This window comes from Notolepis coatsorum, assembly GCF_963971535.1.
Source record: "Notolepis coatsorum genome assembly, chromosome: 2".
NCBI lineage: Eukaryota > Metazoa > Chordata > Actinopteri > Aulopiformes > Paralepididae > Notolepis > Notolepis coatsorum.
Genome location: NC_140166.1, coordinates 172,286,197 through 172,358,285, shown reverse-complemented (window position 1 = coordinate 172,358,285; position 72,089 = coordinate 172,286,197). Strand labels below are relative to the sequence as shown.

The window sequence follows — 72,089 nt, the reverse complement described above, 5'->3', positions numbered from 1 at the left end:
ACCCACAACCTTCTAACTGTGAGGCGACAGTGTTACCACTACACCACCGTGCCGCCCTAGATCAATGAACTCAGAAAGGTTATCGTGTATGCAAACAAACTCGCTACTGTCCCCAGGAAACTGCGCCGCAGGCAGCGTGAGTTGTAACAACTTATTGTAAGTGGACGACAGGCATTTAGTAGATTGTTTAAAGTAATAATTGCAACAATCCGACTGCATCAGCCCCCATTACAAGTTCCCCAGTAGGGACAGGTTGAAATGGAAAGGGGGCAGGTTGTGTTTGGTGTTAGAAGAAAGTGGGTGTTAAATTGGTCTGCCAAAGGTGTTTGGCTACTGATCGTAATATTCTGGCAGTTTCTGCTGGCCCTGCCTGCCAACTTGACTTGCTACATGGACAGATGATATCATGTAGAGAGAGAGAGAGAGAGGGGGGTTGAATTGCTGGTGTTCTGTTACTCTGGAAAGGGCAGAGCAAACAGTATGATGTCTATAAACATGGCATATTGACCACAGTGTTAGTATTTCGAGTGAAATCCAACATAAATATTTCATTAATCAAATCAAATTTGAACCCAGAAGGGTTCCAGCAAAAAAAAAAAAAATCCATTGGTTGATCCCTCTTGTCGATTTGACACAAGCTGAAATTACATCAGATGACAGCCCAACCCGACATCATTATCAACATCATGTGTCGTTTGGCCCCTGGGGGCCGATGGCAACACATCTTCTGTAACGGGATGATATGGATTACACTTCCCAAACCATCAGCATTTATTTTCTTCACGCTCGCCCGCATGGAGAGTTGAACACAGTGACGACCGGGCATGCAGCTCCTTGCATGGAGAATAAAAACCCAAATATCCCCCATGATGATTAAGGTCACTCCGCTCCGCGCAAGCCGTCCTCTTAAGCACCACAGAGGAGGGGTAGAGGGTCATGACGACTTGGGAGTCTGGAGACACTCTAGAGTCTAGAGTCCTTAACCTTAAATCTGTTTACGACACCAAGACACTGCGATATTCACTTCTCTGTTTTCTGTGCAGATGATGCAGTCTGGTCCATGTTTGCCTTGCGAGGAGTGACCTGTTGTTGTTGTTGTTGTTGGCTTTCATTAGTGTGTCAATTCGGAAGTTTAATCCGCATCATGTTTTATCCCGGGATCAAGGGATCTGATGGCTCACCATGTCGTTTAGCATCAGTATTCCCAAAGGCTCAATGCCAGGGCCGGTTTATTCCATAAGATGATGGGAACGTTTTGGACTAATTTGGGTTTTTAGCAGGATTGGCTTAATATTATATAGTGCACTCATTCACGGTGGCGTTCCACAGTGGGTCGATTATATACTGAATATGGCAAATTATGATAGAGGTCTACTATCTGATCCTGGCTGGTTATCTCGACTCTTTTGTAAAATAACTGATCAAACGAGTTATCTTTTTCTTCTACCTCTATTCATTATTTTTGCTAAAGTTTCTGATAAATGTGTCCATTACATATTCTCCTGAAAGAACAATGTTTGACCATCAGGGGCCATAATAATTATTCTCATTTTCATACACAGTATGGCTGGTGGAACGTCGAACAGTGTTAACAGTATGAGCTTTGGGGAGTTCTCGTCCTTCCAGGTGAGCACATCTGAACGGACAGCATGTGTATTCTCTCATAATGGGATTTCAACAATAGGCCTTGAGATTTTGCACTGATGAAAACACACACACAGTAGGCTACATTGCTATTATCACATACACAATTTGGATTTGTAGGGAGGATTGTGGAAACATGTATGGTCAAAATGCTCCAGAGACACTAAAAGTATTTATTGATTGATTGGTTGGTTGATTGATTGATTGATTGATTTATAGATAGATAGATTGATTGATTGCATTGCATTCCAAAAAAGAAACAACATAAGTTGATTATGTCATGGCGGCTACGTGGCGTAGTGGGCAAGGCGCTCGCCACGAATGCAGAGACGCTGGGCTTGCCTGTTCGAGCCCAGCGCTCCACATTGCTTTCAGTTTAGCTGGTCGTTCATACTAATACACATTGGCCGTATTAGGGGGTGGGAAACTGATGGGTGGGGATCGGGCGTTGTGGACAGCGACTCCTACAGGTCGGTTGGTGCGCCTGCGCAGTAGAATCAGGAAGTGTCGGGGGCAGCGCGAGCCTCCCACGCGTTACTCCTCGCCACTGAGAGATCGAGCTGCGCAGGTGAAAAGATGCGACTGCTGTTACCTCAAGTACCGGAGGGGACTTGTGCTATGTATGACTTAGTCCACATTGCAGCCGGCTTGTGGGAGGCAAGAAACAGCGTTCGTGACAGGGGAGGGTTGAATTGGATGATACGAAATTGGGATGGGAGAAAATATAGAAATTGGGAGAAAAAGTGGATAAAAAAAAATAAGTTGATTATGTCATAACACAAAAGTTAATGTCAGAAAAGACATGAAATACTTTACTTGTTTTGCGTACTTCTCTCTTTCAGGATTTCACTCCCTAATTTCCTGTCTAATGGGCGGGCAACGCTGCTGTCCTTCCAATTGGTTGTGCCAGGTTGAAGTGACAGCTGGTGTGATGTAACAACACCACTCATAAAGAGCAATATCTCATTCCATGGACTGAGATCAGCTTAGGTAGTTTAATGCTCCAGGACACTGACATGTTTGTCGTATGAAAGCTCTGTTTATAAAACAATGTGTGTCACCGGGGTGTTCCCACAGTCATGGAAAACCTTGAAATGTGAATTTGAAAATGTGTTTTCCAGGCCTGGAAATGCTTTGGAAAATTCTGAAATACCAATAAAAGAAATCTGAAATAAAAAAAAAGTCTGAAATCCTATTCATACATGTGTCATTTATGTAAATGTAAAAATTCTAATTAAAGGCGTTGTGAGGTGAAAATGGGTCAAGAGGCTTTTGGGTAATTTTTACCACGTAAAAACAATAAGGTAAAAAGATAGCTTTCATAACACATTTACAAGGTCATAACAGTTGAAGTAAAGGTTGTTTGTTCATTACACCCGCAGAGATGCAGCCATGGGAATTCGGTATGAAGTTATGGAAGAGCGGTGGGAAATCGGAATTCGGAATTTAATAATGGGAAAATAAGTGTGGGAACCTCGCGTCACTGCCGTGTATGCGAAAGACAATAATGATCTGGCAGATGGCCTGAGGTCCAAGAGAGCTGCCCCGTATTAAAGGCGGTTTGACTTCATGTGACTCGATGGGATTTCAGATTCTTCCTCATTCAAATGTATTATATATAAAGAGGAGAGAGAGAGAGAGAGAGAGAGAGAGAAAAAAACTGGGATTATTTTACAGGCAGTTTAATCTCTTCTCTTTTATTTTTTTTGCTCCCAAAAAAAAGCTGAAGCCTGCCCCGGTGGTTTTAGCATTCGTGGAAAGTGGAACGACCGAACGCTTACAATCAATGAACGCTAGAGTGCAGACGGCCTATCAGCTTAGAGAAGCGGTGATGCCCTGTGGACCGTTCCACTAGCATGAAGCTCATTTGACTTGACTCACTTCAGCTCGCTGCCGTGCTGCTTCTCTAGAAGCAAAAACCCATCCTGTCGAGAGAACAACAGCTAGAGGTTTCTTCAGAGACACTCTGCCGTTTCTGCTGCTGCTGCTGCGACTGCTGCTGCGAGACGACGGAGAGCCCCTTTCTGCATCGGAGACAAGCGGGGTGTCCCTTTTAGATGCCACTCCATCAGGTTTGGGCACTAGTCACTCTCTCTACTTTTTTTGGATCATCTATCAGAGATGCTCTCCGAGCTGTCAGATATAAGCCCGGTTCTCTTGTACTGAGCCCTGGATTGCTGTATCTTCCTCTCTTCAGGCAGATGATTGAACTGTGAGGCCTCTGTGACACCTGACCTCCACCGGCAAGAAGACGTCTGGACCGGAGGCCCCTCTCTTTCTGCCTGCTCTTGGCTGAAACCCTCTGAACTCGAGGTTCTACGCCGCTTCCTAACTGCCTACTACAGATCCCATCATGCCCCACTCCTTCCAGCAGAAAAAAGGTGAGTTCTTGTTCCCGTTCTTGCAGCCAAGAAATGTTGTATGAAATGTCAGCCCACTAGCGGATTTTCAGCTCTGATTAGACAACGTGTATATGCATGATATCCATTATGTGACTGTCAATGACAGGTGGTTAGGAACCGTGGACAACCTCTGTCATCGTTACGTGAGCTTTACGCAGGATACCTTGGTCATACCCTGATTGATAATCATTTCAATGGTTCAAAATAGATACAACGTGAAATTAATTACTTGTTATACCAGGTATGTGTCTGAGAGAGCAAGTGCGTGTGTGTGTGTGTGTGTGTGTGTGTGTGTGTGTGTGTGTGTGTGTGTGTGTGTGTGTGTGTGTGTGTGTGTGTGTGTGTGTGTGTGTGTGTGTGTGTGTGTGTGTGTGTGTGTGTGTGTGTGTGTGTGTGTGTGTGTGTGTGTGTGTGTGTGTGTGAGAGAGAGAGAGAGAGAGAGAGAGAGAGAGAGAGAGAGAGAGAGAGAGAGATAGGGAGGGAGGGAGAGAGGGAGAAAGGGAGAGAGGGAGAGAGTGCACACTTTTTGAAAGCATCCAGATAACACCAAGACAGTTGATAGTCAGTGAAAGATCCAGTCTGTAAAACCATAATGTCCAAAAATTTCAAAGTGCAATCGCTTTCTTGTCAAGAATCAATTTGAGAGGAAAACATTGAGAATAAAAGGATCAAATCTCTGCTTACAAGAGAATAAATCACTGAAACATTTTAAATGACCTTGGGATATCTTCAGACCAACGTTAGTAATATAATGTGACATATAGGCTACTGATACAATCGTGTGTGAGAGATATACCGTACAGTGCTTAGATTAAAGATATTTTGTTGGTGATGTCCAAAAGATCATGTTAAATTATGAATAGGGAACACACTCTGTGTTGATAATACCAATAAATGTAGTGGGTTTCATTATGGAATGTTTTCCCCTGTTGAACATTCTGTTGTGTTGAGTGAGCGGTAATATGTCCCGCATGCACACTACATGGTTCTCAAGAGACTCAATTACTTGACCCGCCTGGTACAGTAATACTGTAAGTATAATCAGATTATTCTGACATGACATGAACCAGCCTCAGGAGATCAAATGTCCTTCAATTCCTTAATCACAGTGAAACTGAACCTACGACCCTGGAAGCATCACGGTAAAGCATTTACCAAATGAGCCACAGAGAGCAGCTTGCGCCCGAAGATGCCCTGATATACAGTACAACGCCACAGTGGAGGAGAGCGTTGGCTCACTCCCTCGTGGGATTCATAAACTGATAACACAATGAATTTTAGAGACACGTTTTTTTTTTTGGAATCACCAAAAGGTCAACCCCTGAATCAAATATTAACAAAAAGGACAGAAAGTCAAAACAAGGCATTTAACAAATTGTTCGCCACAACTCTTGATGAAAGAGTGTGTATACTCATAACTGATAATCTAAATGAAATAAACAAAGAGACAAACAGACAAAAAAAACATAGATCCTCAGACTAATTTAGCATGACAGTGATATTCTTAGCATTGTTTATTGTTTAAACTGTAGCTGCTGTTCTTTATTTACATTTACATTTACATTTAGTCATTTAGCTACGCTTTTATCCAAAGCGGCTTACAAGTTCTGTACGACAAGTCATCAGGAAGGGCACAACTCTATCAGCTGAGTAACAATGTTTATCAAAGTGTTGCGTGCTACAGTGTAGGTTAGTATATTAAGTGCATGACAGTAAGGTTAGTTAGGGTTAGATATTATTATTATTATTATTATTATTATTATTATTATTATTATTATTATTATTATTATTATTATTATTATTATTATTATTATTATTATTATTATTATTATTATATATTTTTTTCATTTCAGATAATGGTTGAAGAAGTGTGTCTTTAAAAGATTCTTTAAAAAAGAAAGATTGGATGGGTTTCGGCTGTCCTAACTTTATGTAATGCAGGATAACAACAGCAGTGGCAGCAATGGACCTCATGTATCAAGATACCTCAAATGTGTACTACTACAGAAAACATTACTAATGAAATAGCTATATGTCTTTAATTTTTTTTGTTTAAGCGCTGGCCCCTTATTTCCGATAAGTAAAATATAGATACATTAGACCAAATGCTGACTAAGGTTTAGTTGGTTTGTTGCTAGCAAACATTATACAACAAACCACTCTCTGTATTGCAGGGCAAAGGGGGGACAAGGGCTCAAGCCGTCTTTATTGGACAGTATACCTGACAGAGGGAGCTTTTAACAGAGTTCAGCATAGAGTGAGTGGTATGACGGCTGGCTGGCTTGCTGTGTATGCTGATGACAGCCCACTCAGAGTGTGTGCGTGCCCTCCCTTGCCATCTGTGCCCGCAAAAGATCTACCCATACACAAAAAGGCATAATCATCATGGTATTTCCCCAAAACGATCATGATATTTTCCATCATTCCTTTGGCCACTCCGATGGTGGTAGTGACCAAAGGATGATGGAAATAATTCCATGATATTACCATGGGTATTAAATTGGATTACACCCATAGTGTTATTTAAGTACAAAAGTGTTAGCGTGGTGGTTACATAGCTTTTAACATGGCAGTGCCATGGGAAATTATTCATGCATTGGTCAGTACCATGGTAAAACTCAAATGACAATGCCATGAGACTTTTCAGAGAGAAAGACAAAAATACGTATTTTTGTCAAGATACATAGATAAAAAATTATAATGATAGAAATTACACCCAACTATCCAAACATCCTGTCTATCTACAACCACCTTGGTATTCTCTCTGGGTAAAAAGAAAGTAAAATGTCTTCACAAATACCAAAACAAATATGGATTTAACATTCAATAATTCTCCTTAGAGTATACAATTAGGTCATGGGCTTATAGTCCAATGTACATCAATTAATAAAAACACAGTCTATCTCGCATACTTCCTCTCTCTCTACCGGACTGCCCGGTAACAAAAACCAATAAAATATCTACCAAAAACATAATAAAAAAAATATAAAAACACAGAAAGGTACATCTTCGTCTAATCCATCACCATTGATTATTTCCAAACATGTATTTTTTTTGGTAGAGCAGTTGATTTCTGGGGCTTGGCGGGATTGCTTTCATCCTATACTGTAGCCAAAAACCATGTTTCCACGTTGGATTTAAACTCCATTTGCTGCTTTGGCTGGGAAGAAACCAAAATAGCCCACATGAAATTATATCTACTAATGGAGACTTGCTCAAATGTTTGATTGGATTGGAATTTCCTCTTTCCACAAATCAAAATATGTTTTAGAGCAAATACCAGATTCTTTCAAGGGAAAGGAAAATATCATCAAGCAGCTTATGGAACTTCCTAATTCAGTATCTTTACGAAGGGTACTGTACTTTCTAACCGCAATCAATCCAAGATCCTTGAATGCAAATGAATAAGTTCACAGTTTATTTTGCTGCCCATACAGTATCTGTTGAGCTCCGCTGAACTCTCCAAATGGACGTTTGGCATTCAGGGACCGGAACTGATCAATACTTTATCCATGATTACATTTACATTTTAGGCCTTTAGTTGACACGCTTATCCAGAGCAATTTACAATAAGCTGAATGAAAGAACATTTGTGCGTCACCATCGTGTACTCTGGTGGACGTAATCTAATAAAGAAAGAAAGAAAGAAAGAAAGAAAGAAAGAAAGAAAGAAAGAAAGAAAGAAAGAAAGAAAGAAAGAAAGAAAGAAAGAAAGAAAGAAAGAAAGAAAGAAAGAAAGAAAGAAAGAAAGAAAGAAAGAAAGAAAGAAAGAAAGAAAGAAAGAAAGAAAGAAATGGGTGGATGCTGCATAGTGCAAGATGGCTTGTCCTCAGTGGTGGAAAGTAACTAAGTATTTTTACGCAAGTACTGCACTTAAGTAAAATGTCAAGGTATACTTGCACTTCACTTGAGTATTTTCATTGTAGGGAACTTTGTACTTTTACCACTACATTTCAAATGAAATATTTTACTTTTTACTCGTACACTTTGATTGTGTACTTTCAAATCTGAAGTCAATTTACAAGAGGACGTAATTAGAGCAGCATAACTGGACCACATACCATTTTAACATAACCTTTTGAAGTCAATGGCTCAAGGTTTGAATGCTCCCAAGCACTGTAGTACACAGACATCATGTAAAATGCATACTTTTACTTTTGATACTTAAGTACATTCAGTAGCAAATACTTCTCTACTTTTATGTAAGTCGAATTTTGAATTGAGGACTTTTACTTTTACCAGAGTACTCGTTTATCTGGGTATTTTTTCTTTTACATAAGTAAAGGAACTGTGGACTTCGTCCTGGAGGGAGACGGGTGTCTTTGTAGCCTTGTCAGCCACCTCCTCCTGGGGTTTAAATTGGATGCAGGCAGCAGCAGGACCCAATGAAGGGCGCAGTGAGGAGTTTTACACAGGAGAATATGGGAAGGTCGAAGACAAGGTGGTCCACAGCAGCCTAATAGGTTGCAGGGGCCATTGAGAGATCACAGGGAGTTCAGCCAGGAGTGAGTAACAGTATTCCAGTCAGGAGATAACCGGCGGGTTGTCACTTGTTTTGTTTGTCTGGTCACAACAAGAGATTGTGGTTCTCCGGAAATAGTTTTGTCAAAATATTTCTATGAGTGTTCAAATTCTAATTTAGAGCCAATTATGTTCAGCGTGATTTCAAACAACAGGTGCAATGGATGATACCGTATGGGCGATATCCCTAAAATTAATATTCAAACTGGTTTGGCAACCTCAGAATCCGGTCAGTGACAGTACAGGACCAAAGCCAAGATCGTGGAAAATTCCACCAGGAGACAAACTGAAATACAAGTTATCACTATTGCCAAAACAACGGCAATGACGCATTCTTCAAATATAAATCATGCTGGATTGTGCGTCACTCCTTGTCCTTTTAATGTCTTTTCAGTTTCATATCACCTCTCTCGGTCCATTTACCCTAACTGTGGTCCCATTTTCATTTTAGACTAAAATATTAGTCTGCAGCATCCACCGTGATTCTGACAAAAATAGGTTAAAAGCAAACTCACATCAACATTTAGAATCATCTCCAGTCCCAGACACGGGTAAAAAGACATCAACAACAATAATATCTCACAATGTATAAGGAACATGGCCAGTAACTGCTCAAATAATCTTGGGTTATGAGAGTTGGTGTGAAAACACATCGCTACAGTAAAGTCAGTGGTATTCACAATAAAATTTTTAAAAATTAAAAGATTTATTGTGACCCTAAAGCCAGCAGTGACTGAGAACTGAGAAGAACTGATTATTGCCTGGATTCCTTCTAATACAATGAATGAAGAACATGCATTTAGTAACCATTATAATTAGAATTTTGATCTTATATGAACCATCTTTGAATTACTTTGAATAACCGTCTTCCTTCTCTTGTACAGGTACGTGTACGCATTTACTTACAACAACTCTTTTGTTACTTTACTAGTTATGGTGCTGAATAAAAAGATTGGGGCTTTGGACAGCATCGTTTTACCACTCTCAATATATTCCCAAATCTGTGCTGATGCAGTAGCCAACCAAATCAATGTTCAGAGAATCTGAATCACACTGTAGGAATATAAAGAGTAAGAGTATAAATGTTCCAATGCATCCTTGGTGTCGAAAGACAATTTTGATAATGATAATATGCCAGCCAATATATGCCAATATGCCAATATATGCCAGCCAAAAGACAGGCCATTTCCAGTGCAATCGGTGAAAGATCTTGACAAGATCTTGTTGTTATGTCAGAAAGGCGGAACTGGGGTTGATAAAAAGACAGGATTTCTATTGGATACCATTAGTGAGGGGAGGTGCACAGAAATAAGATCTACTTGTTTACAATTTGAATCTTTCCTTGCTTAAGCTCCCCCTCCCTGCATCTTTGACCTGATACTGTCCTTGTGTCAAAACATTAAGCCAAGAGTTCACACTGAAATGTATAACGAGGCTTTCCTTGTTTGAAAACCTGTGTCGTGTGAGGACTCACGTTGCCCCAAGTCTATGGTCAAATGGTCTACTCAAACCCCTACCTCTGTAGAATGGTAGATGGTAGCCTACTATTTGTCTGATGTCTTTTTTGTAATGTTATGAGGCAGCAGCTGACCCATCATCCACCAGATGGCATGCTGGCAAGGGAACATTTCTGGTATGCATGGAAAATTCCAGCAAGTTTGACTCTGCAGGCCGCATTCCTATAGCACCTCTAAACTGGCCTTGAGGAAGCCCTGGATACGCTTTGATTTGACCAAATTGGCCTTCTCACCCACTAACATGCCCCTGCTCTGACTGGAACCTTAGCATGTATAGCTAGTAGGGGTAATGGTACACAAAAACCACAGTACGTACTGTACCTCGGTTTTTAAGTCAAGGTTCGGTACGGGTTTTCGGTACAGTGGGCGAAAGTTTGGCTTTCCATGTTCCACTCAGGGGTGATGTAGTGTGCAGTAACTAATTGTACTTGTAGGGCTGTCAACAAATATTCTATATTGAAATTAATAATCTACTTGTAATTTGTTTTTTTTAATAATTATATTAGATTGTGAAAAAAACATCCCCCGGTGGGCGGTCGTTAGTGGTTAACATACCGTTGTATTCGTTCGGTACACTACACAGCCGTTCGGTACGGTACGGTACACACTGAAGCGGTTCGGTTCGGTACGGATACGTGTACCTTTACACCCCAGCTAGTACTGGCACAAGGTGTTGCCAGACAGACACAGTGGGTGAATGTAGTCAGAGGTTTTGCCTTGATGAAATAACAGATACGGCGGGATGAAAGGAGAGTCTGTAATTGAGGTTTCACATGGTATAGAGGCGTATAGAGCCTAATTTCTGGTTACAAACATTTTAACATTACATGAACAATAGTACCTCTAAGTAAGATCCATCGTTGAACAGGAAATAGTCTTTAAAAAAAAGGAAGGTATTTTTTGTTGATCCCTCTCACTTCAGAAAACATTTGCCATCAATTATGTTGAGTTCCTTTACTCCACAAACATACACAAACACCCCCTCCCCCCACCCCCTTATCTCTCTCTTTGTCATGGTTTTTGCTTTATTTTTCCTTTCTGTGAGGGACAGCTATCTATTTCATCTCCTGTGAGGGATAGCTGTCAATCACTGGCCTCTGTGGTTAATTGCCTCATGGGTCGGCAGGTGTGTGGGCTTGATTGCACCTGATTCAGTGCAGCTGTGCCTATGGCAAAGCTGAGTCTATTTAAGTTTGAATCTTGCAGTGTTAACTGCTTTTTTTATTTCCTTGTGTTGGCTATCCTTTTGCTCAGGCTTGTTATATTGAAGTGTAGTGCTGATCTCTGCCCTATTCAGCATTTAGCCTTCTTTGTATATTAGTACACTGCACAGTATTGTATATTGTATGGTAACTACGTCTATTCTGCATCGAACATTGTACATATGTCTAAACTGAACACTGTGACCTCTTTTTTTTTTTACTTCTAATTTTACTATGTTTTTATTTCATACTTATCTTGTCTTGCACAGTCTCTGGAGCGCAACAGTAAGAAGCATTTTGTACAAAAGTATTCTGTACTTCTGTATGACAACTATTAAAGAAACTTGAAACTTGTAGCCATTCTTGTTTTGGGCTACTGGCTTTATTCTACACTTTGTTTTATAGAGGCTGAGCCTTTTATGGTAGTGTTTCTTGTGTTCTTTTGTAACTGTCTTTTGCACATAAACTCCCTTGGTGGAGGTTTATTGTTTTATGTTTTCAATATAAACTCTGTTTTTAGGAGTTGCCTTTGTGGCTTATTTATTTTTCTACAATACCTCTTTATTGAGTGTCATCCTGTTTTTTGGACTTTCTTAAATACTCACTTTGAGGCTTCCACCTGTAAAGGTTGTTTTTTGTTGTTTATTTTTCCCCTTACCTGCGTAAGCAATTTAGTGGTTATTCGTTACACGGATAACTTAAAGAGTCCCTATTATCTGTGCGTGACCCACACACTCACGTAGCCCTTACACTCTTAACATCTCTCATCTTTAAGTCCACATTTAGTGTAATCTTATAAAAATAATATGTATACATTCAATGGTACCTTCAATAAACTAAACATTTTATTAAAATAAAAATTACAATGACATCCTTGCAACACCTGTAATAGCGTGTCTCCGCTCTCCCCCGGGGTCAACTGCTGTACCGTGGGAGAGCGTGGGGGACAAAGCGACCAAATGCCGACCATAGTCCCCCCCCCCCCTAGAAGTTACCCTCAAAAGACCCTGTGCCGGGCTCACTCTTCCTGGGGGCAGGGGTTGACGTTGCGTCAAAGCATAATATTTGTTGACTGAAGAGCAAATTACATGCCCACCTCCCATAGCTACCAGCCACTACCCAGTGGGACTCCCACAGAGAGGGGAGGAGATCCTTCAGCAAAACACACTAGCTTCCTTCGCTGTATTTCATGCCCCTTTCGTGGTAAAAGGAGGTCACCATTTCAGTCAAATAAAAAATCCTCCCATGTTCTAAATCAGTAAAATAATAAATATATATATATATATTATGTATCACATCGTGTGTGATTACACTTGCTCAACTCTTAATTAAACTATTTCTGGGATAGACCGAATTAGGTTGTGTTGCCAAGACATGATTATATTTGCTTTAATATTAAAAGTAAAACACATCACATGAAGGGGTTTCATTAGCTCATAGTGGGAAGTTGTGAACCTGAGATTGTTGTATCACTTTTTATTTTAGTGCCCACTGTACAAGCCAACCTTGTATGTCACAACCTCGTTAGAGGGGTGACAGTAAAGACATCTCTCCACAGACTGGCTGTTGTTAAGTGTAAGTAACATGTTTGCAAACGGACAGTAACTCGAGGCCGAATGTGACTGGACAATCTATTAAAAGACGTCACACCTCAAGTCATCATGATCTTGCAAGATCCTCTCCAAGGGGCATCCGGGTCCCGTTGACCCGCATGTACGACAGACGACACGCATCCAGCTGTAGTGTAAAGCACCCTGTACATTCGTGCTGTGAAGGGTGCTATATAGATAAAGGTCATTCATTCATTCATTCATTCATAACCTTCTGTAGTGTGGTAGTGAAAGGGTTAACCTTCTGTAGTGTGGTAGTGAAAGGGTTAATCATGTTTGCAAATTAATGATCGAGAAAAACTGTATACTGCTGCCTCTGTGAATGAGAATTGCCTCATTCAATCCCAGCGAATGGGGCCAACAAGACGTTTGCATCTGGTGGTGCTGTTTGACACACAGCAACATAACATGAACTTGGACACGACTAGAAACCACATGGTTCTTCTCACCATCTCACTACCAACACACACATATCCGTGCAATAATCATCACGTATACATTCACATTCATGATGTTATATTATATTGGATTCTTTTTTATTATAATATTGATATCTTTTGTGCTTTTTATATCTGTCTACTCTGTGCACTGTTTTATAGTACATACCTGCAGTTTTAATTACTTTTGTCAATGACATGTGTACTGTGAGGAACTATGGGTACCGTGTGAGTGATATGTGTAGCATGGAGGGATGAATATGTAGTGTAGTTGACCTGTTGACCTTGTTTTTAACTGCACTGATCAGAAGTAGCACTCCTAATTGCATTGTATTATGTACAATGACAATAAAGCTTTCTATTCTATTCTATTCTACTCTGGCATTCGACGTGTTAAAAAAAAAAGAAAGTTAACAACATTAGAAGAAGGGTTTCTTTTTAAAGCGAGGAAGTAAAAAAGCCCTCTGTAGCTAACAGCATTATATCTGTGGTATTACAGCTCGGTTGCATCATGCCTGGTCTCTGAACACAACTCCGCACTCACATCTTTGCTGACAATGAACACTGAAGTTGGCAGAAATTTGCTGTGTGAAACGAGACAAAAAAAAGTGTGCGGTTCAGAAAAAAAAAAGTGAGGCAACCTCCGGAGCCTCGGGCTTTTGTCGCTGGGCATTATCTACCCGGTGACCTATCATAGGCACCGAGCGGAAGCGGAGATCCACTTTAGATGTGTTTTACACCATGTTAAAGGTGTGCAAGACTGCTTTTTTTTGTCATGCTCAGTTCTCACTGGCACATGTCAGCGTGTAACACTGTCTCCTAACCCGTGTTTGTTGTGACTGTGTCTCTGAAAACAGCCTCCGCAGGATGATAAGACACTGAGACTTGAAAGTCGCGGCTCCTACAGTTTAATCCCACGGCCTTGAGGAGTGAAACCCAGAAGCAGACAGAGGCTGCAGAATATAATGTGACAATAACCCGCCACTCATTACTCTGAATTGAAAGCAAGGGGGGGGGGGGGGGGTTATTGATCAGCTACCCCTCCAACTCTTCCGCCGTCCTCTGTATAAAAGTGGGTCATTTATTTTTGTTTGAGAATTGGTTGAGTAAAAGTTTGCCAAGGTTTTGCAGTAATTATCTCATCCTTGTATCGCATGGGCACAGCATGGGGGCCCTGGTAAATTACACATCTCTCTCCAAACTCCTGGCTGGTTTATGGGCCGTGCATTATGCATAACTGTGCTGGAGCGCCTTAAACATCCCCCAAGTGGATTGGAATAGAGTTGACGCTGCTCTTTGTTTGCAGCTCAACACAGTCTTTATTTGGCAGTTGCTGAATCGGAGATTGCTGTATAAAAGCCTGGGCCTTAATTATTTGAGACTCCCCCCCCCCCCCCCCCCCCCCCAATTGGTTTGTGAAAACACCTGGAGTGTTTTTAATGGGGACGCCACCGGATCCAGATGGGCGGATGCTTGCCGCACTCCAGAGGGAGATGCGTCTTACATTGGGACACGGAAGCATGTCGTCACACGTGGGGGTCGTGTAAAAAACAAAGTCTACTGTATCCGCTTCCGTTGGATGCCTATAAAAGCATCCGATAGTAACTAATTCATTGTAAACTAAATCTTCTTATTGATGTCCATGCAATAGGAATTGTTCGTTAGAAATAGTTAATTTGGCCAAAAACAAACACGTATTATATCTTTTTCTTCATTCTTCAATCATCATCAAACACACACCTTAACACTCACTTTAGACACTTTAACACTATTTATATGTATCTATTATTAAAAGATTTGCACTACATTCATTCCTCATTTGCATTTGCACCTTGCCTTAAAAGTTTTGTACCTCATTATGTCTGCATTTGTACCTCATTGTCGTTCACTGTACTTAGATTGTACGTAGGTTGTACTTTAGTTTGTATATTGTATTGTATATTGTATATTGTATAGTGTTATTCCTCCTTTACTTTTTTTTTTTACTGATGCACATTCTCAGGGTCTCATACAGAACAAAGCATTTCACTGTGAAGTACATGTATGTTTATGTGACAAATAAAAACAAACTTGAACTTGATTTTGGTACATTTTGAAAATATATTTGAAACAACAATAATATTACTCAATTAATAGTCATAGAATCTATTGACTAATCGATTTGTTGATTTCACTGACAAAACTTGAGACGTGCATATCATTTTCTTTTCAGGAAATAACTCACTCAGCGTGGTAAAAATCACAAGGATGGACTGATATCAGACAGTCTTGGTCGATTACGGCCTAACAGATTAATCGACTACGGGGGGCAGCCCTAATAATATTAGTGGTTGTGAGATGTTAAGTTTAAAAGTATGTAGGTCGATCATTGAGGAAAAGGGAGCAAGGTCCTCACAGCAGGTCAAACCTTTTGTGAATTCACACACACACACACACACACACACACACACACACACACACACACACACACACACACACACACACACACACACACACACACACACACACACACACACACACACACACAGAGTAAAAGTGTAAAAACCAAAGATTTTGCTACTTGTTTTTAGTTTTTGTTCAAATTTGTTGTAGGCTACTTGACGCTGTGCTTACCCCTGAAAGAACCAGAGAATTGCAATCGCCTCGTCTCTCTAAAAATTGCCTACGCTTTATGAGTCTGACACTGAGTAAAGCACAAGTGAAAGATTAACTATCTTTAGAACAACTCTTCCTGTCTTCACTTCTTACCTTCATAACGGCCTTCTAAAGTGGAAAGGAAGTCACTTTTCATGACATTAAACATTCAGACTATTTGCTCAAGCAGTAATATATATGTTATTGTACAGTTGGGAACAAATTTAAATATATATATATTTTTGCAAACTTTCTCATCCTGTAAACTGCATCCTCTCTTATATCGTATCATCACACACACACACACACACACACACACACACACACACACACACACACACACACACACACACACACACACACACACACACACACACACACACACACACACACAGAGTAAAAGTGTAAAAACCAAAGATTTTGCTACTTGTTTTTAGTTTTTGTTCAAATTTGTTGTAGGCTACTTGACGCTGTGCTTACCCCTGAAAGAACCAGAGAATTGCAATCGCCTCGTCTCTCTAAAAATTGCCTACGCTTTATGAGTCTGACACTGAGTAAAGCACAAGTGAAAGATTAACTATCTTTAGAACAACTCTTCCTGTCTTCACTTCATACCTTCATAACAGCCTTCTAAAGTGGAAAGGAAGTCACTTTTCATGACATTAAACATTCAGACTATTTGCTCAAGCAGTAATATATATGTTATTGTACAGTTGGGAACAAATTTAAAACATATATTTTTGCAAACTTTCTCATCCTGTAAACTGCATCCTTTCTTATATCGTATCATCGTATGAAATTTGGAAAATATAAGATCAGAGGTAAAACTGGAACACAATGGCTGTGGCTGTGGAATATTGGCTGTACTTGATGCACTGAAGACAGTGTTTATTTTTGGCTGATAAAGCAACTTTCAGCAACAAAATCTGAACTATATGATGATGAGAGAAACAAGAGGTTTAAACAGCATTTGCTTGTTGTTTGCACCCAATACATCTTTACACAGCTATGCATATTATTAAAATGTTATATTATTATTATTATTATTATTATTATTATTATTATTATTATTATTATTATTATTATTATTATTATTATTATTATTATTATATTATTATATTATATCATATTATATGCTCCACAGCAATTACTGCATGTATAACCAAGAAACAATAAAAAGAGAACCTAGTAAAGGTAAATTGCCGTTTTAGAGAGGGTCGACATGAGTCTGAAAATCAGGGGAAAGTTTTACTTTAGTAAGAGTTGTCTCTCACACCTACTCTTTTAATCAATTTGCTTTTGAGTTTTAAAAACCTCCAATTTGTCACCTCTCCTCCTTCTCAGCACAACAAATGCTCCTCCTGTGTCAAGGGGTCAACTGGATGAGGGAGGAGGGCCAGTCGATGGTTTGGAGCAGCCACCCCAAACACAGTTTCCAAGGTGCGTTAGCAGGAAGGCGATTGGGTTGTTTACTCACACATGAGAAATTCATGAAACTATCATATCAGACACATTCTTTACACACACACACACACACACACACACACACACACACACACACACACACACACACACACACACACACACACACACACACACACACACACACACACACACACACACACACACACATCCTCTAAACAAGCAATGTAAGCTGTGAGGAGGTACAGGCAGTCTGTGAGTGACAGCTCTGCTGTGCACTTTCAAAAGCCAAATGATGCCTGTTCACGCCAAACCTCAATTTCACCTCAGGCAGTGGTGAGACAAAATAAGAACAATACGACCTCTCAATGATTCTTCTCTCTGTTAAATACTTATTCTATTTTAACTTCATGAGACTGAAAAGTTAAAATTTTTTAATTAATAAATAATAATTAATAAAAAAAATACCAGTAGGCTAAGTCAGATAAAGATTCAGTTTTATTCTTTTACAATTCTGTGAGCTGATGCAACACGGAGGACACATGCCTTAACCAAAACAGAGGGGGGGGGGGATCCCTGCAATGCATTCAATACATTTTCCAAGAATTTCACACTTTTACAATAAGTCAGACAAATAATGCTTTCCCCCCCACACACACATATTAACACAGGCTGAACAGACACTTTGTGACAACCCTCCCCCTTAATTAAATCAATGTCGCTTGATCTTTTGGGTCTCGAAAAAGCAGATCCCCCCCCCCCCCCCCCATCTCTTTAAAAAATAATGGTATTCAAACATTGAACTTGGTTCTGTGGTAATGAGGAGGTGCATAAGCCCTACTGTTAAAATTAGAACACTGTGCTTAATACAGTTATTCAAACAGCATGTGGATGGTATTGCAGTTGCTAGGTGCATACACTCGTATTTATCTAGAAAGAGATGTAAACACTATACACTTGTGTATCCTCAACTAAATGGCCTTGACATCTGACCCCTAGGACACAGCGTGCTTATGCTACAGGGATATCGCTGTCTTTCCTGTTGGAAAAGATCTGAATATTCTTTATAGAAGAAAGCCTATTTTACGCCCAGAGAGCCGTTGCATTAAAATAACCTTAATTCCGATGCAATATCCTTTGTATTACAGTAATAACCTCAATTCGACATGGCATGTCCCCATCTAGCTTTAGTGTCTATATGTTCTCGTGCAACAAGTTAAATGATCTTGTTTGAAAATCAAAGACTCCACTTGAATACCCTCCTCTCTCTTGTCTTGGGGGCTGGTGGCTAAACACATATTTCACCACAATTGGATTATTATAATAATCGATAACAAGGCAACTTTAGGCCACACAGAGAGAAAACCCTTATTTAAATAAAAGAAAATCAACATCCACACGTGTCTAATAATTGTGTCAATATTTTCGCATGCCATTAAAATGGAAAACAAAAAAACCGCATTGAAATTAAATAATGCTATATCGAGGTGATAATAAGGTATAGACTTTCAAATAATACATTTAATCAGCTTTCTCCTTACAACAAACCCCAAGTGATGATTTGCTGTAGTCCGCAGCTACGAAGACAGGATACTTTGTCAATAGGGAAAAACTGTAAGACATCGACTTATCCTTGACTGCCTAAAGATATCCGCCTGTGTGCTGTAGGCTACTGTACATGTTATGTCTGTGAGTTTAAAGAGGGGAAAAGCAGCGAAAGGACACTTCGCTTATGTCATGGAATATCAATTAGTTCTGAGAATTTAGGGGGCGGGGTTTGAGGCATTGGTGACGTAGACAGCTCGTCGTCCTATGACTGGAAGCAACCACAAGCGCGGGGGGATATAGAAGCAAGTGGTGACTATTTCGCTCACAACACTGGATAATAATACTATTTTTAATTCATAATTTAAAGTTGAATCTGTGCTATAGTTGTTTTAAAAAAAAAATCAAAAAACAGGCACAACGCGCACGGACACGTATATTTCAGAAATACGTTATTTCGATCCTCGGGAAAAGAACGACTCTCCCCCCGCTCTGAAAAAGTGGTAGAGTCGCAGACTCAAATTCCGAGAATTGAGCCTCTTCTGATTCTTAGAACTGGGGTTCTTAGAAGTGGTGATGCAAGAAGTTTCTAGGAAAGCGCTACCAGGTGATTTTTTGTAATTCCCTTTTCCCTCTCATTTGGCGCGAAGTTTGTTATCTATATTCTCTCCTGCTTGTGTTTTAGAAATAACATCTGATTCTATTCTAAATGTGTGTCTGGGCTAAATGGTGATGATGTGACGGGGTGTTTGTTGGGGTGTTTTAGAAGCTCCGAGCTGAGCTGAGGGGCTACTCGCGGGTGTCTTCTGGTGACAGCGGTGCGGGGCTGCTCCTCTCTGTGACAGATCTGCTGTGTAAACGTTGCGCTGCGCACCGGTCGCTCGGCGGGGCTGGAAACGATGCCTGTATTCTCCTGTGATGATGGTGAAGAAACGGGAGTCCCGTTGTTGAGCTGTTATAGCGGCTCGGACTATAAAATCGCGCATGTAAAAAAATTGAATAAAACCAGTGCCTGTGTTTTGTCTACACAGTAGGGGCTCGGATATATATTATTGCCTTAAAGTGTCAAGTGTTATTATAATTATGTTGGTTTTCGACTCGAGCAGCCCTGGTTTTTTGTCAACTGCGTTGGTTTATAATAATGATCAGACAATGTGACTGACTGCATGCATCTTCAATATAGTAGACAGTCAGTAACTTTGTTGGCGTCATGTCATTCAACGGCATCCTTGTGTTTTATTATAGGATGTTTGATTTATATGTCCGTTATTATTATGACCAAACAAAGTACATAATGTAATGTAGCGCCGTGGCTGCTGCACTAACTAAACATCCCGTCTCTCTCGCGCTGGAGCGGAAACATTGTAGCGCGCAGGGGCGCGTGTGTCTCTTTTCTAGTTTTCTGGACTCTTTTTGTATCACAAACAGTACTGTATTTGTAAATCTGGTATGTTAAATGTATAGATGTAGCAGTCCTGTCTATCTGTATGTCATATATCTGTTATGATGAATTGAAAATGGGGGACCCTGATGTAAACAAGACGAAAGTCTTTCTCTGGTCTGCATCCCCTTAACAATTGTGTGTATTGAGCTGTACTGTACTGTACCCATTCTGCAATCTGTTAATACAGTTTTCAATCAAACTATCCGCTGAGCAGGAAACCTTGTTGCACTGTAGTTGTCGCGCACTATAGCCCACGCGCTGATAATAACCCGCTGGTTTCATTGTAAGAAAAGAGAGAGATGCATTTATTACGTTGCAATAACGGGAGAAGCGCGAGCTTTGAAGCGTCGCTGAGATTGAGTTTAATAAACACGCTTAATTGTTTTTGGGGGGGGGGGTTGGAAACGGCGTGAATTAGTTATTAAAAGCAGCACTTGCTGCTGGAATATCAGTGCATGCCAATGTCAATGTCTCTCCACCGGCTCCCTTCTATTCTGGAACTTTATTTTAGGACGTGTCTCTTGTTGCAGCAGCGCTGCTTGGCACTGGTGACAGATCGAGCCATAAATCATGAAGTCTGTTATGGAACCCGACTCTATTTAGAGTTTTTACAAAGTGTTTATATTCGGTCTCCTATATACAATTCATTACTTAGGGAGAACTATTGTAGCTGTAGGTATAGAAGGATCAATGGGTTCAGTGGTGCCTTGGCGTTTGGATGTGTTATTATTATGGCTGGATTTATTTGAGCCTAAATGAAAATGGTAATGTCCATAACCTTGGTAGTTAAGGTTATGCGGAATATGCACTCATGGTGATGATGGCACGTGGTGGACATTTTAATTCGTAGAATATTTGTGTTATATCTGACAGATACAAAAATATATATAATTCGAAAAAAAGTTTGCTAGTGACTTTGTAGTTTGTTGGGAATCGAATTGAACATTGTTATTATTATATTATTAAGCTACTACAATAACATCTACTACTAGTCGTAGTAGGCGGCTAGTACTAGTAAGACATTTGACTACTTAGCTACGAGTTGTTTCGAAATCGGCGCCCAGCCCACTGAAGGCAAACAGGTTAAACATGTGTCCATAACTTTTATTTCATGACGTTAACGCGTTTGATTCTATTAATTTTGAGGTTTGGGCTAGTAATATGACTGAGTGTCTTAGCTGGTAGGTCGCTCAATAATATCACGGCAAAAATGATCGGTTGAGAAATATAATAATGAAAAGATAATAATGAAAAAGATGCATCCGTTCCTATCCATCAGCCTCTGCGCCTGTCTGTCCAGCGGAGTCGCTTGTATTTCTCATGAAGGTGACGAGGCAGATCATGCCCGTAATATCATACTTGTCCTAGACTATAACTGCAGGCTACAGTTTTGGAGAACAAAATATTTGTAGGCTACTGCTAATATCATACTATATGTAAATGTATCAAGTGGTTGATTAATGTGATTTGAATTGAAATTACAAACGTGTAGACTGTGTTTATGGCGCCGCCTTCTGGCAGAAGGACCCTGTCTGTGTTTCAGTCGGTGATGGGGATGATGAGGGTTATATATTTCATTTCATTTCAAACCTTTATATATAGTAGCTTACAGTGTAATGGTTAGCAGTGCAATTCATCTTTTGTCACCGAGAGTACATCTACCTCCAGACCTAAAACATTGGCATTATTTGTTTGTTGTGTACTTCACCCACCCACCCCCTCCTAATGTACAGTCCCCTCCCCATCATATACTCTGTCAGGATCTAGGGGTAACAGTACTGTATATTTGAATACCGTTTATGTCACAAATGTATCAGTACTAAATACCTATATGTCCCTATGCCATAAATGTCATGTATGTTGTGTATGTCATAAATGTCTATATGAATTGAAAATGGGGGACCCTGATGGAAACAAGACAAACATCTTTCTCTGGTCTGCATCCCCTTAACAATTGTGTGTATTGAGCCGTACTGTATTGTACCCATTCTGCAATCTGTTAAATAAAGTTTTCATTCATTCATTCATTCACCCTCAACCACTCACCCATCCTCTAACCAAGGAAGATTTGTTAAATAATCTATATATTCTCCATTTCCAGATCTTGACAAAATGGCTTGCGCAGCAGACAGCTGCATACAGTTCACACGCCACGCCAGCGATGTTCTGCTCAACCTCAATCGGCTGCGTAGCCGGGATATTCTCACCGATGTCACTATCTTGGTCAACAGACAGCAATTTCGTGCACACAAGACCGTTCTCATGGCTTGCAGGTGTGTGTAATTTAAATCTGGTTACATGAGCAGTTTTTCCAGCAACTGCTCTGAAGAATCCCCCCCCCCCCCCCCCCCCATCCAACTATAAGAAGAAGAAAAAACACCTTTTCTTAACAGTTGTTTGTTTGTTTCTTGTTCTTTCTTGATCTCTCTACGAATACAGTGGGCTGTTTTACTCCATCTTCACGGACTCCCACAAGTGCAACCTTAACGCAATCAGTTTGGACCCCAAGGTCGACGCGGAGGGCTTTGCCATCGTCCTGGAGTTCATGTACACGTCTCGTCTCACGCTGAAGGAGAGTCTAATCATGGCCATCATGAACACGGCCATCTATCTGCAGATGGACCACGTCGTGGACACCTGCCACCGATTCATCAAATCCAGGTTCGTGGACGAGCCCGTCTTTATTATTTTTTTAAACGTCTGCCCTTCCTCCTCATCTCAGTTTGTATTGTGTGTGTTTTTTTTAACCTCACCGTTTCCCTCCACACAGTGATCCGCTGGTCAAGCTGCCCAGAGAGGAGTTCCTGGTCAGTCCCTTGATCTTACCTCAGGACGTCCACGCCTACCGGCCCCACGACATGGTCGACAATCTGCACAGCCGCGTGGCCCCGTTCCGGGACGGGAGGCCATACGGTGGAAACATGTTCCCCGGGGTCGGCACCCCCAGCAACTATCATCTCTACGGGCAGTTTCCTATGCCGGGATTCTCCTTCCCCCTCTGCAAGCTGACCGACGCCAAAAACCCCTTCGCTGACCTCTCCAAAGGCGGCCTTCACCAGAAGCACTTTTCCCCCCACGACAACACCAGCGCCCTCAGGGCAGAATACAACAGGGCGCTCGGCGGCGCCGCCTCTAACATTATCCACAGCACCACCTACGCCTCCAGGGAGGTGGGACGCGAGGACGAGATGAGGAAGGAGAGCCACGAGGGAGGCGCGCAGACCGCTGGCCTCGGTCCCAGGAAGCGTGGGTTTCCTGCGTTGGCCCTGGAGCAGCAGCAGCAGCAGAAGGAGGCGGGTAGTAAGGAGCACGCTCCCCAGGCAGAAGAAGACATGATCCATCAGCATTACCCTCTGGGGCTCTCCTCCGCCGGGCGCAAGGGCCTGATGAGCAGCCCCCAGAGCCCGCTCAAATCCGACTGCCAGCCCAATTCCCCCACCGAGTCGAGCAGTAGCAAAAACGCGGGGCTTTTCCAGGCCGCCAGAGCACAGGCCCCGCAGGGCACGCAGCAGGACCCCAAGGCCCGCAACTGGAAAAAGTACAAGTTCATTGTGCTGAACCAGAGCGCCAAGGAGGACGAGGCCGGGCTGAGGGACCCTGGCCTGCGCTCGCCCCTTGGCCTGCCCCCCTACCTCCACCCCACTGACTCTGAGCACCTTGTCCCCCAAGCCACAACCAAGACTAGTGAGCACGAGGAGGAGCTACCTGCGCCCCAGGCCAGCCGCCTCAACAACATCATTAACAGGTAAGCCCTTCACTTACCAATGCATTGTTACATATTTACAAGGAAAGACTAACACTAATTGTTGGTGTAACACATACATCCGTTGATATATTTTAAAGGTGCACTGTGTCGCTTTGTGAGAGTCAGAGAAGTGAATCATTTCTAAGGTATATTTTCATAACTGAGTAAACAAACTGTCCTCAGTGGAACATTGGATCCCTGGAACACTGTTTGAAGCTAGAAAGCCACCTGAAAAGTTACCATTTCATTGCTGTTGTTTACAAAGGCCCACAATTTTGTTAACACACATGTTCTAGGCTTACATTTGGTCACGGTGTCTAAAAAACATTTAGTTTCCATGTATGATAACATAGAATAATTCTAAGAATTACAGTAAATGTATTTTGCAGGCTCTGCAGGCAAATCCCCCTCAGAAACTATAGTGCACCTTTAACTGATGTGATTTTAGTTGAATGTGTTTTTAATGCAACATGGAAATGTAGTCACCTTTTACCTGCCCTATAGGTCATGATATAATGGGCCACATATCAAGTTAATATAGATGGGTAGTTCTATCCTGTTCTTTATAACCCACTATATTAAACACTTGAATGTTCGACTCGCTACTTCCTACTTCTTCTATTCCAAAGTATTATATCAAAGACATCTCTGTTGCAAACAGGTGATTGTAATCAAATAGCAGGCGATTATCATCAAACTATCAAGTGAGCTGTGGAATTGCGCCGCATTGTACGGCGCGACACGAGAACTACGACTAGACAGAATTGCCCCATCACTGTCGCTAGGGGTGTAAAGGTACATGTATCCATACCGAACCGTTTCAGTACTGGACCTTCAGTTCAGTACGGCTGTGTACCGAACGAATACAACAGTACGTTAACCACTAACGAATGCACGTGCAGAACCTTTTTTTGCATGCAGAATTTAATTCAAAACTCCAAGTTCACCCCTTCCCAAAATATAATTTGTGCAAAGGGCCGGGTGTTCATTGAAATTAACAAGTCGATTATTAATTTCAATATAGAATATTCGTTGACAGCCCTACAAGTACAATTAGTTACTGCACACTACATCACCCCTGAGTGGAACATGGAAAGCCAAACTTTCCCCCACTGTACCGAAAACCCGTACCGAACCGTGACTTCAAAACCGAGGTACGTACCGAACCGTGGTTTTCGTGTACCGTTACACCCCTCGCTGTATAAAGTCGTCCAACGTGCTAGTGCATTTACATGTCTTTAAAGTATAAAGGCAACCTCTCGGTAATGTCGTAATGAGATTTACTGGCCTGCATGATATTCCAGGGGGATTCCCGTTGGTATTATCAGTTTGATGAATTACGCCTGACGTGAAGTGTTTGTTTTTATCTCTCCAGAGCACTTGAAGGATCACAGAGGAACGGCGATGGCCACTCCTCTCGCTACGTGAGCCACTTAAACTGCTCTTCCTGCGGCACGCCGTCACCACAGCACTCGGAGGTGTGTCCCAACACCTCCGGGTCCCATCTGGCCGAGGAGATGGCAGAACTGCATTCAGAGTACTCTGACTCCAGCTGTGGTGAGTTTAGAAACCACCCGGGAGGATGAATATTTCATTATCGGCGTCGAGGTTATATCGCAACTGTGTTTTAATTCCGCTTCCTGTGAACTCTCCCCCACACACAGAAAACGGTACATTCTTTTGTAATGAATGTGACTCAAAGTTTGCCGAAGATGAAGCCCTGAAACAACACATGCTCCAAGTACACAGTGATAAGCCATACAAGTGTGACCGCTGCCAGGCGGCTTTCCGGTACAAAGGAAACCTCGCCAGCCACAAGACGGTCCACACAGGTAACATGTAAACGTTGAGCTTCATTTTGATTGACTGTTTTGATCTGTAGTTGGTTCATCGGTTCGCAGGCCTGTGCTTCAGGTTATCGCTGCTGTTGCACAGAAACACTGTTAACACTTTCATTATGTGTTTACTAGAATCAAAGTATCTTTTATGGGTTAGGAGTGTTTCATGACCCTAGGACATGTGAAATCCATCTATTATGGATTCTCAAACACAATCATCAATGTAAAATATCATATTGTTTTTCTTAATAATTCCTGAAAATTTTTGATCTTTTTAGATGCAGTGTTTTTCGCCCAGACAGTGACATTATGCCTCGTTTTCTCTTTCCAGGAGAAAAGCCGTATCGCTGTAACATCTGTGGTGCTCAGTTCAACAGACCAGCTAACCTCAAGACCCACACTCGCATCCACTCAGGAGAGAAGCCATACAAGTGTGAGACATGTGGGGCTCGTTTTGTGCAGGTGAGACCCTTCCATGCGATAATAGCAGTTTAGCCTTCGACATGGAAATAAAACGTTGTTGTTGTTGTTTCATCGTATATTCATTTTGCACTAATCAAATCTGATGACCGTCTTCAGGTTGCTCATCTCCGTGCTCACGTGTTGATTCACACCGGCGAGAAGCCGTACCCCTGTGAGATCTGTGGGACTCGCTTCCGTCACCTCCAGACGCTGAAGAGCCACCTGCGCATCCACACGGGAGAAAAACCCTATCATGTAAGCGCAGCGCATGTCAACGCTATTAATGTTTGGCTATGATTCAGGATGCTTGGACTGTGACATAATAATTCATTTTCATATGAATGTCCATTATAAGTATGCAGTATGATAACGACAGGTTGTGTATATAACCTAGTTATATGAGTACTGGCTAAGCGTCCCGCTCTTAAGCCATACCGAGATATACCTCATCTCATGTACCTATTGTACTCCATCAACGAATAAAACCAAAATACACCCATCACCTGCCAGGCCCCGCCCCTTTAGTGGCGTACTATAAAGTACTAGACGTGGTCACCACTCACTCTTCCTCGGAAAAAATCGTTTCCAAGAAAAGTTTCCCCAAGGGAACTCAGGGCACGCTAAGAGCGGGATGCTTAGCCAGTACTCATATAACTAGGTTATATACATAACCTGTCGTTATATTTCGTATTGGCATCGCGTCCCGCTCTTAAGCCATACCGAGATATGGGGTAGAGCAGACGCGAGGCCCGACAGATGCACCCCCTGAGGACCCGTAAGCCCACATCAAGGGGGAGGGGAGTCCCGTCACCCCATCCTTCCTAATGAAGAGGGGGCGCAGTCAACTCCACCCGAGTGCGAACAAGAGGGAACTAGAACCCCTTGAACACACAGCACAGGCGGAACCACGTGTGACACAACACACTGTGGCCCATACCCACTAGGGATGGGTACCTTTCACATTTGAACCGATACCGGTACCTGTGAATCGATACCGGTACCCAACGGTACCTTTTTTCGGTACTTTAGTCTCAAGAAATTTAATTTACCTACCTCAGTCGTAAAAAAAAAATCCAAACTTCAAATAACTACAATTTCGACAGTTTTCGGCTTGTCATTGCTCCGACTGCTTTGTTGTTGAATCAAGTCAAATCCTAGGTAAGCATATATTGTGCGTGTGAACGTTGACATGAAAAAAAAAAAGTTAAAAAAATTTAAAAAAAAAGTTAAAATTTTTTTTTTTTTTTTTTTTGGTTTCTCACTTGATTCGATACTCTGTAGTACCGACGTGTTTCGGTTCGGTACCTCAAAAGTACCGAATTCGGTACCCATCCCTAATACCCACACACCCCTGCTACCCCACCAAAGGACGGGAAGCAGGAGAGGCCACAGACCTCAGAACCGCCTGGGAGACAGAACCCCTGGTCATGTCCATGAGGTAAAACCTTACGAAGGGACCCGGGGAGGACCATGAAGCTGCAGCACAGATGTCCTCCACCGAGGCCCCACCCAGCAGAGCGGCAGAGGCTGCCACCCCACGAGTGGAGTGCGCCCTGGCGCCCCCAGGGGGAGCCAGCCCGGCCAACGTGTAGCAAAGGGCAATGCCCTCGCACAACCAATGGGACAGGCGCTGTTTCGATAGTGCCTTACCAACACGAGAACCACCGTAACAGACAACTGAACGGTAGCCCTGAGGCCCTGAGTACGGCTGAGGTAACCCCCAAGCCCGGACCGGACATGACAGGTGAAGGCCTGCCTCCAACTCACTAGCGTGAGGAGGCGGATGAAACGCCTGAACCATAATATCCCTGGAGCAGAAAACACTCCAGATATTTTTAGGCACAAAGGCTGGATTAGGCCGCAGAGTGGCACCGCTATCGGAACGAAAAGACAGGCACTCTGGCCGTACCGAGAGAGCACAAAGCACACCCACACGTTTTAGCGGAGGTGATGGCCAGCAAGAACGCAGTCTTCGAACGACAGCCGTTCCAACAGCGCTTGCTCAAGAGGCTCAAAGGGGGCCAAGGACAACCGACGAGGACCAATTGAAGATCCCAGCTCGGAGCCAAAGAGCGTTTCACCGGCTTAAGGCGTCAACGCCAAGCAGGAAACGCTTCACAAGAGGGTGGCCTTACACCACTCTTGGAAAATACGCCACTTACCCGCGTAACCCGCGATAGTGGAAGGAGCATGCGCGTTCCGGATGGTACCAACCACAGAAGGATCCATCCTCTCCAGACTCACCCTCTCACCAACCAACCCACCAGCAGCTGGCCCAGCACAGGGAACTAACACAGAGTGCGCTTGAGAGAGGGCCCGCGATGACCAAGGAACAGGCCATGACGGGATACCAAGAGCTGGATCAGGACCGGGAACCACACAGCTGCGCCCCGGTCCGACGCAATCAGGATCAAGGACCTGCGCTCCTCAACGTAGGTCCTCAACTGACCTAACAGATGTATGGGGGAAAGAATCCCAGGCGGCACGGCATCGGTCCCAGACCTGCCTGACTCTGTCCGGACGTAATCCCCACCCGTCAGGGTGAGGACCGCCCTGCGACATTACACCTGTACCCACATTCACCCTGCCGGGGATGTGGAGAGCCCTCAGGCCGCGCAGATGGAGAAGGCCCATAGCCAGCCAGCCGCCCGCCGCCCGGTGCAGACGGGGGGAGCGTACTCCTGTCTGTCGATATACAACACCGATGTCGTATTGTCCGTCCTGATCAACACCGTTTGAGGACCAGAAGGACCGCTTTCAATACCAACACATTGAACGTAGCGCAGACCGGGCAGCACGGTTTGCCAGCTGCCCCCTACTGCGTTGGCCCGACGCGTCTCCAGCGAGGGAGGCGTCGGTGAAAATCGTGACGTGTGACAGCCCACTGCCCATGGGGACCCCCCTGGTGAGGACCCCAGTACTGACACGGGAACCTTAGCCGCTTCCACTTGCCTCTCACCGGGTCTATTTCCATACTGGAAAACCCACCTCCGTAACCCCCTCCTGGGGTGAATAGGAGGCCAAGAGGGACCACGGAATGAGCAGATGCCATCATACCGAGCAGGCGTATCACGGACAGCACCGTAACCGTCCTAGGACGGAACCTCCCGAGCGTGTCGACAACACGCTCTGAGAGGGATGCCCATAGCACTCCAACCGTTGACTGGGAAGAGGAGTACTCTACTTCCAGTCTACAGCAAACCCCAGGCTGGTAGGAACCTGCCTGGTACGAGACCTGACGATCCACCTTGATCGCCAAGGACCAGAACGTCGTCAGGGCAGAATACACTTCGTAACCCCTGACGACGCAGAGGCCCCAGTGCGGCCTCCACGCACTTGGTGAAGATGCAGGGAGCCAGAGAAAACCGAACGGCAGCCTCTGGTACTCATACGCTAACCCTGCAAAGGAAGCGTAGGTAAGCCCTAGGATGGAAGATCGGAGATGCGAATACGCATCCTACAGGTCTATGGAGGAGAACCAGACCCCCACCTGACAGTGTTCAACAGGTAGGAGACGATCCAAAAAAATGCTGAACCTTCCCATGGGACAGGTCCAGCATGGGTCTGACACCCCCCCCCTCCCGATTTCTCAGGCACCAGAGAACACCGGGAGGAAAACGCCACGATGATGGCTTGCTTCATCCACAGAGATTGGATCTCGTTGACCAGAGCTGTCACTGCTGGTGACCCTGACAATAGGGTCTGTACCAAACCCGAAAACGGCTGGGGTTGTGCCTTAGCGTTCTCTCCATCCACCTCGACATATGGTACTGCCGTAGCCATATGTGATGACACTCCCAACGCACCCACCGCCATGTGGCGCAGGTCCGCCAGGAACTGTAGATAGGCGGCCCGGTCCCACCCGCTGTGCGTAGCCAACCCTGGACCCGTGCGAGCAGAGCGTTCCGTGGAGTCGGGTCGGAACCTGACACTACCCACGAGGCAATCTCACCCAAGGGGGGACCCCGACAGAAAGGGCCGGTTTGATACGGGGGAAGCTGACATCAATCTAGGTGACAAAAGCCCCCCCACTGAACACCCCTCCAGAACATGCTGAGGAGTTGTTCTGCAGCCGGACATGCAAGGCGTGAGGACCCCATGGGTTCCTACACACGTAGCCCTGCAGTGATATTACTACCACCTAAATCATGCGCACCCCTTCTTTTCAGACCACTGCCGATCTCGCGGGAGTGGGAGGCACCAACATGATACCTGGCCTGGCGAAGGCGAGGTCGGGGAAGCCCGCACTGTGTGCCTCAAAAAAGGTTTCGAGCCCCCCTGCTGACAACACTTATAGTTGACAGACGTAACACCAGGCTCAACCAACACAGCTTATGGTGTGGGAGCCGCTTGACAGCACAACATTCTCACGGACAGACCCAGGCTCAGCCATCAACTGGGTGTCAGCCCCTGTCCCCATGAGAAGCGAAAAGTGGGGCCGCACGCGCTTCAACGAAGGCACGCGGCCCGCAGCCAAAGGAAACAATCGGAGCCCCTTTTTCCGCTGGTGTTGGGGGAGGGAGTGATCGGAGAGCTGGCTGCTCGCGGCAGGACGTCGACGGCTTGTATATTCCAAGCCGAGCTCATCCAACATGGCCGATCCCTCGGCCGCCAAGGCTGTCGGCCTTGTGGACACCTGTCGATTCAACGCCCAGGATACCTCTGGCGGGGGAAAACATGGCCGCCTGTCGAGGGCCTCGTCATTGCCGCTGATGAGGCCGTGTTCTCTCTTCTTCTGGCTGCACGGTGTGAGGCGGTGTGGGGCCTAGGACAATACCGCCCGCGCTCCAGCGGAAGACCAAGATCCTCTGCGGAGAGGGGAGCCCTGAGCGGTTATAGCTTGCGGCTAGGTCAAAGCTAATAACGTCAACAACCTCGCGCGATGTGTCGACGTCGGCTGGCCCTCAAGGCCCCGCCACCAGACACCATTTGTGGATAGAAAAAAAAACAGCAATTCGAAACACAGTTACTAATTGCTGTCAATTCCATACCGTGGCGGTACAGGCTTTAGCAGCCCACCAGCCACTCGCCGGGCCGACCCACCTTATGGCGTCGGCTGGGCGGGGCACTGTTTCAACATGTCAAAAGCAAAGGACTGATGCTAACACGGAGCACCAGTGGTGGTTGCAACCAGCAACCTCCACTGGTAGTGTGCACCATGAAGGGGTTACTGAATAAATGAACTAACACCACGAAAATACTGTAGAATGGGCAAGCCCATTCACACAACGTTAAGGGATTGCGGACCAGAGAGAACCAGTCCCGCATTCATTCATAATATTCACAACAGCACACCAGCCCTAGACCCCATTTACCCATGAAGGTAAACAAAGCCCCCCCCGCAATACTCCCCCAGTAGACACCGATTGACCGTCAGCATGAATGGTTGAGAGGAGGGAAGACCATAGTATATACAGACCTTCCCGTAGCAGAGAGACGGAACAGAAAACAGTAGCCCAATATAGCATAGCGTTAGCCGCGCGCTCCAGGATAACGGGGAAAACAACAACGTTTACCCAGATATCCCGCCGCTTGCGCCAATACACACTCGGTTGTCTCTCGGGACAACTCGAGCACATCACAAACGCCAGCATTTGTCATGCCTAGTGACATCCCACAGCGGGGAACAGTAGAACATTGACCCAGCATTTATAGCATTTAGTATTAGCAGCGCGCTCCAGGACAGCCTGGGAAACGTCCACCTCTTAGAGGGACGTTTACCCAAACATCCTGCCCCTGGCGCAAAATACAACTCACAACAAGCAGCATTTACTAACACCAGCGATAATGCCTAGTGGCGTAAGTCCTACCTTGTGCGAGGTAGCTCGATAGCTACACCTCACACGCTGTCCCTCTGTCTGCCGTCAACAAGACAAGGAGACTACAGAACTCGACGCTGAGATGCATCGAAAATGCATCCCGCTGCAGAGTCGCAGAACCGCCAGAACATGCCGCGAAGATTTCAGGGATAGGCAAATCTTCGGTAAGCACTCAAACCTAATTTCTCTAAACTTTTCATATCAACTAGTTGCATAGGGCGTCTTGCATCCGCTATGATGGAAACGAAAATAGAGGAAGAGTGAGTGGTGACCACGCCTAGTACTTTATAGTACGCCACTAAAGGGGCGGGGCCTGGCAGGTGATTGGTGTATTTTGGTTTTATTCGTTGATGGAGTACAATAGGTACATGAGATTAGGTATATCTCGGTATGGCTTAAGAGCGGGACGCGATGCCAATACGAAATATAACTACATCTCTGACGTTTATAACAAACCAAACCGTTTGAAAAATCGGTTGAAAATTTAGCAAGCTATGGTTATTTCAATAGTACATGCACCATAGACATTCATGTTATGAGTGGGCGTGCTGCCTGTGGCAAGATGGCCACCATGTGGCAATGTTCGTCTCCATTGGTCAGCAGCGCGGGTGAGTCATCTAGCCTTTATATATGTCTATGGTATAGACTGTTTCAGCTCAATTGACCCTAAGTTTATTTCCCGCCGCCGCGTTTGCCAATACGATAGCCGACCGGAAGTCAACTTGGGTCTGAAACCGTTCCCTATAGCAACAGGATTCCGTGAAATGAAACTATGCAACTATACGTCAGGGAAATAATGTTGCGTTGTTCTTTTTCCCCTCACAGTGTGAGAAATGCAACTTGCACTTCCGCCACAAGAGTCAGTTAAGACTGCATCTGCGGCAGAAGCACGGAGCGATCACCAACACCAAGATCCAGTACCGAATGTCCACGACGGAGATGCCGACTGACTTGACGAAGGCCTGCTGAGCTTGGAGGAAGGAGGTGGGGAAGGTGGGGGGGGCGTGTGATTTGAAGACCCCGACTTGTACAATCATCCAAAATTGTAGTGCCACACTGTGTTAATTAGATTAAACTAAAATAATGAAAAGAAGCATTCATTGGCAGTGTATGCCATTCTAAACGGGTCTCCACTACATGTGAACATAGAGCCACGCACGGCATCTTAGTCACTTTATTGTTCCTATATAAATATGAATATATAATTATGGCGGGAGTGTTTCTAAGCTTTGAAGGTACGTAAATATAAAGCTTTATTTTGTGAGAAGGATGGAATGTAAACGATCCCGTTTTTTTTGAGGATACAGTATTTTATATCAAAGAACTTACTTTTTCTGAAAGTATTGAAATTTTGATCGACAGGTGGTACATATATTTTAAGATAATGGAATTTCCGGCTGTATAAAGAATTGTCTATATACGTTTTTATCTTTGGCGCGTTGCACCGCGTTGACTTTGCCATTTGTGTGAAAGGGAAAAAAAGGTTGAACATTTTTGACATTGTAATTGGTTCTGTTGTATCGGAATGATCGCTGCTCTCTGGTACGGATGTGCATGAGGCATTACTACTGTTGCCAATATTGTCTACATACATGAAGTGGGTAACTGCATAAATATTGTGACATAATGTGTAATTATATCCATGGGATTGCTCTCTGCGGGCAGAGCCAATCAAGTGTTGGGAGTATGCATTTTAAGGTACTTGCTTTGGTATGACCAAGAAAATATTTTGCTTCAAAAATGTGTTTTTGTATGTGTTTTTCTTTTGGTAAGTGAAGGTTTACAGTTTTTGGTCATTGTTCTAGAACCTATAGTACAGTTGTGTAAGTGTCAAGATTCTTTTGTTTGTACATACACTGTGTATTCAATGTGCCTTTATCTATGGTGACTGAATTCCTTTCCATTCAGCCCAGTTCTATTAAGGTACAACTCAAGGACACCACTCGTCCTGGATTCCTGTTTGTGCGTGTGTGTTTGTCTGGGGATGTGTGTGTGTTTGTCTGGGGACGTGTGTGTGTTTGTCTGTGGACGTGTGTGCGTGCGTATATTTTTAAATGCTTGTCACCAACCTTAAAACATGCAAATTCATCATTGCTTGAGCTGTAAATCTTCAGGACTTGTTTTTGGATTGGGCTTTTTTTTTTTTTTTTTAACTGCATTAAACTTATTGTACAATATTATAGATGTATGAATGTAAAATAAAGGTATGGAATTTCTATGTATTAACTTAAGAGAGTGTTGTATTTATTTTGTCCTTGAATGGTTTGCATTTGTGCATCAGATGTGTCTGAGCCATATGGCAGGGGATGTAATCAATACTATTGACTACTGTATTGACGAGAGGCCATTATGAAGCACTTTGCCTCCAGTACATTCATCTGAACCCATCAGTTACTAGTTACTTTGAAGAAAAATATTTTGCATAGAAAATGTGGCAAAATTGATTGATTGCTTGTCCTCAGTGGTGGAAAGTATTTTTACTCGAGTACTGCACTTAAGTTAAATGTTTAGGTACTTGCACTTTACTTGGGAGTATTTTCATTTTAGGGAACGTTGTACTTTTACTACATTTCAAATGAAATATTGTAGTTTTTGCTCCACTACATTTATCTGAACCCGTCAGTTACTAGTTACTTTAAAGGAAAAGACTGCAAACATGGCAGAAATTGATTGTGTACTTTCAGATTTGAACTTCAAGAGGACATAATCAGAGCAGCATAACTGGACCACATACCACTTTAACATGACCTTTAGAGGTCAATGGATCGAAGTTGAACTCTCCCAAGCAATGGAGTACACAGACATCACCTAGAATGCATATCTTTTACTTTTGATACTTAAGTGCATTCAATATCAAATACTTAAGTAGATATAGAAGATTAAGATTAAACTGGACTCTTTGAAGAAGTATTTTATTCATTGCACACATGGGCGGCACACATGCAATTTTCTTTTTGGGTTGCCGAAAATGTCCTCTGTGTTTGACCCATCCCATCGTCCTTCCCCCCAAGGGCAGTCGGGAACAGACATGGGCCGCGCCTGGGGACCAATCCAAGTGCTCCTGTCCATCTTCGTCGGGGACTCGACAGTGTTAGCGATCTGTTGTGCATGTTTTTCCATTGGGTTTATCTTATCGGAGGGGAAACCCTTGCGAGCACGGGGAGAACATGCAAACTCCACACAGAAAGGCCCGGGAGATACCCCACCTGGGTAGTGACTGGCAACGCGGCAACCTGGTCCCCAAGCGGGAATCAAACCCTGGACCTTTTCTAGCTGTGAGGCGACAGTGTTAACCACTACACCACCGTGCCGCTTAAACATTTAATGGAGTACTATCTTATCTGGGTATTTCTACATTAAGTAAATTAACTGTGTACTTCATCCACCACTGCCTACAAGTCACAGTAGCTGCAATCATTAGAATCACCAGTCCAGTTCTCCAGTGCTGTCCTTACTTGTTCCATATAAACGGTTAAAGACTTATAGTTTCTGTGTCTCACAGTAATATAAATGAGGTACAGAGGGTCCAGCTCAAACGCCAGGCAGGTAACGAGCAGTAGTTGTACGTCTGAGGTCTTCCCCGCATGTTGACATAAATCAAATAACATAAAATAAATCCTGGGATATATCACAAACACATGGAGCGGAACCAATGACGTGCCTTTCATTACATTAATCCTTCTTATATAAAAGATGTGCGTGTGTTGTCTCTTAACAACTAGATGTGTTAACGAGTGGCACAACAGTTAAAAACTGCTTTCCAGGTGATCGCCAAACAACAGCCATTGTATTTGTAGGGCACTCGAAGAAGAGGGATAATTTTGTGTCAACAGCCTGATTCGGCCGTTGGTATTGTAGTTTTATTGCACTAGGCTGGAACTAAACCAGAAGTAATTTATTGTAGACTACTGTGATGACCCACACGCCTATTGGTTGGTCTGTTTTCTGTTCCGTTTCCAGGTTGGGAGGTGGCTTGTCAGGACTGAGGGCCCGGGTGAAGCCCCAGTCTGCTGCCAGGATCAGAGTGGCTTCTCTCTCTCCCTCTACTGCACACCTTTTGTTTATTTGCTTCATGGATTAGTTTACACCTGGGGTTATAATGGTGAGATTAAGAACACAAAAGTCAATACTCTACTTCAAATACTGTTAATTATGATGTTAGACTAACATTATTCAACTGTCTAAAAGTTGGAATACATCTTCCGGTATACCCTCCAATTCCGTACATTTAAGAGGCAAAGTAATCTTTAAGTTTCAAATTACTTTGTGTTTGGAGTAATCCAATAGATTACATTACTAATTACAGCAATTATGAACAGGTCATCTGTAATTGAATACAACCTTCCCAAACCTAGCCTGACAGGTAAACCAAGGGACCTTAAAAACACCTTTCTTTCCCTCCTCCCTCAATTCCATGATCATCTCAATCAGTGGTTCTCAACGTGGTGTCCAAGGACCCCCAGACAAATTGGGAATACTTTAATGTCACTATTTCGTTCACAAGCGGTTAAATCAATGAGAATAGATCAAATGGATTATTCTCATCACTGTCTCCACTAGTATCTCAACTATACAAATATAGACATAAGTCTGATCAGACAGGGGTCCCTGAGACAAAATCAAGACAGTGACCTGTGGCCAGACGAGATGAACCCACGCCCTCTCTGTAGGCTTGACTTGACTTTATTTTGACAATATATAAATATATTGTGACAGAAGCACAGTCTGGAATACTACCAAGGATAGATACAAAGCTTATTTCCATTGTGGTCCTTGTAGGGGAACGAAGCGTTCAGACACATGACATCACAACACATGAAAACATGTAAAAGTGATGCAAGATGTTACATTATTTTAACCTATACAGTTGCACAGGCAAGATGTGACATTATTTGAACCTATACCGTTGCACAAGATGTGACATTACTTTAACCTATACAGTTGCACAGGTAAGATGCGACATTACTGGCTGCTATTGACCAGTTTTACACTTAATCAATCGTCTACTTCACTGGTCTACTTCCAAGTGTGATTGCTCTAAATCAGGCACGTCATGTCATGTTCTAGAATGCTTTTATTTAATCAATCGCCTGCGAAGATGTGCACAAACTCAAACTAGCTGACTACACGCCTTCCAGTCCTGATGGGGTTAAATGTCTCTTGCAAGCGTGAGAGGTTCAGGACACCGTTTCTTTGAGATGCCGGTGTAGTTTTGACCATAATATTAGATGCAAATATTATTTGCATCTAAAATGTGCTTTTTCAGGGCTCCCCAGTGGCGAACCATATAATGCGCTGAGTCGCGGCACGGCCGACCCGGGTTCGATTCCCAGCCCCGTCATTATTTGCCCAATGTCTTCCCCCCACTCTCTCTCTCTACTGGACTGCCCAGTAGCAAAAAAAAGCGATAAATGCTTAAAAAAGAAAAGAAAAGAAAAAATTGCTTTTTCTGATTTCAAATGTTCATATTTGGTTATTATAATAATAATAAATTGGATTTTAAGAGAAGCGCCTTTCTCAGACTCAAGGACACTGTACATGGAAAGGGTGGAAAAATAAAAAAACTGAAAAAAAGAAAATAATTATGAATATATGTGTATAGTAACAGGAAAAAAACATAAGATAAAAGAGATAAAAAAAAGAAGCAAGGTGCTGTCCAATTGGATGAAGTGGTTGAAATTAACAAACAAGACAAAACGGGATCTGTGGCTTAAAAGAAAATAGTCAGGGGTGGGCTACTTGGGAGCGGGGCCATGTTGCGTGAAGGCAAGTGTGAACAGGTGGGTTTTTAGCTTGGTTTTGAAGAGGTTGATGTGTCAGAGCCTCGGATGGAGGGGGAGAGGGAGTTCCATAGTCTGGGGGCAGTTACAGCAAAAGCTCGGTCTCCCAGTGTGGAACGCCTGGTGAGGAGGTCGGAGTTGGAGGAGCGGAGGCCTCGTGCTGGAGTGGAGTAGGTTGGTCAGGTAGGAAGGGGCCAACCTGTGCAGGGATTTGTAGGTGAGGAGGATCTTGTAGGGGATTCCGGTATAATGTTGACTACGTGGTATTGCATTTTGGGGGGAGAGCACTTTTCTCAAGGATAATTACAGAGGGTAGTGTTTACTCAAAGGTCATGGTCATAAAATGTCATAGTTCCCAGTTCTCCTGTCAGAATAAAATAACCAACAATTTAAAAAAAAAATCTACTAAAAACATTTCCATACAACACAAAAACTCTCACAATTTGTCTTTATTTTTTTAGACCCTTAGAAACAGAAAGAGTCTTTCAGTATTAAGTACAAATGAGATGTTCTCAAAACACAATTGGAGAAGAAAAAACACAACAAAAGTAGAGGAAGCCTCATACATCCCAAACCTTGATCTGTCAAATCAATTAAATCAATAAAAAAGCTGTAATACATCAAATCTGCAGTGTAAAGAGACTGTGTAATAATGAACATAAACATTAACAGATTCTTATATCTGTACAGGGCTATGTGGGCTCAGAATACAACATAAAATAGTTGTGGCCGATTCGTCAAAAGTTTTACACACATGCAAAAAGAGTACGAAGTACACTGGGATCTAATCACGCCAGTGTGTGATGACGAAGAAATATCGCCTAATGAAAAGGAGTTGCTGAAACCGGATACTCATACAAAAAACAAACAATGCAAAAACTCTACACCCCCCCCCCAACCCATCGTATCACTGCTTCTGTTGCATCGCCTCTTTGCGCGCTGCATCTTGCAATAGCTGAGTGTCCACTTCATCTGCAGGCAGCTGAACATACCGGACCACTGATCCACGGATGAAACAGTTCTTCACAGACAACTGGGATGAAAAAATAAAAATAACAATGAGCTTTCAAGATCACAATGAATCACTTCAACCTGTCAACTGTTATCCAGACAAACAAAAAGGCTGCAATGCAATCATGTCAATGATTCAGTAAAGGCCCTGATTAACAAAGGTTTGCAGCAGAGGTGGTAAACTTTACTTTTAAAAATAACTAATTAGAATGCTAGTTTAAACATTAAGTCATTCAGCGCCAGACCCAACATTTCTCACGTTATCTCGCCAGCGGTTGAGCGGCATACCCGAGATTTCTCGGGTTTCGATCCTTTGATCTTTTTCCTCTGATCCCCGTTCTAAACCATCATCCAGATCATTCCATGTGTCCCTGGCTCGTTTGCCTACGTTGGAATTGCAATACCGATCGAATATCAGCAGGTGGCACAGGGCCCGAAACTAGAGCCCGCCACCCGCCATTGGCGACCAGATTTTAGGTTTGGCGGGTGCCACTGAGAGGTCTGTCCGCCATTTGGCGGGTCACAAAATAGTAATGTAAAATAATTAAAACTGCAGTGTGTTTTGGTCTTACGACAGGCCTAATTTGTGGCTTGTTTACCGATGTCACATCCACTACTCTTCTGTCCTGACTGCCCGTGGCGCCTGCTTGGACTGTAGGGAGCTAACTAAGCTAATTAGCGTTAGCTGCTAATCCTGGAAACGCTCAAAGCACCGTCAGCGAGTCCACAAAACCAGTTCCATTAGTGAGGAAAGGGGTTATATTAACGAGGCTTGACAACAGGGGTTCAAAGATAACTTCACATTTATTGGCTATTGGTTTATTTATATCGCTTCATGCATCCACCAGGCTCCGTGTGTTCTGTTGACAATTCTTAGTCTAGCATGTGTGACATCATCAACTACGCGACTCAGACGGAGATGCATCCAGCTGCAGCGCCGGAGAATCCTTACTGGAGCTGGAGGCTACTCGAGTATACACACAGACAGTGGAGCTGTTTGCAGATAGCGAGCATTTTGACTTGTTGCATGGTGGCGATGTCTCGCAGATAATACAACTACAAGTATGATTATATAATATATATTTTATAAAAAAAAATTATAAAATAAAAATACAAAAATGTAATAAAAAAAAATGTGGCAGGTAAGAAATATGCTTGGCGGGTAGATTCTTCCCATCTACCCGCCACTGGCCGGTGAGTCAAAAAGTTAATTTCGTGCCCTGGGTGGCAGTATTGCCTACCTTTTGAACTCTGATAGAAAGGGAACAGGAGAGTCAATGAATGAACCGGACTATGGAGACTAGCTCTGAGGGGGAGGAGCTCTTCCAAAGCAATCGCTAGCAGATCTGCTTGCCTCAAAACCTATAGTGTCCCGTAAACACGTGTAATTACATATAAACGAGTAATCGTGATCGCCGATGGGATCATTGGAATTATTCTTTTTGGATTACCTTCTGGCTAAGGTAAGGACCCCCTATGTCTATTTTACCGAAACCGGAAACATGTTTCTGTAACGATCACAGTGTCTTATTTCACCGGACCTAAACCAAGCTTTTTCTAACGATCGCACCCGTGATGATTTTGTGAAGGCACATATGTGGTATATACCTTTGATTTGTGAGTATTTGGGGTTTCAGGAGATCAACCAGAACGGTTTGGGTTTATTGCATAACACGTTTTATCTCACGATCTATGGAAAAAGACTGGATTATCTTGGAAATGGACGATGTTTAGCATGTAATAAACTACAAACTACAATGTGTAGAAACAAACAATTTTTTACATGTTGGACTAGAAATAGTGTCTGTCAAATGAGCCATACTATTGTCTCCATAGCTATAATATAGAATATACAATAGATCATGAAATATCGCGAAAATGGTCATGAAAAGCTGCCGCTAGACATTGAAGGATGGGGGAAGCTTATGGCGTTCAATGTGTTAAAGGTTCCATATTATTCTTTTTATTTATTATTTTCAAGTTAATAAAGGTCTCCTGAGGTCCCCAAAACATGTCTTTGAAGTTTCTAGCATGCCTCTATATCCCCTCCGTTTCAGTCCTGTTCTCAACGGGTGTTTTCTGTGCTGCATGGCTCATGAAATTCAGATCAAACTGTCAAACTAGGAGTTGCAGATCAAATATGAATTAAGCACGTCCCATTTGCCCCACCTGAAATGTTGTCAGAAACATATTGTAGTAAACCATTTAGGTGGAAAGAGAAGGTTTACGAGCACAAGCCAGCATATTTTTCACACCCACACGATTGGTCAGTTGTTATTTTCTACATTGCCTGTGGCTGCAGTTCTGAATGGCTTGTTTCAATAGGGAGGGTTCTTGTCACAGCTGAACTGTAGAAACTGCATATGCATCATCATGCCATGTACATTATTTAATCTTTTCTCAGGGTGCTTTTCACCGGTGAGTGAGCGGAGAGATGGTACCCAATACTGCTGCCAGCCACAAATCTACATCCACAGTGCACCAGTGATGGTCATGCACATACCGTAAAACTTCAATTAATAGCCCAGGCTTTTATTTGCTTCAATCACTGACCTCAACCGGCCTATTTGGGACAGGCATCTTTACGGCCTTTAATTCCTTTCGCACAAAACTCTTGCTCAGCTAAGATGAGGAATACTATCAAATTCTTTATTTAAACCAGTATGAATATTACTTAAAATTAAGATATAAAATATCAACTACAAATCATTCTACAGCTAGTGAATGCAACGTTGGAGAGAAATGAGACTGTTTTCAGTTGCCTCTCTAGTTCAGCACCGGACAGCTCCCAGGACACACACACACACACACACTCTCCAGCTCACTGTGCAGAGAGTCAGGCGAATGGGCCTACAGTGCTGCTGCTGGCACACTGAGACAAACGCTGCTACCTTGGCCAGTTTGGGCCACTCAGGAATTATATTCACCAGACATTATGACCCTGCAATGTAGTTTACATTAGCTTGTAATGCAAAAAGAAAAAGAAATAGCTTCACAGCATCAACCAGATAAATAATTAATGTAGACCTGGCTTCGAGATCAGCCTATGTTTGTGAAAGCATGTAGCCACACCCGGCCAGTGAAAAGGAACAGGTGTCTATATGGGATTCTTTTCATTTAAGTTGTGACTTGTGGGTGTGTCCACCACACGTTGCAACATCAACTAGTCTCCACATGGCATTCTAATTTGTCGCACTCTGCGTGTTACTCACCCAATAATTAATTCCTCTTGTCATATAGGATCAAATCCTGTTGAAAGCTCTAGCAGGACAATTATGTCCACTTTTCCACGAGATTCACACGGACCACATGCTGTGTACGTGACGGGACGGCAAACACAGCAGCACCAGTCACATAAAGGTGCATTTACAATTACCCCTAACCGTATTTGTGATTAACGGAAGTTTCCATGTGATTGGCGCTGCCGTGTTTGCCGTCCCGTCGCGTACACAGAATGTGGTCCACGTGAATCTTGTGGAAAAGCGGAGATATTTGAATAAATATACTTTTTCAGACAGACCGTTCAAAGGGATTTTGATTCTATGACAAGAGCTAACCGCCCATTGCAGCAATTCATTATTGAGCGAGTTTACAGAGCGCAACAAATTAGAACGCTGCAGATAGATTTGTCAATTTATCAATTAGTCGACAACAATCTATGACCATTAGTCGATTAAGAATTGTCTTTAGTCGAGGACAGCACTAGTCACTTTAAAATCTTTTAATTAGCCGTTTGTGATATACCCTTCCACAAGATACTGCTGTCCAGGAAGGTATGAACGGATTGACAGCTGTACTTACCATATGTGGATACTTCTCTGGATCTGTGACACTGATGTCTGTCAGCTTTATGTTCAGATACTAAAAACAGAAAAGTGGAAAGCGAGACGCAGTATGACATGATCATTACAAGAAACAACAATGAAATGGACTTGATCAGTCAAATAAATTTTTTGTACTGTGTCGAGTGTGTTCCTACCTGGTCAACAGAGTGAAGCGTTCCACAGATGCTGAAAAAGCAAAAAAAGAAATATGATTCGCCCCGAGCCAGTACCTCCCCTGGCAGTCAGCTGTCACTTTTTTACTTAGTTGTCCAGGAGGAGAGTCAGGAGTCAGTAAGGAGAGGGTATTATCTTCCATCAGTAAAAGTAGACACTTTAGCAAATTAGGCAAAAAACTGATATATCTACACTCACCTAATGTATACTAAACGAGTCATTTGGAATGAGGACTGTGTACTGTAAACTCAACCCGGTGTCTGTTAAAGAATAGCAAGGAAGCAGCAATACGGCCAACGTCACTGGCTTTGTGACGTCTTAGTGGGTAGTCTGTGCCTCTCATAATAGAAGCGGTTCTCAAAAGAATGGGCAGTTGCAGACCCCCCCCCCCCCCCTCATGCGATATCATCCCCTTGGATGTGGAATTGGCCGAGCAGCCCGGTCAGCAGTTAAATCATGTCACCGTACCAAGTGACATAGTGGCGGCCGGGGGCCACTAGGACGGTGCCTACAGTTCCTCTCTCTTGACCCCGTCGGGGCTATGAGATGGGGAGGAGGAAAGGCATACCCTCTGAGCTAGAGCAACTACTCCCAGTGGAGAGTTGTCTTTTTTGGGCTCCAGCAAGAAATAAGGAAGCGAAAACATCCACTCCCGTCTTTCCGAACAGACTCCAAATCTACATTGCTATTCAGAGGTGGAGACACGACAGGCCTCAGGCCTCTCACTGTTCACTTTGACCAGAATATATTTCCCTCTTATTAACCCTTTCACTGCCACACGACAGAAGGTTAACCCTTTACTATCACACAAGCGATGGTCGCCGTGTCGTGTGGCAGTGAAAGGGTTAACCTTCTGTGTATTGTCGCAGTGAACAGGGTTAACCGTTTGGTAGCGCGGCAGTGAAAGGGTTAAAGGGAAGACATTTCTGTAGCATCAAACCACAATCCCTTCCAGGAGGCTGATGTGACAACGCAGCGGTAGCCATTTCCATCCTACAGCTTGGAAAAGGCAGGTGTCTCCCAAGCCCGACAGTACGTACACCGACACGACCGTCGACCGTCGATACCTTGCCCATGGCGATGTGACACCCATAGATATATATAACAATAGATGGCTCAAGGCGGAGTCTCCCACGTACTTCACCGGTGGTCATCTTGCGAGGGTGAACTACTGCTTTAACACTTTGAGTGCCAGCTATTAGACAAAGCCGTCTGTAGCGAGGCCACCACTAGATAGGAACGGTCACCTTGTTTGTAGAGCTATAACTATATTCTATATTATAGCTATGGATACAATACTATGGCCCATTTGACATCCATCTATCGTTCAATATGTGAAAAAGAATAAATGTTTCCATCCATACGTTCCCGTGTTATACAGTGGTGAATATAAGTATGGTAATTCATGAAATGCTGCAGCTGAGTTAAGAGCCCTATACGTCCATTCCACTATATAGACATTGCCATTTCTTGCCTATATGCGTGTTATTATCCCGAAATCTAAATATATCATAGGTATTATGTTCCATCATGAATGCATGAAAGGGGGGGGGGGGGTCGTTTCTGATTATTCGATTGTCAGTAACAGCATTCGCATTGAACACTAAAAACGCTTATCAGCCCGATCGGTGTAATAGCATTGCAGGATCAAGCAAAAATGTACGTCAGATCATTCTTACATGTGATCGGGAGTATTCCAAAAATAATTCCAATTGTTTGATCGCCATCTGGTACATCCAATGCCCATTTGGCCCACGGCATAATCCACCACAACATATGGATCAGGGTTATTTGACACGCTTCGATGGAACCGGCAGAACGGCTGCCCTCGCCCGACAAGGAAACATGAAACCGGAGATGTTTGGCCGTCCCAGAGAAAAAGATACAAGGTGGCAAAGGGTGCTCGATACCGCCATCAAGCGGGATGCGGCCGGTATTGCACCTTGGGGACCCCAGACTCATTCCATATGGTACAACAGGCTCCCTGGGTGGATAATGAATACAAATACAGAGGAAAAAAAAGGAATAACGACCCAGAAACGACTTTTCTCGTCTTTGGCAGCCAAAGTGTTAAGGTGATAATCTGCACAAACAAAAATACTCTTAACTTGCTGAAATCTTGACGGATTTACAAACGGTTTTGGTTTATTACAAATGTTATTAACGTGGCTATGATTCTTAGCTTTCGGTCTCCGTTGGCCAGCAGCGCGGGTAAGCCATCTAGTGTTATATATATGGCGACACCCGTCTCGTCTGCCATTACCGACTGGGGAACCACTAGCAGTTTCTGTTTTTGTTACACTGGGTTCACTCTTCTCTGCCTGAACCAAGACTGAAGGCGCTGCATTGGAAGCAGGCGCCCAGATGCCCAGAAGATTTATGACTTTCAACGCCGCATCACACCCTGTCCAGGGACACTCGTAGTACTTCCTGCCTGGGCTCTGTGAGTCTTGCCATCATGGAGACCAAGTTGAGATGTACAGGCCTGTTGACATGATGTAGGGCAATTTTCTTCCAACTCGTGGCGAATCCCAGTCGGAGACATTGGTTCGCCTGCTCCTGCACTGACCCCAGAAGAATCCAGTCGTCCAAGTATAGTAGTAAATTCTGATACCCTGACAATGGAGGGACTCTACTGAGTCTAAAGAGAAGATTTTGGGGTAAAATGTACCTATGGTGAAATTAACGCCTGGCCCTGGAAGGAAGTATGCGGAAATTGCCTGTGGCTTGGAACCACTATACTATGAAAATATGCATCTTTCAGATCCACTGAAGCAAAATCACATCCACAGGTTTATGTACATCAGCAGCAGGATGAACAACCCATTCAGGAGGACATGTAGATCCAAAATTTATTTAAAAACTTCTTTGAAACAAGGAAATAATTGGAGAAAAACTACATCCCACTATTTCTCAATTTCCTAAACAAGAGTAACATTGAGTAACTCAAATGAGTTAAAGTTATTACTACACATCAAAAACAAACCTCAAGTCATTTTTGAGCTCCACGACCACATCCTTCCCCACCAAAGACTTGAAAAATGAGTAGAAAAGCTGAAAAACAGAGACAACAGGTAAGCTACATATTCGAGGTAGGTTCAAGTTCCTTTTATTGCCACACGGCCAGGCCGGTGGAATTCGAGAACAATAAGGAGGTAGGTTAACACCCACCCACCCCCTCCTAATGTACAGTCCCCTCCATTATGTATATACTCAGTCAGGATCTATGGGTAACAGTGCTGTATATTTGAATACCGTTTATGTCACAAATGTATCAGTACTAAATTATACCTGTATGTCCCTATGCCATAAATGTCATGTATGTTGTGTATGTCATAAATGTCGATATGAATTGAAAAGCTACGATGAATTGAAAATGGGGGACCCTGATGTAAACTAGACGAAAGTCTTTCTCTGGTCTGCATCCCCTTAACAATTGTATGTATTGAGCTGTACTGTACCCATTCTGCAATCTGTTAATAAAGTTTTCAATCAATCAATCAATTGATTGATTGATTGATTGAAAACTTTATTAACAGATTGCAGAATGGGTACAATACAGTACAGCTCAATACACACAATTGTTAAGGGGATGCAGACCAGAGAAAGACTTTCGTCTTGTTTACATCAGGGTCCCCCATTTTCAATTCATCAGGACATATATGACATACATGACATACAGATAGTCAGTACTGCTACATCTATACATTTATGACATACCAGATTTGCAAATACAGTACTGTTTGTGATACAGAAGGAGTCAAGAAAAGGGAGTATATACATTTGACGTAGAAACTGTACATTGGAGGAGGTTGGGTGGGGGGGGTTGGGTACATTGGGATATTGACAACCATACTGGGTAATTTACATTGGAGGTGGTTGGGGGGGGGGGGGGGGCACACTGTATAAACAAGTAAAACTGTACATTGAGGGGGGGGGGGGGGGGGAGACACTGTACAAACAAACAAAATTGTACATTGGACTATTGACAAAACCATACTAGGTAAATGACTGTACATTGGAGGGGGTTGGGTTAGGATATTTACAGGGGCCAGTGTTGAATTGCAGTCTCCCGTAGGTGTCCCTTGAGAGAGGTTTTGAAAGTGGGTAGTGATCCACATTCCTTTACAGCTTTGGGTAGGGCGTTCCACATTGATGTGGCATAATTGCGAAACGTGTTTAGTCCCTTATTTGAGCCGAATCTGGGTTTAACATGATTTGTGGAGCTCCCTCTGGTGTTGTGATCGTGGTATTCACTGACCTTTGGGAAGTATTTTGACATGTACATGGGTACCTTGGTCGTGTAGTCAGGGGGCGAAATTAAAGCCCGCCGCCCGCCAGGGGCGCTCAGTTTTTACCTTTGGCGCTTGCCACTGAGAGCCCTGCCCGCCGTGTGGCGTGTGGACGTGTAGTTCATAACTATACTCTTATTTTGAAAATCTGTGCGGGTCTCATTTCCGGCCCAAGCGCAGCTAGAGTCATAATATCGATGGCTCCGGCAGTTAGCAGCATTCGGTTCGTATGATATTCTTATTTTGAAAAAAAACGTGGCAACGAGTCATATCCGCCCTGCAGCGGGATACTATTGGCTTCTGCTCGTATCAACACAGAGCGGCCCGCAGCTCTAGTGCCACTGCTAACGTTAAGCTCTCAGAATGGTAGCAGCTCGCCTGCAGCATCTAGTGCTAACGTTAAGCTCTCAGAATGGTAGCAGCTCGCCCGCAGCTCTAGTGCTAACGTTAAGCTCTCAGAATGGTAGCAGTCTGCTCTAGTCTAGATCGGACCTCCATGAGCTGCATAATACCTCCGTTCCCTCGTTAGCTAGCTCGCGTTAGCTAGCTCACTTAGATCGATCTGTCCCAGTAAACTAAATTGTCTTAACGTTATCTACCGGGCTAGCAGTAGCTACAGATAGCTCCTGATATCAATGTCTTATAACATTGATTGAATGCGTATTCTAGCTGAGGGCATGTTGAATGTGATTTGACAAAATAACCGTAACGTTAAAAAATAGGGTCCAGCTGCATCGCCGGAGAATCCTTGCATGCTGAATGTAGGGTCTAGCTGAATATAGGGTCTAGCTGCAGGGCCGGAGAATCCTTGCTGGAGCTGGAGGCTACTCAAGTATACACACAGACAGTGGAGCTGTTTGCAGATAGCAAGCATTTTGACTTATTGCGTGGTGGCGATGTCTCGCAGATAATACAACTACAAATATGATTATATAATATATATTTTATTTAAAAAAAAATGTATATAAAATATATATATATATTTTTTTAATCAAAAATATTTTGGCAGGTAAGAAATATGCTTGGCGGGTAGACTCTTCCCATCTACCCGCCACTGGCCGGTGAGTCAAAAAGTTAATTTCGCTCCCTGCGTGTAGTGTATCTTGTAGACCAGGCCCATTGCAAGTTGCTGTACTCTGTCGTCTACTCTAAGCCATCCTAGGTTGTCAAAGTGGGCAGGGGTGAGGTGGGTTCTAGGAGTAAGGTCAAGCAGTAGTCTGACCAGTTTGTTTTGAGATGTTTGTAATTTTGTTTTTAGCGCCTTTGAGGTGCTTTGGTACCATGAGGTGCAAGCATAGTCGTAGTACCCCTGAATGAGTGCTCCTGCCAGAGTCTTCAGGGTATTCTTGTTTACCAGAGAGGAGATCCGGTACAAGAATCGAGTTTGTTGGTTGACTTTTTTTATTACATTGGATGCCATTTTGTCACAGGAGAGATTAGCCTCTAGGATGGAACCCAGGTAGGTAATTTCATCTTTCCTTGTGACAATATTGTCACCCATTGTAACTGAGAAGCCGTCGGTCTTGCTGAGTTTGTTATTTGAACCGAAGAGAATGGACTCTGTTTTGCCCATGTGTAATGATAGTTTGTTATCAGCGAGCCATATGCAGATTCTGCCTAGTTCCGAGCTGAGGGTTTTTTCAACCTGTAACTTGTTCTTGTCAGAGACCAGCAGGGCTGAGTCGTCCGCAAACAGGAACAAGTTGCAGTCACAAGCTGACGACATGTCATTTGCATAAATTAGGAACAGTAGCGGTCCTAGTATGCTTCCTTGTGGAACACCACAGCTCACTGTGAGGGGGGGGGATAGGGTACCGTTTACCTCCACCATCTGTTCCCTCCCCTCAAGGTAGGATTGCATCCAGCTCACTGATAGACTATCAAAACCAATTGCTTTTAGCTTGTCAATCAGAATGGAGTGATTGACCGTGTCAAAGGCCTTTTGTAGGTCCAGCATGACCATGCCGCAGTATTTGCCTGCGTCCACCTCTTGTTTGATGTGGTCATTCAAATAGAGAAGGCATGTGTCAGTGGAGTGGGATGTTCTGAAGCCAGATTGGAATTCGTAGATTAGATTTTTTTCCGCTAGGTACTTTTCGACCTGTTCGTAGACTATTTTTTCCATGACTTTCGAGATGGAGGTGAGAATAGAAACAGGGCGGTAGTTGCCTGGGTCTAATTTGCTGCCCTTTTTGTGCAGAGGGGTCACCCTCGCAATTTTGAAGTCCTTGGGGACGTGTCCCTGTTTTATGGAGAGGTTTATTATGTGTGTGATGATTGGGGTGATGGCGGCTGCTGAGTCTCGGAGGAATTTGGAGGGGATGTTGTCATGGCCAGTGGCCTTGTTAGGTTGGAGGGCGCTCAGTTTATTGAGTACCTCATCTGTTGTTACCATTTCCAGCTTGAAGTCGTCCTTGCGGACCCCTAGGTTTTTGTAGTAAGCTACTATGTGTTCTACCCCATAAAGCCCTGAGTGGGAGGGTAGTTTGTTTACCAGTGTTGTGGCTATGTTTGTGAAGAAAATGTTTAAGTAATTGGCTACATCCAGCTTGTCTGTGATGAGCGTGTTGTCCGTTTTTATGTTTATGTTTGAGAATCTGGTTTTAAGTTTTTTACTGCATCCTAGTTGATTATTGAGTAATTTCCAAAGTTCACGTGGTTTGTTTTTGTTTTCCTCAGTTTTGTCATTGATGAAATTCTTTTTTGCAGTTTTGATCATGGAGTTTACGTCGTTTCTTAGTCTGTTTCTTTCTAGTTTGAGTTCAGTCACGTGGGCTTGGAGTTCACTGCTCGTGCTTTTAGTAAGCTTTGACTGATTTTTACGAAACTCTGAGCATTTTTTGTCTCTGGTTTTCATAGCGGGCAGTATTTCGGAGTGCATCCACGGCTCAGCGCGATTTTTTACCCTGGTGGTTCTTAGGGGGGCCATGTCGTTTAGTATTGTTGAGAATTTGGTTTTGAAACCAAGCCATGTTTCTTCAACCAGTGTACCATTGAGTTCATCTGACCAGTCCAGACTCTCCAGTTCAAGGTTGAAGGCCTCGCTAGAGTAGGTTTTGAGGTCTCTAGATGTGACTGTTTTGTGGCAGCCAGCCTTTTGTTTTAGTTTTTTTTCGGGTACAGAATATCATATAATGATCACTTAACCCGCATGCTATAACCCCTTTATTGGAGATCTTGGACTTGTCGGAGGTCAGAATGAGGTCAATGGTAGTCTGAGTTGATTCACATACACGTGTGGGTTGGGTGATTAGCTGGCTGAGGCCGTGCAGATCACAAAACCTACTGAATGACTTGAAGACGGGTGCATCTTTTCGTTGCATATCCGTGTTCCAGTCTCCAATAAGAATTTTGTCTACATCCTCAACTCCAGCCAAACACCCATCCAGTGTATCATAAAAGCCACTATGATCTGGCGGCCTGTAGACTGTGCCAACCAGTAGGGATTTCGCCCTTTCGAATAGGATTTCCACCCATACAGTTTCAATTGATTTATGATTCAGGTCATTTCTGTTGATGAATTTGGTGTCCTTGTGTATGTACATACAGACACCACCTCCATGTTTGTTTCTATCATTCCTGATTATTGAGTAGTTCAGTAATTCAATCAATCAATTGAAAATGAGGGACCCTGATGTAAACAAGACAAACGTCTTTCTCTGGTCTGCATCCCCTTAACAATTGTGTGTATTGAGCCGTACTGTATTGTACCCATTCTGCAATATGTTAAATTAAGTTTTCATCCATTCATTCATTCAACATGCTCACCAAGAAACGCTATCACAACGTAGGCTAATTACATTAGCGTTAGCTTCCCCACTTGTTAGCTACTATGATTTATGAATGAATGAAAATAAGGCCGAGTGCGGATTACATTGTTAACGTTAATTGTTGTGCGATTCAACTGGTTAGCTTGGCAACGTATGCGAGTACTAGCTAGTGTCTAACGTTAAAATTAAGTTAAACATTTTCGGTTGTTTGCTATGCTACTCACCATTGTCAACGTTGTTCTCCGTCGCTAGTATCTTGTCAAAGGTTGATGATGTTTTTACATGACGTCATATTTGTTTGACGGAGCTGTGGCATTTACGTACTAGCTCCACCAAGTGGTGCCAGATAGCATTCTCACAGGCAGTACTAGTAGTGATACCATATTATTAACTAGTGCTGTCAATAGATTAAACAAAATTAACAAATTAATCTCACAATTTTCTGTAATTAATTAAGATTTATCTAGATTAAAAATTGCATTTTTCTACGACCAAAGCTTGTAACAGATATTTACTTGAGTAAAATCATGGAATTAATGTAAAATCAAAACAAATAAAGTATATTTAGATTCAAATACTATTTTAATAGCTTTCTTTGAATACAGTTTCTCTCCTGTGCATTCAAGGGTACTACGAGTCTACGACTATGCTTGCACCTCATGGTACCAAAGCACCTCAAAGGCACTAAAAACCAAATTACAAACATCTCAAAACAAACTAGTCCGACTACTGCTTGACCTGACTCCTAGAACCCACCTCACCCCTGCCCACTTTGACAACCTAGGATGGCTTAGACTAGAGTACAGCAACTTGCAATGGGCCTGGTCTACAAGATACACTACACGACCAAGGTACCCATGTACATGTCAAAATACTTCCCAAAGGTCAGTGAATACCACGATCACAACACCAGAGGGAGCTCCACAAATCATGTTAAACCCAGATTAGGCTCAACACTAAACACATTTCGCAATTATGCCACATCAATGTGGAACGCCCTACCCAAAGCTGTAAAGGAATGTGAATCACTACCCACTTTCAAAAAAACTCTCAAAGAACACCTACGGGAGACTGCAATTCGAAACTGGCCCCTACAAATGTCCTAACCCAGTTGTACAGTAAATGACCAAGTATGGCTTTGTCAGTATTCCAATGTACAGTGTCCCCCACCCACCCCCTACTCACCCCCCCCCCCCACCCCCCCCACCTCCAATGTACAGTCCCCCCCCACACCCACCCAACCCAACCCCACCCCACCCCCAAAAAAAAATTTCATCAATGACAAAACCGAGGAAAACAAAAATAAACCACGTGAACTTTGGAAATTACTCAACAATCAACTAGGCTGCAGTAAAAAACTCAAAACCAGGTTCTCAAACATAAACATAAAGACGGACAACACGCTCATCACAGACAAGCTGGATGTAGCCAATTACTTAAACACTTTCTTCACAAACATAGCCACAACACTGGTAAACAAACTACCCTCCCACTCAGGGCAGTATGGGGTAGAACACATAGTAGCATACTACATGAACCTAGGCGTCCACAAAGACGACTTCAAACTGGAAATAGTAACTACAGATGAGGTACTCAAAAAACTGAGCGCCCTCCAACCAAACAAGGCCACTGGCCATGACAACATCCCCTCCAAATTCCTCAGAGACTCAGCAGCAGCCATCACCCCAGTCATCACACACATAATAAACCTCTCCATAAAACAGGGACACGTCCCCAAGGACTTCAAAATTGCGAGAGTAACACCCCTGCACAAAAAGGGCAGCAAATTAGACCCGGGTAACTACCGCCCTGTTTCTATCCTTACATCCATCTCGAAAGTCATGGAAAAAATAGTATACGAACAGATCGAAAAATACCTCGCGGAAAAAAATCTAATCTACGAATTCCAATCTGGCTTCAGAACATCCCACTCCACTGACACATGCCTTCTCTACTTGAACGACCACATCAAACAAGAGGTGGACGCGGGCAAATACTGCGGCATGGTCATGCTGGACCTACAAAAGGCCTTCGACACTGTCAATCACACCATTCTGATTGACAAGCTAAAAGCAATTGGTTTTGATAGTTTATCAGTGAGCTGGATACAATCCTACCTGGAGGGGAGGGAACAGATGGTGGAAGTAAACGGTACCCTATCCCCCCCCCTCACAGTGAGCTGTGGTGTTCCACAAGGAAGCATACTAGGACCGCTACTATTCCTAATTTATGCAAATGACATGTCGTCAGCTTGTGACTGCAACTTGTTCCTGTTTGCGGACGACTCAGCCCTGCTGGTCTCTGACAAGAACAAGTTACAGGTTGAAAAAGCCCTCAGCTCGGAACTAGGCAAAATCTGCATATGGCTCGCCGACAACAAACTATCATTACACATGGGCAAAACAGAGTCCATTCTCTTCGGTTCAAATAACAAACTCAGCAAGACTGACGACTTCTCGGTTACAGTGGGTGACAATATTGTCACAAGGAAAGATGAAATTACCTACCTGGGTTCCATCCTAGAGGCTAATCTTTCCTGTGACAAAATGGCATCCAATGTAATAAAAAAAGTCAACCAACGAACGCGATTCTTGTACCGGATCTCCTCTCTGGTAAACAAGAATACCCTGAAGACTCTAGCAGGAGCACTCATTCAAGGGTACTACGACTATGCTTGCACCTCATGGTACCAAAGCACCTCAAAGGCACTAAAAAACAAATTACAAACATCTCAAAACAAGCTAGTCAGACTACTACTTGACCTGACTCCTAGAACCCACCTCACCCCTGCCCACTTTGACAACCTAGGATGGCTTAGAGTAGACGACAGAGTACAGCAACTTGCAATGGGCCTGGTCTACAAGATACACTACGCGACCAAGGTACCCATGTACATGTCAAAATACTTCCCAAAGGTCAGTGAATACCACGATCACAACACCAGAGGGAGCTCCACAAATCATGTAAAACCCAGATTCGGCTCAAACAAGGGACTAAACACGTTTCGCAATTATGCCACATCAATGTGGAACGCCCTGCCTAAAGCTGTAAAGGAATGTGAATCACTACCCACCTTCAAAAACACTCTCAAAAAACACCTACGTGAGACTGCAATTCGAAACTGGCCCCTACAAATGTCCTAACCTAGTTGTACAGTAAATGACCAAGTAAGGCTTTGTCAACATTCCAATGTACAGTGTAAAATGTGTGTGTGTCCCCTACCCAACCCCCCCCCCCCCCCCCCCCCCCCCCACCTCCAATGTACAGCCCTCACCCAACCCACCCAACCCCACCCCACCAACCTCCTCCAATGTACAGTTTCTACGCCAAATGTATATACACTCCTTTTCTGGACACTTTTGTATCACAAACAGTACTGTATTTGCAAATCTGATATGTCATAAATGTATAGATGTAGCAGTACTGTCTATCTGTATGTCATGTATGTCATATATGTTATGATGAATTGAAAATGGGGGACCCTGGTGGAAACAAGACGAAAGTCTTTCTCTGGTCTGCATCCCCTTAACAATTGTATGTATTGAGATGTACTGTACTGTACCCATTCTGCAATCTGTTAATAAACTTTTCAATCAATCAATCAAAACCTACCCAACCTCCCCCAATGTACAGTTTCTACGTCAAATGTATATACTCTTTTTCTGGACACTTTTTGTATCACAAACAGTACTGTATTTGCAAATCTGGTATGTCATAAATGTATAGATGTAGCAGTACTGTCTATCTGTATGTCGTGTGTGTCATATATGTTATGATAAATTGAAAATGGGGGACCCTGATGTAAACAAGACGAAAGTATTTCTCTGGTCTGCATCCCCTTAACAATTGTATGTATTGAGCTGTACTGTACTGTACCCATTCTGCAATCTGTTAATAAACTTTTCAATCAATCAATCAATATCCAAACAAGCAGGGGCGGACCTAGCACATTTGGCGCCCTAGGCGAGCATCACCACTGCGCCCCCCCCCCCCCCCCCCCCAAATCAAAACATCTTAACCCTTATCTTAACCCTTAACGGTTAACCCTTTTCACTGCGACAATACACAAGTTAACCCTTTCACGACCGTCGGTTGTGTGATAGTAAAGGGTTAACCCTCTGTTGTGTGGCAGTGAAAGGGTTAACAGTTATACAGTAAAGTACTGCACCTTTATTTTTTACAAGCAAGAACAAGAGCTAAGAATAAATGTAAAGTGCACACTAAAGAATTAAAACAAATAAACAACTTAGCTAACACACAGTAATAATAATAACAAACAATAAAATGTGCAAATTTGCTTTCAAAGAAAATTACGAAGAAATGTAAAGTGCACACTAAAGAATTAAAACAAACAACTTTGTTAACAATCAATAATAATAATAACAATAACAAACAATAAAATAACATGCAAATTTGCTTTAAAAGAAAATTATGTATTGTAAAATATGTTACACATATATAATCAAAATATAATATGCTAAATAAACAAACAAATAAATAAAAATTACAAATTCACTTTGTCTAAAGAACTATTTACATTCCACTCCCTATCATCACACTTCAAGGTTAGCCTGTAGCTCCTACTGGTTTCCATTTACAGTGCAATCCTTCTGGCCTTCCTCGCTGCAAAGTCATCAATCACATCATCATATGAAATCTGACCACCAACCTCATGGTAAATACTGATTACAGCCAGACCACTGAGGCGTTCTTGAGCCTCAGGTATGTTTTCAAGAGTTTTAATTTGGAAAAACTCCTCTCGGCTGAAGCTACTGTTACTGGTAGCGTTGCACTGATCCGCAGAGCAATACACAAGTTGGGATATATTTCTGTGAGCTGCTTTGTGTGTATGAATTTCAACAACTCAAGAGTTGTCATGCTCTTTGATGGCAAGTCAGGTACATTTTCCAACTCCTGAGCCAGCTCCTTCCCATCCAAATCAGATTGCCCTCCATGGTTGCAGGGGTAGGCAACCCTAGGCACGCGTGCCTGCATAGGCACGCGGGGGCATTTGCATAGACAGCAGCAGTAAAAATTATAAAAAAATAAAAATAAAAATTTGCTCTGAAATATTATAGTGAAATATTTTGCACTGTTGTCGCATTTATCTTGTTGAAATCCTCCCACAGGTTCTTTTTACTACCACATATTTAATTGAGACCCTTTATTTGTTTATTATTTCAATTTAGCTGGAAATACATTGCTACATCATTCAGTAACATTTGCAGAGCCTTATAACAAAAACATTATTACGGTCACTGTTGTGAAGGGCCAGATTAAACCGAATATATATATTTATTTATATATATATATTTAATTGTATTTGTATATTCTCTAATATTCCCTGATATCCCTTGTATATTCCTTGTACAATATGCATTGAATATCCATTCTAGCCTACTGAACATCCCATAATAGTCTCCATTCTACTATTGGTCGAGACCTTGGTGCCAGGCTGCCATACCCCTCAGACCCAGTTCAAACGTACCGCTCAACATGTACGAACAAGTCCTAGTTCCGCGTAGGAATCTGGCTACCGCACCACTAATGGGACTATTTGTTCATAGTGCGTATATATACTGCGCTACTAAAGTAGGACTTCCTTTTCAGTCCAGTTTCTTACCCTCCAATAGAGTCACAGACGTAAAGCCTCCCCGCGACGCCACGTGTGGGAGTAAGGCCAAGTTCGCCTACCATCGGTATTGAGACATCGTGTATATTAATATTTTAATAGTCATATTTGGCACTATATCGTCGAGTTGGACGTAGTCTATTAAGCTAATAATAGTCTGTTAATATATAGTGCTTCGTACGGTGAGAATACTACCGTAGTCAGTACCCCATCGTTTCGGGCAGAGAACTGGCTGCTTATCCAGGGTGGTTGACCCCACGTGAAGCTGCACCCGAGGAGCCCCAGAGCCGACGAGCGAGTGGACCTGTATACCGGATTATTCTACCGACGACAGCCCGCCTTCCCAGGCACGGATTATGCTTTGTATACGTTGATTATTCCATGGATAAAGACCCCCGACACTGCCGTGTGTTGGAACCCCCCCCCCTGGAGAGGACGCAAGGTGAGGAGACGCTCTGCAAGACGAGGTCGCTTCACGTCTCTCCTCCGTGGACCGGAGGACGCCGGCCCACAAAGAGTCCATCTGCTTTCATCTGTGGTCCAAGGATCGCCGGCGCATTGAACGGCACTACAGTGGGTTCACCTGGGATACCCTTGGCCGGATGAGGCAGCCGGATTCTACCCCCCCCCCCTTCCTACTCCTGTCGGCTTACAAGCGACCGGATTAACCCCCCCTAGTGTATCCAGTATATAATCATTAAAGTATCATTGCTGTTATTCCTTAAACTATTCCAGGTCGTATATGTACCACCTGCGCCTTCAGAGATTGGACATTCTCTATTGATATACCGACGAATACTCTTGCCATAAAAGTGCATACTAATTCCCATTCATAAATGTGATTGATTTGATTAAGTGCTTGCTCTACACACCATCGCTGTGTAGAAATAAAGACCTATTTCTAATTCGTACATTTGTGTTGGATCCGTTTCATCTACGTGACAGTGTTCATCATAATATATTTATGCCGTGTACTGGGTGGCCGAATATTAAGTACAAAGGTAGTGGTAGTAAGTATCATATCTAGTAATACAGTCAGGGAATTGTACCCTTCAGTTACAATTGGTCCTTCGAGCCGGAGGGTAATTAGTGTAATATTAATATAGTGTTATTAATATTGAAATGGCCTATGATGAACACTCCACGAAACGATCCTCCTAACCAACGCCCGCAGCGCGAACGACGGCTCCCTCAGTACTTAGAGGCTTACGCTGTCAGTCAACAACCTAGTCTTCTACTAACAGTAAACGCGGTAAAACTAGAAAGTAAAAGTATGTCTAACCCCAACGCCCAGACTACCCCGACCATAGAGGCCCCTACGGGTTCTAATGTAACTGACCAAGTTCACGGTGGGGACCAGTGGGAACCAGACATGACTTCACACCCCGCCAGTACTGAAGAAGTAGTCCCCGATGAGTCCCGGGAGGAATACAACGCTACCGAGAGAGAACTCGGCACGGAAGAAGACGGGGAGAGCACCGTGGAGATAGAGCTCCAAGGCTCCGCAAGGAGTACCCCGAGGGAAGGCTCCCCTATACAACCGCCTTCTCCCAGCGAGGCAGAGAGGACCCTACAGCAGGCCTTCCTCATCAGCCTGAACGCCGCTGCTGAACGCGACCGACTGCAGATCCAGCAGCGGAGCGAAGAAGAGCATATACGTCTAGAAATAAGACGCATTCAGAGAGAAGAGAATGTGGCCCGAGACCGAGCAGACAGCCAGCGAGCAGCTGCTGGTGCTCTACGGGACGCAGAGCGCGACAGACAGCAAGCGCAACTAATAGAACAGCTGATCAGACGGACAACACCCTCTCCCTCCGCCAGAGGCTCCAGGAACTCGTCTAGACACACCTCCAGGGCGGCATCCCCTAGCCGAGTAAACAACCCTGAACTTGACCAACAGACGAGGTCTATACCCCCCACAGACCACCTCCCCCCACCGGTCCAAGCGAGACCTAGCAACCGGGAAGGAGCAGCATATCCTGTGGAGAGGCTAAACCAGAGACTACAAGCACTGGATGACCTAACTGAAGACGAAGAGGAAGAGGAGGAGAACCACGCCCGACGACAGCACAGTACTCTACCGGACCAGGAGGTCCGGTACAGCCCAGGCTATACTCCCGCGGAGCTGCGCTACAGACCCCCGACTCTATACACGGGTGAGCACGACGCACGACCCGCACCGAGGAACAGCACCTGGACAAGCGGGCCATGGTACACTGCCGGTACCAGCCCATACCGAGGAGCGGGAGGAGACTCGCCTAGGAGGCCTCTCCCCCAACGCTCGCCGATGTATCCACAGTCAGCGTCATACATTGGCACGCCTATGGTACCCGACTTCACCCAAGAGAACCGGGCCCAGTATACAGAACTCCGCATGTGTCTGGAGACCATGTTGGTGGATGTATTGGATGAACGCCACAAATACGCCATCCTACTGAAGCACTTAAAGGTACCCCGCGCACATAATATAGCGCTCGCCTATGCGACTTCCACCACCCCATACACAGCAGCGCTGGTAGCATTGGACCAGAGGTATGGGCGCATATGGGATTACGTGATCCAGGAGATCCGACACATCGACCGCTTACCCCCAGCAATAGACAATCGAGCACTGGACGACCTGTCCATCAGAGTGCAGTCCCTGGTAGGGATGTTGGGAGCGCAGAGAGAGAAGGGGAGGCATGAACTTTACGCCAACTCAAATGTGGAAAGGATCTTGGAGAAGCTGCCGCCCGCTCGACAGGAGCGTTTTAGGCGACAGAGAGACCAGAGAGACCCGAATGGCCCCGAACCGAACCTCCTCGATCTAGCAGACTTCCTGGCGAGAGAAGTCAGCAGCCTACGGCTAGATACATTCGGACGGAGCACCCCTGGCTCCAGAGAAGGAACCAGACGACTAAATGATGGAAGAAGATCGGTGACTGTGATGCACCAATCGGAGTCAGTACCGAGCAGCAGGAGCCACAGTACCCCCTCCAGAACGGAGAAGTGGAAGATAGTGTGCCCCTACTGTGAGAAAGAACACTGGCTAGCGCAATGTGACTCCTTCCCCAAGCTGAACGCGGAGGAAGCAAGTCAATGGATAAAGTCCAACAAGCGCTGTTTTCGCTGTGCGCGCTCACACATGGCAGCCGAATGCCGCTTAAAGAAAAGGTGCACCAAGTGCGATGGAGCCCATCTGGACATACTTCACGACAGTAACAGACGGCGCCCTTCACCCGCACCATCCAGCAGCAAAGCGAGCGTCATGTACATCGATCCCGCCAGCAGCAGTGGAGCCCGAGTACTCCTAAAAGTAGTGCGTGTGACACTAAGCTACCAGAATAAAGTCCTGGACACTTACGCCATCCTCGATGACGGGTCAGAGAAGACCCTGCTGCTCGCCTCCGCTGCGGCCCAGCTAGGGCTGCGGGGAAGCGAAACCCAAATGACAATTCGGACAATAAGACGAGATTTGAAGACGATAAAGGGCGAGAATGTCTCATTCTCTATCGCAGCAAGCGGCCAGCCTGAGCGACGGTACCAGATTACAGACGCTTTCACCAGCCAAGAAATAGGACTGTTGCGGTACACATACCCCGTCGCCAAGCTGATGGAGAAATATGTACATCTGCGCAAGTTACCGATCCCGCTCATAGACAATGCTATGCCGACCCTGTTGATAGGCTCCGACCATGCAGACCTCATTGTCCCGATAGACCGGGTTCATACCGGACCCCGAGGCTGTCCTGCAGCAGTCGAGACCCGTTTGGGATGGACTCTCCAAGGCCCGCTCGCCAAATCTCTCAACCGAAGTACAGCCACTAGATGTCTCCACTCCCGAGTCACAGAGGGAGAAACCGCACTCCTGCAACACGTAGAGCGGCTATGGACCTTGGAACAAATGCCCTTTAAGAACGGAAAGAAAGACATTCGCTCTAAAGATGACATTTACGCCATTCACCTCCTCGAGACAGGGACCAAGAGAGTCCCGGTCAACGGCGTGTTGAGATACGCCACGCCACTCCTGCGGCGAGAAGGAATGCCTACTTTCCACGCCAAGACAGACGCCACAGAACGGTACCTGCTGAACACGGAGCGGCGCTTAGCCAAGAACCCCGCCCAAGAGAGTGTATACCGCGCTGAGATTGAGAAGCTCATCACAGCGGGACACGTCACAAAGATGGACATTAAAGAGGCTGACCAGACCACTGAATCGTGGTACGTGCCTCACCACAAGGTCCATCACAACGGTAAAGACCGCATAGTATTTAACTGCAGCTACCAGATCGGATCCCAAAATCTGAATAAAGAGTTACTGCCCGGTCCCACACTCGGCCCCTCCCTACTCGGCGTTCTACTCCGCTTCCGCCAGGAAAAGGTGGCCATCAGCGGGGACATTAAAGGAATGTTCCTGCAGGTGAGATTAGTAGAGGAGGACAAGCCCCTGTTACGGTTCCTATGGAGAGAGAAGCCAGGAGATGAGCACCCAGCCATCTACCAATGGGAAGTCCTCCCCTTCGGAACGACGTGCAGCCCCTGCTGTGCTACATTTGCACTACAGAAACATGTAGCAGAGGACCCAGCAGCGGACGAAGAGGTCCGACACAGCGTAAAGAACAGCTTCTACGTAGACAACTGTCTACAAAGCCTTTCAACCCAGGAAGAAGCCGAGGCTCTCCTGATTAAACTCCGCGCCTCATTGATCAAAGGCGGCTTTGATCTCAGGCAGTGGGCCAGCAGCGATCCGCAAGTACTGCGCAGCCTCTCCTCCGAGGACAAGGCAGCCAGCAGCGAGACCTGGATGGCTACAATCCCGGGAGAAGCCCAGGAGATGACCCTGGGATTGGTGTGGCGATTCAAAACAGATTCGCTTCACTACAGACACAAGCCCCTGACTACGGAGCAGGGAAGGCCGGCGGCGGCGCCGACCATCAGACGGAGTGTGTACACAACACTCGCCCGACAATATGACCCGCTAGGATGTATTCTACCGTACACCACCAGGGCAAAAATGATTGTACGAGCATTGTGGGACAAGGACCAGGGCTGGGACGACCCCATTCCCGCACACCTTGCATCCACCTGGAGAGAGTGGGAGATGGAGCTCCACTCACTCCCAGGCGTTAATATGCGCCGAAGCTACTTCCCACCCACGGTGAGGCCAGAGACATGTAAAATGGACTTACACGTCTTCAGTGACGCCTCAGAGGTCGCATACGGATCAGTAGCCTACTTGCGGGCCCAAGAAAGGGGGGGAGAGATCTACACAGCATTTGTCCTCGCCCGCTCGAGAATAGCCCCACGCAAGCAACAATCTATCCCACGTCTAGAGCTCTGCGCAGCCCTAGCCGGAGCGCACCTAGCCACGCTCATCCAACGTGAGCTCACCATACCGGTGTCTAGAACAATCCTGTGGTCAGATTCCACGACAGTACTCGCCTGGATCAAATCGGACTCATGCAAGTACAAAGTCTTCGTGGGAGTCAGAGTCACCGAGATTCAAGACTTAACCGAAGAGTTAACCGGAGAAACAGAGTGGCGCTACGTTGATACAAAACAGAACCCAGCTGACGTCATCACCCGGGGGATGCCCCTGGATGACCTCACCCGTCGCAATGTCTACAGTGACGGCCCCGCATTCCTAAGACTCCCGGAAGGACAGTGGCCCAGGCCTATCCCGAGGGAAGCAAGTCCAGAGGAGGTGGAAAATAAGAAGTCTGTGTTCTGTGGATTGAGCACCGTAGCCTCCACCGACCCTAACATAGACGATTGCACGTCCATAGAGAGTGCACAACAAAGAACATTCCTGCGGTACCACCCGGAGTGCAAGTCCCCCGCTGACATGTCAGCAGCTAACTACGAGGAAGCAGAATTGCTTCTACTGCAGCGAGCCCAGAGAGACTCGTTCCCCGATGAATTGGCCTGTCTACAGGGAGGAAAGCCTGTCCCATCCGACAGCAGATTAATTCATCTGGCCCCCGAGAGCGACGCTCATACCCTCATCAGAGTGGGTGGTCGCCTACGCAGAGCCCCCAATCTACCGGATGACATTAAATACCCGATCGTATTGAACAGCCGACACAAGGTCACAGAGCTGATGATAAAGAAATACGATGAGGATGTACATCACGCAGGAGCAGAAAGAGTCTTCGCGGAAATCAGACGTCGTTACTGGATCCTACAAGGAAGAGAGGCGGTACGACGCTTCCAGCGAACATGTCTAGACTGCCGCAAGTGGCGCGCGCAGCCCAGCATACCAAGGATGGCTGACCTTCCTCCATGTCGCCTCCGAATCGGTGACAAGCCATTCCACTCAACGGGTATGGACTGCTTTGGCCCGCTGCACATAAAGAAAGGAAGAGGAACCGAGAAGCGGCGGGGTATTGTATTCAAATGCATGACCACCAGAGCGATACACATCGAGCTTCTCCCGACCATGAGCACAGACTCATTCCTTATGGCCTTCCGTAGATTCACATCACGGAAAGGAAGACCGTCTACCCTATTGTCCGATCATGGGACAAACTTCAAAGGCGGCGAAAGAGAGCTGAGAGAGAGCTTCCAAGCTATGGGCCCAGAACTTAAGACCCACCTCGCTCCAGCACAGGTTGATTTCCAATTCAACCCCCCAAACGCACCCCACTTCGGTGGCACTTGGGAACGAGAAGTGCGCTCCATAAAGACAGCCCTGTACGCAGTACTTGGGGCCCAGACTGTGGCGGAAGAAGTCCTAATGACAGTCCTCACGGAGATTGAGGGAGTACTTAACTCGAAGCCCCTCGGATATGTCTCCAGTGATGTGGCGGATATCGACCCAGTTACCCCCAACACACTCCTGATGGGGCGGCTAGATCCTGCATTACCCCAGACAATGTACCGGCCTGAAGAAGCGAACGGCCGACGAATGTGGAGGTACAGCCAAGTATTAGCCGACAAGTTTTGGAGCAGTTTCCTACTGCACTACCTACCGTCTCTACAGACCCGCCAGAAGTGGGTAAAGGAGAGAGACAATTTGACAGAAGGAACAGTCGTCATGATTATTGATCAATCACTGCCCAGAGCTATGTGGCCGGCCGGCCGCGTAAGCAAAGTGATCACCGGTGCCGACGGCAAGGTCCGAGCAGCTGAAGTGCTCGTCCAGGGTCGCACTTACACCCGTCCCGTGGCGAGGCTCATAGAACTGCCCCGACTCCCAGACACAATCGATGATGACCATGACCCTATAACCCTATGACTTTGTGAAGTTGACTGACCCCTACAGCAAACCCTTATGTGTAAATAGACAACGCGATTAATCTGTCTCTGTTTAACTGATTAGGTCTGGGACCAATCAGGGGGTGGCTGTTGTGAAGGGCCAGATTAAACCGAATATATATATTTATTTATATATATATATTTAATTGTATTTGTATATTCTCTAATATTCCCTGATATCCCTTGTATATTCCTTGTACAATATGCATTGAATATCCATTCTAGCCTACTGAACATCCCATAATAGTCTCCATTCTACTATTGGTCGAGACCTTGGTGCCAGGCTGCCATACCCCTCAGACCCAGTTCAAACGTACCGCTCAACATGTACGAACAAGTCCTAGTTCCGCGTAGGAATCTGGCTACCGCACCACTAATGGGACTATTTGTTCATAGTGCGTATATATACTGCGCTACTAAAGTAGGACTTCCTTTTCAGTCCAGTTTCTTACCCTCCAATAGAGTCACAGACGTAAAGCCTCCCCGCGACGCCACGTGTGGGAGTAAGGCCAAGTTCGCCTACCATCGGTATTGAGACATCGTGTATATTAATATTTGAATAGTCATATTTGGCACTATATCGTCGAGTTGGACGTAGTCTATTAAGCTAATAATAGTCTGTTAATATATAGTGCTTCGTACGGTGAGAATACTACCGTAGTCAGTACCCCATCGTTTCGGGCAGAGAACTGGCTGCTTATCCAGGGTGGTTGACCCCACGTGAAGCTGCACCCGAGGAGCCCCAGAGCCGACGAGCGAGTGGACCTGTATACCGGATTATTCTACCGACGACAGCCCGCCTTCCCAGGCACGGATTATGCTTTGTATACGTTGATTATTCCATGGATAAAGACCCCCGACACTGCCGTGTGTTGGAACCCCCCCCCCTGGAGAGGACGCAAGGTGAGGAGACGCTCTGCAAGACGAGGTCGCTTCACGTCTCTCCTCCGTGGACCGGAGGACGCCGGCCCACAAAGAGTCCATCTGCTTTCATCTGTGGTCCAAGGATCGCCGGCGCATTGAACGGCACTACAGTGGGTTCACCTGGGATACCCTTGGCCGGATGAGGCAGCCGGATTCTACCCCCCCCCCCCCTTCCTACTCCTGTCGGCTTACAAGCGACCGGATTAACCCCCCCTAGTGTATCCAGTATATAATCATTAAAGTATCATTGCTGTTATTCCTTAAACTATTCCAGGTCGTATATGTACCACCTGCGCCTTCAGAGATTGGACATTCTCTATTGATATACCGACGAATACTCTTGCCATAAAAGTGCATACTAATTCCCATTCATAAATGTGATTGATTTGATTAAGTGCTTGCTCTACACACCATCGCTGTGTAGAAATAAAGACCTATTTCTAATTCGTACATTTGTGTTGGATCCGTTTCATCTACGTGACAGTGTTCATCATAATATATTTATGCCGTGTACTGGGTGGCCGAATATTAAGTACAAAGGTAGTGGTAGTAAGTATCATATCTAGTAATACAGTCAGGGAATTGTACCCCTCAGTTACAGTCACCATTGTAACCAGTGGGATTAATTTATTTTTCTATTTCATTGAACATTGCACATTGTTACAAAGGGTCAGATTAAACCGAATATATATATTTATTGCCTGAGATCCCATGTATAATATTTGTATATCGTTTGATATCCCCTGTATATTCCTTGTACAATATGCACAGAATATCCCTTTACCTGGTAGCAGGACAGACCATAATATTCGTTCTCCTATTGGAAGCGATCCCCCGGCGCCACTGCCTTACCCCCTCGAGCTGACTTCAAAGGTACCGACGAGATATGTCTGTACATGCCCAGCTTCTGCCCACTAATACGGCTACCGAAAGCAGAATGGCACTATTTGTCCACGGTACATATAAATAGGGCGCAAGAAATGTAGAACCCCCCTTGCAGTTCCTTTTTCAGTTCGCCTTCAGTTCAGTTCAGTCTGGTTCAGTTATCCAAGCAACGTCTCACCCACTACGCAACGTGGGCAGAGCAGGGCTCGCATTGCCCCAAGATAGAGCCTCGTGTTATCCTAATACGTCTGTTTGTCGTATCGTTCGCTATTTATTAGTAAACCTTCATTACGAGTCAAAGACCACGTGGAGTGAGTAATTGTGCGTCGACATAGAGCACTTATTGCCCGTGCTAATAGTATAGTAACGTCAAGGTCAACCGTGCACTACCGCACCGGAGGATATCTACACCGGAGCAGCAGCACCACGGAGGATTTACACCCCGCCAGCGGTGCCACTTTCCGGCAAGGACTATTATTCTTCATTCTTCACCAAGCCGCTGGAAGCAGAGAACCGTCTACACCCACTGCTGTGGGATCCACGTGCCCGTGGGGACATCACTCAAGCCCGTCTTTGTCGTACCAGAGACTCCACAGCTTTCACCTACACGGCACGCATCCTGGGACCAGGCTGCCTATCCCCGCTGCTCCAGGGGTGACATCGCCTCCGTGAACCATTGACTTGCCTAGAGCTTTGCCTCCCTCTGCTGGCTTACAACCGGTAGTACCCCTATCCCAGAGTACCAGAGATAATCCTTAATATTTACTATTGACTCGCCTATGCACATTCTATTTGCCTTATAAGCGCAACTAAGGCATGTAATATAATCCCTTTTATGTAATAAATATTGTAAACGAGTATTTTGTGTGGAAAACCGTGTTATTGTGGGAGTGTTCTAATCTAATATACTTATGTACAGTATTGGCCAGGAGTACATAGACGGTAGTGATTTAATGATATCAGTACTTGATTAATACAGTCAGGGAATTGTACCCCTCAGTTACAATTGGTCCTTCGATAGCCGGAGAATAATTAGCGTAATATTAATATAATATTAATATTGACATGGCCGATGACGAACACTCCACAAACGGTTCTCCTAAGCTAGATCGCCCGCAGCGCAGACGACAGCCACCTCCCTATCTAGAGGCATACTCTGTCAGTCCAATACCTAGCTTTAAAGGGAAGTTAAACGCGGAAAAAGTAGAAAGTAAAATTATGTCTGACCTTAACAACCAGGTTACCCCGACCACAGAGGCCCTAGTGGGTGCTAATGTAACTGACCAAGCTCACGGTGGGGACCAGGAGGGAACTGACACGACTTTACCCCCAGACAATACCGACCAAATAGCCCCCGATCAGCTCCGGGAGGAAGACAACCCTAAAGAGACGCGCACCCAGGGGATGGATCTCCTCGGTACGCAACAGGAGAACGGATCTCCAACCAGTACTGCCGGGAGCCGATCGCCCCGAACGGCGTCTTCCCCCAGCGAGGCGGACAAGATGCTGGCGCAAGCACTCATCGCCACCCTGGCAGCCTCCACCGAACGCGATCGACTTCAAGCGCAACAGACGTGCGAGCGCGAACATTACGCAGGTGAGCGAGAGCGCTTCCAGGCGCAACAAAGGAGCGAGGACGACCGAATAAGACTGGAGACCAGACGCCTCCAGACAGAAGAGAACATCGAGAGAAGCTGCGCCGACGTCGCAAATGCACAGCTCCACGCTGCCCATGCCAGCGCCAATGCCCAGCGCGACGTCGAGAGAAGCCGCGCCGACGTCGCCAATGCACAGCTCCACGCTGCCCATGCCAGCGCCAATGCCCAGCGCGACGTCGCCAACGCACAGCGCGACGCTGCCCAGGCCAGCGCCAATGCGCAGCGCGACGCCGCCAATGCGCAGCGCGACGCCGCCAATGCCCAGCGCGAAGCAGCGCGCGACGCAGCCCATGCCCGGCGCGAGGCAGAGCGCGACCGGCTGCAGGCGGAGCTGATGGACAAACTGGTTGCCATGGCGACACCCCCTCACTCCGCACGGAGCTCCCAGAGGTCGTCAAGACATGGGTCTAGGACACATTCCCCTACCCGACGAAGCGACCCGGGACCCCGCCTACAGGAGGATCCTGTCCACGTCTCCGAACCCCGCCTACAGGAGGAGCCTGTCCACGTCTCTGAACCCCCTCCCCAGCCGGTCCATACGAGACCTAGCAACCGGGGTACAGAACCGAACCACGCCGAGAGACTGAACAGACGACTCCAGGTCCTAGCAGAGGAAGAGGAGGAGGAGGAGGAGGAGTGTCAAGCCGACCAGCAGCAACGTGCTCTGGCCCAGGAGGCCCAGTATAGCCCCGACCAGCAGCAACGTACTCAGGACCAGGAGGTCCAGTACAGCCCAGAAGTCAGCCCCGAGGCCCTGCGCTACAAACCCCCGACTCAACTCACGGGTGAGTTTGACGCACCGCCAGCCCCGAGGAACAGCACCTGGGTACCCGACCTTCGGTACCCACCAAGTACCAGCCCAAGACGACACGCAAGAGGAGACTCGCCTAGGAGGCCTCTCCCCCAACGTTCACCGATGTGCCAGTCATCCATGACATCATACATTGCCACGCCGTCATTTCCCGACTTCGCCTATGAGAGTCGAGCACAGTACACGGAGCTCCGGATGTGCCTAGAGACAATGATGGTGGATGTCGCTGATGAACGCCACAAGTATGCAATATTACTGAAGCACCTGAAAGTACCGCGAGCGCACAATATAGCGCTAGCCTATGCCACCTCTTCGACACCATACACAGCGGCCCTAGCGGCGCTGGACCAGAGATATGGACGTATATGGGATTACGTAATAGAAGAGATAAGGCATATTGACCGCTTACCCCCAGCCACAGACAATCGCTCACTAGACGACCTGTCAATCAAAGTGCAGTCCCTGGTGGGGATGCTGGGAGCGCAACGGGAGAAGGGCAGGCATGAGCTATACGCCAACTCTAACGTTGAGAGGATTTTGGAGAAGCTGCCACCCGCAAGACAGGAGCGCTTTCGGCGGCAGAGGGACTACCGCGACCCCGACGGCCCCGAGCCATCCCTCCTTGATCTGGCCGACTTCCTGGCGAGAGAGGTCAGCAGCTTACGACTGGACACCTTCGGGCGGAGCACGCCAAGCTCCAGAGAGGGACCCAGGAGAATAAATGATGGAAGAAGATCGGTGACTGTCATGCACCAAGCCGAAGCAGTACCGCAGCACTCCAACCACAACACCCCCTCGACGAAAGAGGACCAGTGGAAGATTGAGTGCCAGTACTGTGAGGGAGAACATCGGCTCTATCAGTGCGAAGATTTCAAGCTGACCACGGATGATGTGAGCCAGTGGGTCAAGGACCACCGCCGCTGCTTCCGCTGCGCGCGCAGCCACCTAGCAGCTGAGTGCCGCTTGAAAAAGAAGTGCGGCAGGTGCGGTGGCACCCACCTGGAGGTCCTGCATGACATCAACAAGCGTCAGCCAGGACAACCGAGTGGGCCCGTCGCGGTACTGTACCATGCCGAGGCGGTGGCACCAGAACCAAAGTTCCACCAGACCGCTCCCTGGTGTCCCGACTGCTACGGCAGGCACTGGGAGTCAAGGTGCGACTCGTGCCATATAGAGTCTACGTCACCACCCGAGACAGGAGTGCTCCACATAGACCCCCAGCATAGCGGGACCCCCCGTGTGCTCCTCAAAGTGGTCAGGGTGCTCCTGAGCCACAGGGACAAAGTCATGGACACTTACGCCGTCCTTGATGACGGGTCAGAGAAGACCCTTCTGCTCACGTCCGCTGCGGCCCAGCTGGGACTGCGGGGGAGCGAGAACCAAATGACGATTCGGACAATAAGAAGAGATTTAAAGACGATAAAGGGCGAGAATGTCTCCTTCACTATCGCAGCAAGCGGGCAGCCAGAGCGACGGTATAGGATTACAAATGCTTTCACCAGCCAAGAAATAGGACTATCACAGTACACCTACCCCATCCCACAGCTGATGGATAAATACGTGCACCTGCGTCAACTACCTATCCCGCTCATAGACGGCGCCACCCCGACCCTGCTGATAGGCTCCGACCATGCAGACCTCATCGTCCCGATAGACCGGGTCCATACCGGAACCGAGGCTGTCCTGCAGCAGTCGAGACCCGCCTAGGGTGGACACTACAAGGCCCCCTCGCTAAATCTCTCAACCGAACAGCAGCCACTAGCTGCCTCCACTCCAGAGCGACAGAAGAAGACACCGGCCTCTCCCCCATACAGCAGAGGCTATTGACATTAAGCGAGAGGCCCGTGAGAGAACCGTGGGTACCAGAGGGAGTTCGGAACTCCACCCCCCTCAGCTGCGCCCCAGACGTAGCTGACCTCGAACCCAGCACCCCAAGCGACTCCTTGACGGGGCGGCCGGGACCGGCCCCTCCTCACACGGGGTACAGAGCGAACAAGAGAAACAGACGGAGGAGGAGAAAGCACAGCCAAGCCCAGATCAAAGCAGTCTCAGGCCCGCTTCCTCCTAAGCCCCCCTTCATCCCGTCCAGTCGTCATGACTATAGACCAGTCACCACCCGAGCTGCGTGGCCGGCCGGCCGCGTAAGCAAAGTGACCACTGGTGCCGACGGAAAGGTCAGAGTGGCAGAAGTGCTCGGCCAAGGGCGGATCTACAACCGACCCGTGGCGAGGCTGACAGAGTCGCCAAGGCTCCCCGACTCGCCTAATGACGACCATGACCCCTGACTTTGTGAACTGCCCGACCCCTCACAGACATTGAGTAGTGGACAGTGCGGTTAATCTGTCTCTGCTTAGCTAATTAGGTGGGACTAATTAGGGGGCGGCTGTTACAAAGGGTCAGATTAAACCGAATATATATATTTATTGCCTGAGATCCCATGTATAATATTTGTATATCGTTTGATATCCCCTGTATATTCCTTGTACAATATGCACGGAATATCCCTTTACCTGGTAGCAGGACAGACCATAATATTCGTTCTCCTATTGGAAGCGATCCCCCGGCGCCACTGCCTTACCCCCTCGAGCTGACTTCAAAGGTACCGACGAGATATGTCTGTACATGCCCAGCTTCTGCCCACTAATACGGCTACCGAAAGCAGAATGGCACTATTTGTCCACGGTACATATAAATAGGGCGCAAGAAATGTAGAACCCCCCTTGCAGTTCCTTTTTCAGTTCGCCTTCAGTTCAGTTCAGTCTGGTTCAGTTATCCAAGCAACGTCTCACCCACTACGCAACGTGGGCAGAGCAGGGCTCGCATTGCCCCAAGATAGAGCCTCGTGTTATCCTAATACGTCTGTTTGTCGTATCGTTCGCTATTTATTAGTAAACCTTCATTACGAGTCAAAGACCACGTGGAGTGAGTAATTGTGCGTCGACATAGAGCACTTATTGCCCGTGCTAATAGTATAGTAACGTCAAGGTCAACCGTGCACTACCGCACCGGAGGATATCTACACCGGAGCAGCAGCACCACAGAGGATTTACACCCCGCCAGCGGTGCCACTTTCCGGCAAGGACTATTATTCTTCATTCTTCTTCCGCACGATATTGCCTACCCAAATATTAATCTCACCCGCCGCCTATGATGACGAGCTAGCACATTATTTATACAGGAGAGTAGACAAAACTAAGTGGAGCATGTGTGTGTGCATATGTGTGTACAAGTTGAAGGTTATGTGTAGAGAGTGAGCAAGAGGGTAGTGTGTGTATGTGTGTGTGTGTTAGAAAGAGAGAGAAATGTGTTAGTAAAATTCACCATATTCCCTAAAATAACACCCTCAAATTAAAGCTGTCTTTATTTCCTCAATCACCTTTCCATTTCAAATCCAAATGTGCTTGAATTGTTTCGCTATATCTCATACTTATATATACTGTATAATAACATTTATTTGTGTTTCCCAAACCACATTTCTTAATAACATTTAGACTAAAACATGATGGTGTGTTTTGTATTTAAGCATTACATCACACGCAGGAGTGGTTTGTGACCAATAAACCATGCCTAGGGGGGTCTAACGACCCTCGGCTGCGCCTCGGGCCTAACAACCACCCCTAGGCATGGTTTATTGGTCACAAATCACGACTGCACGTGGTGTAAAGCTTTTATACAACTGCCAGATTCATCCAACCTTATTTCTATACAATAAACACACATTAATCGAAGATTTATTGAAAAAACCATCCGCCAGAAAAAGTAGTTCCCACAACTCCATGTGGAAGCAGCTTGAAGTGCATCCAACCAAACTAACACATCCAACTGTGTATTATTGGAATGATTGAGAGAA

General features: G+C 45.2%; 2 protein-coding genes across 2 annotated transcripts; one reads left to right on the top strand and one right to left on the bottom strand.

Annotated features, from left to right (window-relative positions):
- Positions 1-19,461: 19,461 nt before the first annotated feature.
- bcl6aa (BCL6A transcription repressor a) lies at positions 19,462-33,211 on the top strand (the record flags this gene model as incomplete). The annotated part of the gene is made up of 9 exons (XM_084308778.1): positions 19,462-19,541; positions 22,480-22,651; positions 22,818-23,039; positions 23,149-24,123; positions 25,499-25,680; positions 25,788-25,955; positions 26,293-26,423; positions 26,541-26,678; positions 33,068-33,211. The coding sequence occupies exons 1-9, from the start codon at positions 19,511-19,513 to the stop codon at positions 33,209-33,211; spliced, it is 2,163 nt and encodes a 720-aa protein (XP_084164904.1). The 5' UTR covers positions 19,462-19,510.
- A 5,244-nt stretch (positions 33,212-38,455) lies between these two features.
- smx5 lies at positions 38,456-51,362 on the bottom strand. Its single transcript, XM_084307631.1, has 5 exons — positions 51,318-51,362; positions 46,018-46,085; positions 43,013-43,043; positions 42,835-42,894; positions 38,456-39,055 (listed from the first exon to the last, which is right to left on the bottom strand). Exons 1-5 carry the CDS (start codon positions 51,318-51,320, stop codon positions 38,930-38,932), a joined length of 288 nt encoding a protein of 95 aa, XP_084163757.1. The 5' UTR covers positions 51,321-51,362; the 3' UTR covers positions 38,456-38,929.
- Positions 51,363-72,089: the final 20,727 nt, after the last annotated feature.

Coding starts and splice junctions, on each gene's coding strand:
- smx5 (XM_084307631.1), bottom strand. Junction 43,044..46,017: donor GAGCTCAAAAATGACTTGAG/GTTTGTTTTTGA, acceptor TTGCTTTTTCAG/CATCTGTGGAACGCTTCACT. Junction 39,056..42,834: donor CAGAGAAGTATCCACATATG/GTAAGTACAGCT, acceptor TTTTCATCCCAG/TTGTCTGTGAAGAACTGTTT.